General features: G+C 36.0%; 7 protein-coding genes, 1 long non-coding RNA gene and 1 pseudogene across 9 annotated transcripts; 3 read left to right on the top strand and 6 right to left on the bottom strand.

The window, feature by feature from the left end:
* Positions 1–1,695: 1,695 nt before the first annotated feature.
* Positions 1,696–3,600, bottom strand: LOC121245664 (growth-regulating factor 5-like). 2 transcript variants are annotated; one of them, XM_041143602.1, is made up of 4 exons: positions 3,144–3,600; positions 2,515–3,013; positions 2,095–2,432; positions 1,696–1,965 (listed from the first exon to the last, which is right to left on the bottom strand). In XM_041143602.1, the coding sequence occupies exons 1-4, from the start codon at positions 3,325–3,327 to the stop codon at positions 1,958–1,960; spliced, it is 1,029 nt and encodes a 342-aa protein (XP_040999536.1). In that variant the 5' UTR covers positions 3,328–3,600; the 3' UTR covers positions 1,696–1,957. The 2 variants fall into 2 exon arrangements, with proteins under 2 accessions (XP_040999536.1, XP_040999537.1); XM_041143603.1 differs by having other exon boundaries at positions 2,515–2,998; positions 3,144–3,594.
* Positions 3,601–7,961: 4,361 nt separating this feature from the next.
* LOC121245518 lies at positions 7,962–9,724 on the top strand (annotated as a pseudogene).
* A 1,254-nt stretch (positions 9,725–10,978) lies between these two features.
* Positions 10,979–16,075, bottom strand: LOC121246625 (probable GTP diphosphokinase RSH2, chloroplastic). The gene is made up of 6 exons (XM_041144830.1): positions 14,893–16,075; positions 14,570–14,755; positions 13,046–13,506; positions 12,305–12,463; positions 11,857–12,208; positions 10,979–11,459 (listed from the first exon to the last, which is right to left on the bottom strand). The coding sequence occupies exons 1-6, from the start codon at positions 15,577–15,579 to the stop codon at positions 11,151–11,153; spliced, it is 2,154 nt and encodes a 717-aa protein (XP_041000764.1). The 5' UTR covers positions 15,580–16,075; the 3' UTR covers positions 10,979–11,150.
* Positions 16,076–21,975: 5,900 nt separating this feature from the next.
* Positions 21,976–24,401, bottom strand: LOC121247889 (transcription initiation factor TFIID subunit 9-like). The gene is made up of 3 exons (XM_041146356.1): positions 24,159–24,401; positions 23,045–23,320; positions 21,976–22,545 (listed from the first exon to the last, which is right to left on the bottom strand). The coding sequence occupies exons 2-3, from the start codon at positions 23,300–23,302 to the stop codon at positions 22,279–22,281; spliced, it is 525 nt and encodes a 174-aa protein (XP_041002290.1). The 5' UTR covers positions 23,303–23,320; positions 24,159–24,401; the 3' UTR covers positions 21,976–22,278.
* Positions 24,402–28,591: 4,190 nt separating this feature from the next.
* Positions 28,592–36,990, top strand: LOC121247886 (exportin-T-like). Its single transcript, XM_041146353.1, has 13 exons — positions 28,592–30,668; positions 30,857–30,946; positions 31,069–31,158; positions 31,297–31,401; positions 31,861–31,920; positions 32,251–32,313; positions 32,403–32,498; positions 33,358–33,522; positions 34,280–34,453; positions 34,583–34,648; positions 34,744–34,842; positions 36,090–36,236; positions 36,579–36,990. The coding sequence occupies exons 1-13, from the start codon at positions 28,953–28,955 to the stop codon at positions 36,666–36,668; spliced, it is 2,961 nt and encodes a 986-aa protein (XP_041002287.1). The 5' UTR covers positions 28,592–28,952; the 3' UTR covers positions 36,669–36,990.
* Positions 36,991–40,984: 3,994 nt separating this feature from the next.
* LOC121247887 (putative receptor-like protein kinase At1g72540) lies at positions 40,985–42,998 on the top strand. Its single transcript, XM_041146354.1, is given in 6 exon segments — positions 40,985–41,411; positions 41,528–41,663; positions 41,754–41,890; positions 41,973–42,096; positions 42,169–42,366; positions 42,369–42,998. Coding segments are annotated over 6 exon segments (1,542 nt in total). The 5' UTR covers positions 40,985–41,030; the 3' UTR covers positions 42,935–42,998.
* Positions 42,999–44,736: 1,738 nt separating this feature from the next.
* LOC121247448 (multiple organellar RNA editing factor 7, mitochondrial) lies at positions 44,737–45,960 on the bottom strand. The gene is given in 5 exon segments (XM_041145792.1): positions 44,737–44,873; positions 45,001–45,032; positions 45,034–45,125; positions 45,277–45,420; positions 45,910–45,960. Coding segments are annotated over 5 exon segments (456 nt in total).
* On the bottom strand, positions 45,934–48,576 carry LOC121247888 (trimethyltridecatetraene synthase-like). The gene is given in 4 exon segments (XM_041146355.1): positions 45,934–46,718; positions 47,658–48,406; positions 48,409–48,513; positions 48,516–48,576. Coding segments are annotated over 4 exon segments (1,530 nt in total). The 5' UTR covers positions 48,562–48,576; the 3' UTR covers positions 45,934–46,088.
* A 3,469-nt stretch (positions 48,577–52,045) lies between these two features.
* LOC121247890 lies at positions 52,046–59,030 on the bottom strand. The gene is made up of 3 exons (XR_005937303.1): positions 58,878–59,030; positions 58,714–58,767; positions 52,046–52,338 (listed from the first exon to the last, which is right to left on the bottom strand). It is a non-coding gene; the product is annotated as an uncharacterized LOC121247890 (long non-coding RNA).
* Between the last annotated feature and the right edge of the window lie 3,040 nt (positions 59,031–62,070).

The following is a 62,070-nucleotide window of genomic DNA, read 5'->3' as shown; positions in this document are numbered from 1 at the left end:
GCAGTCGCCAATTGAGTGCGTATTTGCACTGTTTTTGCACGAGATCTAGATGAGAAATTCTCGTCGAGGGCATGCCAAACAGCATGTGAAGTGGTATAGTTAACCACCTGAGCAAGGACTCCTTTAGAAAGAGAGGACATTAAGGTGCTGAGAATGATGTTGTCATGGCGTACCAAGTGGAAGTAAGCAGGATTTGGTACTTCAGAGATGGTACCACTGGTGGGGTGTGTGGTAGAAATGGTTTGAGGAGGAAGAGTTGTGGTGCCATCGAGATAGCCAAATAGATCTTGGCCACAAAAATAAGGCACAAGTTGCGCCTTCCATAGAAGATAGTTTTCATAATTGAGTTTAACTGCAACAACATTGGTCATGGGAACGACAGACGGAGATGGTGTTTGTTGAGTAGGCATGCTGGTTAAAGAAGAAGGGGATGAGGAAGATACTTTGTAGACGTCAGTCTGATACCATGTAAAGAAAGTAAAGAGGAGTTTTGAAGAATTGTGTAATATTAGTTGAATACAATTAGCCGATTACAGTAGGTGTATATATGCACGTAATTACAACAGATTTACTACATTTACGCAACATTCTAATTTGAGTTTGTCAGCTATCTAATTCAAAATAATATCTGCAGGATCACAGCTCCTCATCCCTTATCTGTAGCAGTGATTTCGGCAAGTGAAGATTGCAGGTTTGGCACTTCCTGATTTTCAGTGATATGGAGTTGATCTTCTACAACTCGCAATTTATTTCAAAATTAAGAATTAGTAGAAATTTTGAACAGAAAGAACACATTCGAATTAATTAAAAGGATTCATCATTAACCTTCATAAAATAGACCTGTAAATTGTATTAAGGTATATCAGATTTGGTTAGTGATCATGATCGTGTTTCCGAAAATATTGATACAAACTATATAACGAAAAGTACTGAACAACTCAAGAGTACTTCGACTACTAATATATAATTAGTGAGACATGATGATCATCAAATTTATGATCAAGACTTCAATCCTTACGTGTTAGTTCATTTTTCATGCGTGCATGAATTGAGCTTAGCTTGGAGATCACAAATTATATATGCGGCCATGTACTTACGTACACAACGATAACAATTTTCTTTGCCGATGTTTTTCGAAAAGATCGGCAAAGAAAACAAAAGAATTAATCTTTCTTTAACTTAATAAAAATTCTCCTCATCATCTTCACATCACACATCATACATGTTTTTTTTTTTTTTCATTACCAAATGTGTGGTATGGAGGATGATGAGTAGCTTAACTTAATGAATCTTGTGTCTTTCCTCTATATGCAAGAGAATCTCGACGACATGATCAAAATCTATACTGTTTGGAAGTTAGTTAACGTTATGATCTTCGTCAGCAGTAATTTTAAGGATGAAATTAGAGAGCGATACTGATGCTATTAACACAATCTAGGAATTCAGGGTATTTAATTAAAAGCTGGTATTGGAGCGCTATGTTGAATTTTCAAACTCTTCGCTGAACACAAAGGGCTCAAGACCTCCTGATGCTGGTACGTATTTGAGTCAAGCCAGTCATTGCTCATGTTAATTGGATATATGGGTCCACGGACGTACATGAATTTGGCAGAAAGCACTTCCTATATATATATATGTGTGTGTGTGTGTAAAGTTGCATGATTACTGCCCATTATACATATAAGAAGACAGAAGTTAGGGAACCCAAAAGCAAGTCAAGATGCATGCCTCCATTCAAACAAGCAAGTCTACAAATAATCTTACCAAACATGTTTCTTTAGAGAGAGAAGGAAATATTTATCAAGAAAGCAAAAGACAAATCCTTCTGCGACCGGGTCTACCTTATTCACCAACAGTACCTTTCGCGAAATAAAGCTCCCTTACTCGCAAGAAGCTGGTATTGACCCACCAACAAGGACTATTTTGGCCACAATCAAAATATCCAGTATTGAGACTTTCAATCATCTGCACCAAGGATTTTTAAAAAAAAAAAAAAATAAAATAAATAAATTGTAGAAGTGATGGTTGTAAAATATTGGTACAAGAAGCAAAATATAAAGAAATAAGGGGAAAATAATTGTGAGATGAACATACCAGTAGGGAGTCTAGAATTAGATGCTAGATCAAGCCATGAATCTGTGTTCTTTGGTGGCCACTCTCCAAAAAATTGGTGCAGCGGCTTCTGGACTTCTACATTTTTCTCAGTTTTAACTAGTCCTGGTGACTTGAAGTCGGTACCCAGAACAAAGCAATGTTGCTCTTGCTGCTGCTTTGCACTATCAGTAAGGCTTTGAAACTGTGTGTGGGAGTAACCTTTATAGGAATCCGTTGTTAATGATCTCTGATATGAATCAGGTAGGCTTCTGGAAGTCCCTGAAGCTTCCGGGAAGAAAGCTTTCTCATCCACACCCTCCTTTGCTCCATGAAAAAAACTATTTGCACGAACAGTCACTAAATATAAAAGCTCAAAAAAAGTAGTCAACTTTTCTAATTTTTTTTTCCTATTACACAAACCTGTAATCTTTATCAGCCTGAGAATAAGATCTAGAGTCCAAAAATAGTTGATGGGTAATGTTATTTTGAGGTAACAGACCAGAAACGGGAGGTCTAGCGGAGGAGGAATGCGAATAAAGGAAGGGATAAAGAGTGGCCTCATGGTAAGGATGATGATGGGGATGGGTTTCAGAGCTCACAGAAGAATTAGAAAGTGGAGAGACAGAGAAAGTAGAGGTTGTGGGAACAGTTGTGGTGTTTATTGTAAGGTTTCTGTTGATTGATGAGACGGTTGGTGAAACATTTGTTGTGGTTGTTGCAGTTGAGGTAACTTCCACAGGCTTTCTTGAACGGTTTCTGCCTCTGTTCATGTGTCTCTCACAGTACTTGGAATCTGGGTATGCTTCCTTCGAGCACCTCCATTTCTTCCCATCTGTTCTCCTGCACCTCCCTGGCTCTGGGTCTACTTTTCTGCCAAATCCCATTTCAAAACATTCCCAGGAAACTGCAGCCACAGAGACTCACACCCAAACACCAAAAATTTTAATTTGCCCCCACAAAAAATAATTGCATATATACGTTTATAATCGTATTTAATGAGAAAACGGTCTTAACGCATATAGCTATGAGAATATGATTTGCATGCTTACTGGGGCGGTGAGGGAAGAGCCTTGAGGAAATTGAAGACTCCAAGCTTCTTTTGACACTATAGAGGAGATCGGGTGGGATAGGGATCCCTGCAACCATGTATTTGAATATAAGAGCTTGGAGTTCAAGTTCTTGCCACTGTGTTGCTGTGAAAGGAGACCTATTTCTTGCATTTGCATTCATCATTTTGGAAATAGAAACAAAAACAATGACCAAGATGCAGAACAAGAACAAGGCGGAAGAAACTTGGGAGATTTCAGAGACACAGGGAAAGAGGTTTCGTTTTTGTTGGGCTGATAGTTTTAAAGGGTATTTTTGCAGAGTCCACTGGTTGCAGAATCTTTCTCTACATGGATAAAACTAATGGCTCTGACGACACTGCTGCTACCTCTCTCTCCCTCTCTCTTCCCTGAGTGAGTCTGTTCTTATTACTACAGGACCTCTGTTTCTTCTGCTTCTGATTCTGCACTGCGGCTACCTTTGTTGCTGCTATTGTCTCTGACACCTTCACAGAAATCTATGAACAACTGTGCAAAGAAGAAGAAATTAAATTCAAATATAACTTATAAAAAATATTTATATACAATATTTTTTACAATACAATTCATAACAATATATTCAAAAAGAAATAATTTTATAAATACTTTATAAATATAACATTAATTTATAAAAATATCTTTATCTTACAATATTATTATAAAATGTGTTATAAAAATGTGTTTGTGTAAAATCAATACCCATTGTTTAGTCGATACAACTTTGTTTTTGCTGTCTCCAAATCACGGTCCTGGAAAAGCGTGCCATGAGATTACGTGAAGCTGCAACATTTGTAGTGGATTTTGCAATGTCTTCTGTAAAAACTTTTTTTTTTCCCTTTTTCCTTCTATTTTCTGAGCTATTGTTACTGTAATTTGGAGTGAGAGAAGGATGTATATATATGTCATTTTCTGTTGCCGACTAAATTCGCAATGATCAAGTTGAGATATACACAGTGCGGTGATTAGCTTAGCCTGCCTAGTAGTTTCGATGGGTATTTTATGTATCTTTTTCATCTTATGATCATTGTGATATAAGATTAGATGATAGATTGATAAATAAAATATAATAAATAATTTCTAATTATCTAATACTACATCATAAGATTATAAAAATGAAAAAGATAAGTAGCATTACTCTACTTTATAGTCTACTTTACCCCACCGCTCACTTGCATAATCTCTGATGAGAAGCGAAGAGGATGATGTGGCAGATTAACATGTCCTAAACCCATCCCAAAAAAGTAAATTTCGATTTATGTTTGGTAATGCGATTATGGTATCTTTCATATGGTTTTGTTTTGTAGGTTTTGAGATCCGTATGGAGCTTAAAAGTGCTGTTAGAGGGAAGAAAACAACCCTCTCTGACATGAGCCCTATCAAGTTTACTTGGTGTAAAACTCTTTTTTCTGGAGAATTTAATGGCCAACTTTCACCTTCAGATTTTAACATAGTGCTTATAACACTTAATACTAATCATTTAACAATCTTTTTTTCACTTTATATTCTTCTGAGATTTTACCATCGCAAGAACATTGGGTTGGAAGGTAACTTTATTCTTTTATTTTCTTCTGAGTTCGCCGATTATATATGATAGAGAAAGCGCAAGCAAGAGACTGTTGGTTGCAGGGAGGTTTGGGTTTGTCTGTTAGCAATTGAAATCACTTTTCTTCCTTTCTTGAAAGTCTGCAGGAAGTGTCAGGGAACTGCACTCTGAGGTGAGGACTGTTCCCATTCTGTAACTCTGCCCCCAAAACACATGTCCCTGCTGCTACTACTTTATTGTGCTCCAACTAACAAGACTCTCATTCATTAACCCAAAAATTTCCTCTTAAGTATCTTTCCTTTGAGCGCATCCCTTTCCATATTAGTCCTGGTCATCTTTCCTTGTGAAGCACTTGTTGGCAGAGTGGGTGCAGTTTTACACTGCAGGTCTAAAAGCTCACCACCTGAGAAAGCTGGCTGAGAAAGCTGGCTGAGAAAGAGGGTTTTGACTGCAACAGTTCTCCTGGGTCAGAGACATATACTTGTGTGACCTCAAGGGGGTGGGGTTTGGATCTTCTTTAGGCACAGAGAGAGAGAGAGAGAGAGATGTTGGAAAGTGTGGGTTTTGCTAAAATAAAAGACTGCAACATAGCATGTGTTGTAATACCTAAGAATTTACACTGTTCTACCTTATTGTGTATAGGATTTTACTTATTATTGTATCTCAGACAAATTGAAATCTTGTTGCTTCTGTTCAATTTGCTTGCAGGAGTTTCTTTTTTCTTTTTTTTCTAGTAGGTTGTGCACTAGTGGGTCCTTTATTTGCTTAGCTTTTTTTCATTTCAAACGTTATTTTATCAAAAAAATAATTCTATTTCTCAGTTATTATTCACTCACACTTTATACCTACATTTTTTTTTTTTTTTATAAGTTATGGAGTGTGGGATAATGAATCGTAACTGATGAGAAATTTTTTTTTTTTTTACCGAAAAAGACTTTGTTGTTATAATCTCATAAATAACTTCCCATTAATAGTTATAAATCTATTCATTGTTGTGGTGCATCATGTTGTAAAGTATTAAATTCTACAACAAATAAACAAAAAAAAAAAAAAAAAAAAGGTTCAGAAGTTAAAAACCAGAAGACATGGACGGTGCAGTATGCTAATGGAATACTTCCAAAATTACATACTGAAAAGATACATATCCTCCATATCTTGTAATTCAACTGATTTAAAAATTTCACACCAAGTCCCAAAAATGGGACGTGAAGAAGCAGAAAAAAAAATACAGGTCTAATGAATAAAGGACAAGTTGACAGTTGAATTCAAGATCACTGCAATATCAAATGATGGTTTTCAGTTCACACTTGTGAATACGTAGAGACTGAACATAAATTGGGCTATTTATAAGCATGACGGAGACTTACAGAGAGATACGTTATGTCTGACTCAGATAAATGCATGCGTACAACTTCTTGACAGATACATGAATGTCTAATATGAATGAATGTGCAGAAAAATGAAAAGACACTTAAATGCTCCTGGATAATTTATAATTAAGGGATCGATTTTGCAGAAAAATACACTTCAAAACTCAACAAGTCCTTACCTTTATGTCTCGGATTTTCCAATCAAAAGTTGAGCTTCATGGGATTAAAAGGAGGTGATTCTGTTATGATTTTCGTCTAAATTTTCAGTTTTTACGCCAAAAGAATAGGAAAAAAGGGGAGGAAACGACTCATACTCCAGGTATCTTGTGACCCTTACCCACTTTCCAAGCACTAGGTACCAAAGGGAGATTGTAATTTCTCTAAAAATCTGTTAACAATCTAATGGCCAGTCTTTTAAAAGGAGTTCTGCAGCAAAATTACTGCAACACAAAACGTTTCACCTATTTGTAGTTCTGTATATCACTAAATTATCACATTAATAAACGTGGATTGCTTAAAGAAAACTTTGGTGTACTAGCTCTGTTGCCTACGGCTCTGGTGATCCGTCTGAAATTTGTCCATTTCGAGTCTTGCCCTGACCCAGAAGACATAAGCGGACAAACGCTTTTAACAATGGCTAATGATGCAGTTCCTGTATATTCCATCGGAAATTTGAGACCTTTTACTCTGCACCGCTTTGAACTGTGGGCAAATCCAAGAAACACCCATACTGCTGGACGCGACACTGATTACAGCATTGGCTACGGAGATAGTCATTCTAATGGGCTGGTTGCTGAGTTTTTTTTTTTTTTTTTTTTTTTTGGGCTTTATATTTCGGCCTTTGGCAGGTTTGGATCCCTTTTACCTACATTCGCATTGGTGCACACAGAAGATGAGAAGTAAAGCTTACAAGTTATTATCACTTCCGACATATTTGAGCTTGATGGCTTAAGGTGGCAATTTAATAAAAAGATTGAGATGAGAACAAGAAAATTTATAAGAAAGAAGAAGAAGAATCAGAATCTTCACGATGACATAAAGCACTTTGAGAATTACTTGTTCACTAGAAAAGCAGGGGAGGTTTCTATCAATCGGATTCGTATTGGTCTTAAAAGAAAAGAAAAGAAAAAGTAGTGATAGCCTTTCAGGGCTAAGCCACAGAGGGTGTTTACCAATGAAATAGGCAGCAAGAGGGTGAGTTTACATGGACTAAGTTATGAATTTGGGGAGGCGCATCAAGCATGTGCTAATGGTTTTGAAACGTTAGAAACAGAGAAAAAAGCAATCCAGTCTGGTCACGGATCGAATCCTGCACATATGCAAGAATTATGTCTAAACTCATTGGTTCCTGGGAGAATCTTAACATATTTGGAGACTCTCCAACGCCACAAAGCTGCACCAGACAAGGGCGTGTAATATAATATTAGTGGAGCAGAGTTTGTTGTCTCTTGGCAACTCCAATTCAACCCATGAAAGCTCAGTTTTCAAATGGATTTAAAACCCCCCATGGAATACAGGAGAACAATCATACACCCAATGGACAGAGGAGGTACCAATTTCTACTCTCATAGCAGCTTAAAATAAACACGAAAAAGCCACCATATCTTCCAAGCAAACAGCACGCCAAAAATTCAAGAAATGCCCTTTATTGTCCCCTTCTAAAAGCGTCACTGCCAACTGCATTATTCTAATACTAAAAAGGAAAAAAAAAACCTGCATTACTCTATATACTTTAAGAAAGTCTGAAACCTTAATCTACCCTCTTGTTTGGTCAATGATCAAGCCGTATCCCATCTTCTCCAACCCGGGAGAAAAAAATAGAACCATCTCCTAGTCTCATCCTCTTGAACACCCTCTCTGTCGATTAAAATGACCATGGAAGAACCAGAACCGAATCCCAACTCAGATCACATCCTGGACTGGACCGAAGATTCAGCTTCGTTCTTTCCTTCTTTCCTGGATGATCCATACGACTCCGGTGATATCAACGGCTATCAATGGTGGGACGAAAGTCCAGATGTTGGCCAAGATCTGTTTGACTATAGTGCCATTGCGGCTGCCACCTGCACAGTACCTACAAACCCCACCGTTTTTAATCACCCATCACCGGCAATTCATCCAAGAAAAGAAAAGCTTCAGACAACATCCTTTCCAAACAATCCCTAAACTACCTCAGTCCCCAGAAGAATCAGAGTCAGCGGATCACGAACGCTGACGTTGGGTTTGCAGAGGTTGAGGAAGTTTTGGCAGTTAAGAAGTCCGTTGGAAACAAGAAAAGTACTAGCAAAGCCACAGGAAATAACTGTAATAACGGTAAAGACAAGGAGGGAAGATGGGCCGAGCAGCTGCTCAACCCTTGCGCGGCTGCCATCACTGAGGGCAATATGTCACGCTTACAACACCTTCTCTACGTCCTCCAAGAGCTCGCCTCCCACACGGGCGATTCCAACCGCCGTCTCGCCTTTCACGGCCTCCGAGCACTGGCACAACACATATCCCCCACCTCGATCTCCTCCTCCTCCCTAGCAGGGTATACCTTTGCTTCCTCCGATTCACGATTCTTCCAAAGATCACTGCTCAAATTCTTCGAGGTTAGTCCCTGGTTTTCCTTCCCCAACAACATAGCAAACGCTTCGATTCTTCAAATTCTTGCCCAAGAGCCTGGCAGCTCGTGAAATCTACATATTCTTGATATTGGGGTCTCTCATGGTGTGCAATGGCCAACCCTGCTTGAGGCCTTGTATCGCAGACCGGGAGGGCCTCCTTCACTGGTCCGCATCACCGTCATCGCCGACACCGTCGAAGACGATCAAAAGAAAGAGACCCCATTTTCCGTTGGGCCTCCCGGAGACAACGTTTCCTCTCGGCTTCTCTGTTTCGCCAAGTCAATGAACGTTAATTTGCAGATCAACCGGCTCAATAATCATCCCTTGCAAAGTCGTGCGCAAGCCATTAACACATCTCCTGACGAAACCTTAATAGTTTGCGCGCAATTTCGGCTTCACCATCTGAATCACAACTCCCCGGACGAAAGAACTGAGTTCTTGAGAGTACTGAGAGGCATGGAACCAAAGGGAGTATTTTAAGCGAAAACAGCACGGACTCTAGCTGCAAAAATTGTGGGAATATCGCAACTGGGTTCTCTCGGCGAGTGGATTACCTGCGGAGGTTTTTGGACTCAACAAGCTCGGCTTTCAAGGGGCGGGAGAGTGAAGAGAGGAGACTGATGGAAGGAGAGGCGGCGAAAGCTTTGACTAACAGGCGAGAGATGAACGAAGGGAAAGAAAAGTGGTGTGAGAGAATGAGACGATTGGGGTTCATAGGAAAGCCGTTTGGAGAGGATGCAATTGATGGGGCTCGAGCTCTGTTGAGAAAGTATGATAGTAAATGGGGGATGAGAGCGGAAGAGAAAGATGGATGTGTGGGATTATGGTGGAAAGAACAACCTGTTTCTTTTTGTTCTTTGTGGAAGTTGGATAAGAAAACTAAGGACAGTTAAAACAATTAATTATTCTCTTTCCTATATTCCATGTAAAAAGTAAGAATAATAAGCTGCGTGGAGGCTGACAAGGGAGTCTTTTGTTCTTGCAACCTGCATGATTTGCTTGGCAGCTCTTCAGCTGAAAATGAAATCATAGTCTGGCTCCATTTAGTAACACGGTTTTCTTGTTGTTCAACTCCATGTAGTTCTGCTGGGAATAAGGTCTTTAGCTGGGAACTATAAAGCTTCTGTACTGTTTAGAGGCAAAAGCTATTCTTATAGCTGTACTGATATGTTGGGCAGGATTTCATCAAAAGTGTTGTTTCTTCCATCAAATCAGTGACCCAATCACACAAAAAGAATCCAAAACCCTTTCCATGTTATTTAGATCCAAAACTCGTTCAATATTATTTAGATTTGTAGTCAAGTTATCAACACGTTGATCAAATTTATAACTCCCAACCTGTTACAGAATTCTTATTTCTTTACATACATGCATCACCTTGGAGATTTATGCCCCTATAACTTTTAAGCTTGTTGTCAATAGCAAAAATCATAGTATACCTCTTTAAAAATTGGTACCCCTTAAGTAGTGAGATCAAGAATTACATGTCGCTTTGAAGACGGGAGACTTGGATGTGTATTACTATTACTGCTCAACTGAGATGGCACAGCTTTGGCAACACGCCAGGTGCCCCCACAAGGAATGAATGCAGATTGCCTTCTCCTCATCAGGGGATATTGTACCCATCTCTGATGCCGAGAGGCCCCATTGCCACGCTACCCTCGCTGTCGATGTTGCTTCTCGGCATTCAAGAAATGGAACTGCTTTCGGTTTTACTTGCTACACCGCTCATGTAGAGAAACTGAGATCTCTTAAACATGGAAATTCTTTTGAATCCGACAACATCGTTAGACATAATGGTTCTTTTGTTTCGCTCTCTCTCTCTCTCTCTCTCTTTCCCCACAAGACAGGATACTAAATACTAGTAGGAGAACAAAACCTTGGCGTGTTTTCCGAAGGGAGGGCTGAGCCTGAAGCCAATATTTCTAATTACAGAATATATTGTAATGGAATGAGATATTCCCAGCTCATTCGCATCCTCGTTTGTTTTTACAACTCATCTCATCTTATCTAATTGTTACAAATTTTTTAAATTTCTACACAAAATAAAATAAACAATTTAACATTTTCAAATCTCAAAATAAAAATAATATTAAAAAAATATATTTTAATAATATTTTATTCAACTTTTAACTTTAATCTCAATTCATCTCACTTCACCTGCGACTTTTAACTTTGTCCTCTGCTGCTATGATTGTCAAACCCCTGATATGTTTAGTGAAAAAAATGTCTTAACAGACTTTTGCTCTCTCTTTTTTTTTGGAAACTAACAAGTGAAAGTTAATAAGATGGATCATTCGGCACTTTGATGAACACAGTAATAAATCGATGTAGCTTTTCTGTACAGGCCCATATGCTATATATATATATATATATATAAATATACAAGAATAGTCTATTGTCATTAGAATCGTATATAATATAAATATAAAAAGGGAGATCAAAATGGGGGTCAACTTCTCCACCCAACCCTACTGCTAGCAGCAAGCCCAGTGCTGGACACAGTCAACCCACCATCATACATTCGCTGAATCTCTTCCCTGTACTCTGTCAAAGACTTGTTGGGAATGGCTGGGGTTAACTCCACCATATCCCCCATCTCCAACTTGCACGTCGGATCACTCACTGGCTCATTGTTCAGCCTTGGCCTCAATTCTTCCTTCAGGGGGAAACCATATGGTGTCCATCTCGAGCCTCCTCGTCCAGCTCTTTCCAACAAATCCATTATCGTCGAGTTTGCAGGAAACTCATGTACGGACATCTGCAATATTCAAACAAAAGCTTGTCACGGCGACATCAACTCATGCATGATGTTCTTCTAGTTGTTTCTTTGTTTACAACATAAACACTACAAAGGTCGGATAAAGCAGTTAATAAGAACCAATAGCAGAAGGATCAATATGTAAACAGAGAGACCTGAAAAAAAACATGCCACTAGATCCAATTTGGGCCAAGTTGGATAAGACTATGAATAGCGCCAAAACCACATCTAGTCAACATTTGCCCGTTCATATAAAAGACCTAACTAGTCATACAATTATTATTAATTATTATTATTATTCTTTTTTTATCCTAGGTTCATACATTGTATAAAAGCAGAAAAGGAAAACAAGCATGCGGGTGCTGAGAAGTGAAAATTCAGACACACACACACACACCTTATCATTCTCAATCATGATCACAAACACAGGCCCATTCTGGCCACAGTGCGGCTTGTATGAATATGGGCAATCATCAGAATGAGAAGGGAATGTACAGGGCGGCCTTATCGATTCAGCATAGGCAATGGATGACCGGTCTTTACTCATTGTCTCACACTGCCAGGCGACAACCCATCGAGCCCACTCGACCATCTGAAGCACAAATGAAGAATATTTGCAGTCACCTTCCTTGTATCTCCAATGAGCCGCAAAGCCGAATTCAGCCTGCAAATGCATCTCAGTCGTCCGAATCTGAACTTCAAGTGGAACCAGGCCTTCACCCATCACCACCGTGTGCAGAGACTGATACCTATAAGTTATGAAATCAAACTTAAGAAACAATTAAGGTAAACTAGAGCACACAACCGCCTTTAGAGCACTCAAATGCCTCTAACCTATTACATACCCATTAATCTTGGGATGATTTATGTAGTCCTTAAGCTTTCCAGGTACTTCAGTCCATAACTGGTGAATAACTCTCAAGGCTTTATAGCAGTCTTCCTCATTGTCAACAATCAACCGTAAGCCATGAATGTCATGAATCTCATCCATGACTAGCTTCTTTCTGCAAAGGAAAGAGCCTAATATAAGTAATGTGAAACTGACTTTTAAATAATAAAAAAAAATGTATAACTAGTGGAATGACCATATGCTAATAATTTTCTCCAGCACATTCCGCAACACAGTTAGACTAGGTAATATTTTAAGTAATACAAAGCCTGCGATTCCCTTCAGTTATCATGAAAATATCTAAAAGAAATGAAGCCCCAGCTTCAACCACCATGAACACAACTACAAATTGCTGTAATTCAAACTGCTTTAGAAGTTCTTATCTCATGAAAATTTGACATTTATAGGGATCATTGCAGCAGAAGCAATTGAATATGAGTCCATGCCAGTCTGTTTGCATGCTGATCTATAAACGACTGATGAAGTTTTAGTTAGGTATTGGAATAAAGAATTTTTGATAAGTATTGGAATAAATAATGCTAACACCTCATGATGCCCTATTCTATTAATTATCCTTGCTCAATCGAAGATGTCCTGCAAAAATGCTAGGAAAGCCTTGTCCAGAATTAAAAGTAGATTATCCGCGGTTGTTTGTATTAGAGAGAGAGAGAGAGAGAGAGAGAGAGAGAGATCATACTTCAACATTTTGCGGTAAATGCTATACAAGCTCTTATGCCGTCCAGATACATCACGGTAAGAAATAGCTTTACCCCTAAGAGCTCGTTTTAATTTCTCTATAGCAGAAGTGATCATGGCCTCATCAAACGTGTCGACAAGCTTAGAAGACAGTTCTTGATGTTGGTCTGGGTTAAGATGTTTAAAACATAGGTTTTCTAAACGCTCCTTCCATGTAGAGATTCCTAAACGGTTTGCCAAGGGTGCAAAAATCTCCAATGTCTCCTTTGCGAATCTTTGTTGCTTGGCTAGAGGCAATGCATCTAGTGTCATCATATTATGCAATCGATCTGCTAATTTAATGAGGACAGCCCTGGCATCAGCCATGGCAAGGAACATGGTATGCAAGCGATCGGCCTCAACTGTTTTACTTGCTGTATTGTTGTAGCGCGCAAGCTTACTCAAGTGACTTAGCTTGGAGACCTAAACATATGTCATAAAGAAGTATATTATAAGTGTGTTAGATTAAACGAGAGAGAGAGAGAGAGAGAGAGAGAAGGGGGGTAAGATAAAAATCCCAATAGACTGCATCTAAGTCAACTAATAAACAAGAATTCTTACCACATAAATTTTAGTTTAAAAAAAATTGAATGAAATCCAAATTTCAAATTTAACCAACCATACAGATGCTGTGGGAAAAATTAAGCCCCTCATAATTTATATAAAGAAATCTTAGTCACCCGAGTTCCAACTATATGCCAAGGCACCTCTATATTTTGAAGAAAAAATAAGATAGGAATCAGAACCGAACCAATGTGAAATGCACTGCATTTTCAAAAAATAAAAAGGAATTATGAGGGAAAAGATATACTAGATCTCCAACATTTGTGATAACCCAAAGAAAGGACAGATATACTCAATACATCAAAACCCCATTAAAAACTATTCCTACAGGCTTCAGTGTCACAGTTCCATCACTCTTCTTCAAACCAACAAAGTTTGAGATTATCAATCCTAAAAGCCTGTCTTTTTCTTGCTGCTATCACAGATGATTAAGGAATCTCTGATATTCATCAACCATAAAACTGATCAGCCGACTGCAACAATTATGTTTCACTTACATACAATTCAATAACAAACAATAAAAAACCATATCATACCATTTATGCACATACATGTTCTCTTGTAAGAGAAACTAAGCCAAAGCGTCACATCAATGATTCTTCTTGAACTAATTCAAATTATATCTGCTACTGAATACGGCAACCATGACACTTCCAGCGCATGGTCTGAGTCAGATTTTGAAAAACTATAAGCAATCTACAAAACCATGGCTCGCAGATTTCCAAGTTAGCCTCTTAAATTTGTATTATATGAAAAATAAATAAAAGAGTTCACCCTACATGCCAATTTTGAACTATTCAAGGAAGAAACCACAACTGCTCTTGCACATGCGAAGATAAGTCTTTCTCAAGCATTACAGCGCGTTTCTGTCTTGCTACTCAATTCAAAGCCAGATGCAAGTTACGAAAATTCAGTCTCTTACCCCTCGGACCAAATCTGCGACCCCAGCTCCAAACATCCCAAAAATATAGTCATAGCTCATAAAAGAGTCATCAAGTGTGTCATGCAAAAGCCCTGCAGCAACCACCGTTGAATTAGTGCCAATCAGCGCGAGCAGCACCGCCGTCTCTACGCAATGCTGCAAGTACGGATCACCGCTGGCACGCATCTGCAACAAATCAACACATAAACGTCTCAACCCAAACCACAAAAAAGTACTCCCCATAAAACAACGTAAGTTTACAATCAGAATTCTAATGTGAACGAAAAAGGAAAAAAAAAAAAAAAAAAGCAATATTTTTTCACCTGACCCCTATGTGCTTTCTCAGCTTCGTAGAAAGCCTTGATCACAAAATTCTCATAAAAGATCTTGTGCCTTGATTGGGCACCCAATAACAATTCATTTACATACGGCTCAGAATTCCCCTCCACCTCTATATTGAAAGTCAATTCTTCCGCAAGACCCACGTTATATCCATCGCTACAGAGCTCGAGACTGGGTGAATCGTAATCTACGCACGAACCCAAAGCATTCCTCACGAAGCCATTGAACAACCCACTTTGGAAACTCATCGTGGGGCTTCTAACGGATCCAGAGACGCTACTACTACACGAAACCGGGACCTGAAACACCGAAACTGGGCTCAAATCCTTCTTTAGACAAGACCCAGCGAACTTACTCGGCAAATGGTAATAAGAGCTGCTCAGTTCCTTCAATTCTTCGCCTCTGTCGTGCCACAAAGAGCTAAATTCTTCACCGCAGCCACCAACCGAAAAACTCGACGAAGGTCGCACTGAGGGCGAGGAGAGGAGGCACGAGAGGCCGCCGATTCCGGGCTTTTGCGGAGTGGACGGTGAAGATGATGCCGAAGAGGAAGGCCAAGAGCTCAATTCGAAATCGCACGACGCGTGGGCGTTGATCTGGCATGGGTGCGGTGCTGAGCACACGGTGCTCGGTGGGCTCGCGTATAGAGCTATGGTTGGTACCACCATGGCCTTTTTCTTTCGCTTCGGCTTCCGTAAAACTGGTATCGGATCACAACTGCCTCAGCAGGGGCTCAGATCAAGAAACAGTACTTATACAAATTGGATTTTCTCAAAGACCCTGTAAATTTTCTCGAGAAACCCAATTGATTTACATTCAAACCCAAGAAAAATGCAAATCGATATTTCCCCAATAGAAAATCAGTGCTGTTTTTCTCACAAGAACCCAATAGTTTGCCACACGAGAATTCTCTGAGTAGCCCACAAATATTCTGGAATCAAAGTGTAGTTTTTTTAAGAGTCAATTAATTAAAATTATGTAAGAAATGAGCGGTTTTGGAGTTGTTAAGAGGAAAGTAAGTTAAGCTACAGTATGCAAAATTTATAGAAATCGAACGCCAATCGGAGTTGAATTAAATAGAAAAGCCATGGAATTGAGGAGGGATTTACCAAAAAAAAAAAACCTAACCCTATAATTTTCAAGGAAAAAGAGTCAAACAGAAAGTGACAGAAAGAGAGGGGCAGAGGAAGATTTATTTACGTTCTTTCGAGAGACTCCAAGCTTTTCTTTCCTTTTTTCTGTTGTTTTAACTTGGAGCAAGCCATGGAAACGAAATATGAAATTACGCAATTGGCCTTGGGATGGATAAAGGACTTTTTCTCATGAATAAAAAAAAATCTAAATTTAGATCTTTGCAACCTAATAAAGGTAGGTTTGTCTAGTCCTCTTTCAGAGGGTATAACCGTATAACGGAAGGAGAAGGCAGTCTTGTAATCTTCTCTCTCTCTCTTTTATCATTTTCCTATATATATTTATAATTTAGACATGTAATATATAGATCTTATAATATAAAATATTATATATAGATAATTATTATAGATACAAAGAGATTATATAAAGTAAATCTATAAATTTATGTGAATTTATGACATCTTTTAAATATATTTTATAATAAAAATAATTTTACAATCTGAAATAACATATCAAGTCATATCAGTTTATAGATTTATTTTTATATAATTATTTTGTAACTAAAATATTTCTCTATTATTAAAGATAATAAGCGAAATGAAAGTTAATTCCACAAATAGAATTGGAGGCGATTGATTTACATTATACAAAGACTGTTAACAATAAAATTGGTATGAAAACTTTCAATAATTTGGTATCTTTAGATTTAATAGATTTGCCAATACGATGATGTCACGTGTGGATTTTGAATTAATGTGCTGACATCATTTAAGTTGTCCATTTCAAGGTAACAAAAAATAAAAATTATTCAATTTTAATGAAATATCCAATTTAAAAATCTAAGTAAGATTCACCTTTTGGCCAATATAAGTATTTTACATTAATTATTAATTTTATTTCATTTTCAGCTTTGAATGATAAAGCTTCTTCGGTCCCCATTTGCCTATACTTATATTGCCCCATTACAAGATTCCATTGTGGGGATGATTAATCCATTGAATCTTACAAAAGCCCTTATTTTTTTTATCTGAAATAATCTATCCAATAGTGGAATTGTAATTGGGCAAGACAGAGACACAAAATTATTGTTTGTTTCTCTGGAAAGTCGAGGAGGAAGAGAGAGAGAGAGTGGAAGAAAATGATTCGAAGATGAGAATGAAAGGGCACAGTGGACAATTCGATTGCGGAGTGGAAGAAAATGGTACCATAAAAAAGCTGGGAGTGAATAAAAGGGCACAGTGGACAATTCGATTGCGGAGTGAATGGTAATTCCACAGCTTCCCCCGAGAAACTCTAGAACAAGACATGGGAAGTCCATGATAAGGACCACCTTAGTTCCTCCAAAAAAAAGTAAAAAAACAAAAGAGTGATGAATTTTTCTGTTAGATTCTTTGCTTCTGGTACTAGCGTGGCGAGTCACCAGCAGCTACCTCCGCCAGTGGTCAGAAACAGCGGCAGACACGTTGTCGGCGTTGGCGGCTATTATGTGGGCGTTGATTTGGACGCGGTCACACTCGGGATGTCCCCCTCTTCGCACGTGTTGTCGCGGTGCCAACTCGGTCATAGCTCCGCCCAATTAGCTCGTGAATGTCGGGGCTTTTTTTCTATGAATCGGACGGTGGGCATGGCCCTCTCGGAGGTCAAAAAGCGCAAAAAGTCAATAATCGAGTCAAGATACTGTTTTTGGTAGACAATTCACTGAATACATAGATTCATTCTACACCACTTTTTCCAAATCGGAGGGTTGAAGAATCAGCCTCGTTTCTGTTCTTATATAAGATGAGTTAAATTAAAATTAGGAGTTAAATAAAATATTATTATAAAATATTTTTTAATATTATTTTTATTTTAAAATTTAAAAAAATTAAATTATGTATTTTATTTTGTGTATAAATTTGAAAATATTGTAATTATTATATAAGATGAGATAAGATAATAAGAATTATAAAAACAAACGAGGAAAGCTTAAAAGGGTTTTCGAGAACATTAAGGATGTGTTTAAATGTTGAATTGAGTTAAGTTGAGATGATAAAATATTTTTATAATATTATTTGTTAATATTATTATTATTTTGAGATTTGAAAAAGTTGAATTATTTATTATATTTTATATTAAGAATTGAAAAAATTATAATGATGAATTGAGATGAGTTGAGATGATTTTAAGTTCTAAATAAAATCTAAGGATTGCTTTAATTTCATAAAATTAAACTATCTCATTTTTTTTAATTATTATAATTTTTTTAAATTTTTATACAAAATATAATAAATAATTTAAATTTTTTAAATTTTAAAATAAAAATAATATTAAAAATAATATTTTATTTAACTTTAAACAAAATAATTCATATCCTCTCATCATTGTCTAATTGTGTAACTAATCCGTAAAGAATCATTCAAACGTGCAACATGCATCAAACTGTGGAGAGGGGGAATCTCCTGTTTGGCCGAGAGTGCAGATAGGCAGTAGAGGAAATATACCAACATGCATGAATGTTATGCACGCGCTTGCTCGACCGTGAGTGAGTACAACGAGTTGGTTTCGCGTGTAGGACAGATCCCAAAACGAGCAAGCCAGCTATAGGCACGTGTTGGAATGTAGCTCACGCATATATTATACACTCATGGGTAAGAATGTAACTGATCCCATTCGATCCGAGTTTAGACAAAATCTAATATCAAATTGATACGTATGGATTTTATATTTTTTAAAATTGATTATATTCTGATTATTCATTTAAATCAATATTTTTTATTTTACTGATTTTCGATCCAGTTTAATTTTTTTAAAATATAAAAAAATATATAATAAAATATTATTTCTTATGATAAAATGCTAATAATAATTTAATATATATTATGTTTAAAGCATATAATCAATTAAATTTTTATCTTTACGATTAAATTTTTATTTTATAAATTATAATAACATTATCTTATATATAATTATAGTAATAAGATATGATCAAATAAATTACAAATGTTCATATTTAAGATTAACAATTTATATTATAATTTATAAATTACAATATGAAATTATTTCATATATGATATATAATTATATATATTATATATAAAAATTTAATATATAATTATATATTATATATAAAACTTTTATATATATAATTAATTTATATATTTTTTTCCAATCGGTTCAATCCAATCCAGTCTCAGAAACTACGGAACTAAAACCAGATCAGATCCGGTCGATTTTCATAATATAAGAATCGGTCCCGGAATAGACCGGTTCAAAATCGAACCAACAGTCCGATTCGATTCGATCCGATCCGATCTGATTTTTCGATTTTCCAATTTAAATTTACATTCCTATCCGAGACTATAAAAAATACAATTCTTTTAGCTACAAGCGGGTTGTGCCCAACCCACTTGCCAAATGTTATTTTAATGTTTTGTCAGATGTGCTATATCACTGTCCAAATGCGGTGGCCTGCGCTTTTGCCGAGGAAATAAGAGAAAACGGAATCCCAAATCCCAGTCGAGATTTATCCAAACATTATTTTTCAAAGATGAAAACAACACAGGAACTAATTAGATTCAAAACATTCTTCAATTTCGTTAATTTTTCTGGGCCGCTAAAGGGCTCGCCCAAATATTTTAAAAAATTCTAGACGGAAAGATTGAAGCAAACGAAATCTTCTTTCATTTTGATTTCCGAATAAGAAACTCAAAGTTATCTTCACCTAGATAACCAAACTACCATCCAATCCATGAGGGAGAAAATATTTTTTTTTTAAAAATACTTTCGGAATCCAAATTTGTGTCTCGAATGATAATTTTTTTTTTTATTTAATGATTAAGAAAATATTTTTTAATGATATTGTAAATTTTTTATTTTTTTAAAAAATATTTATGATGATTAAAAAAATACATAAAAAAAATATACTATTCGAAACCCAAATTCGGAACCCTTTTTGATAGCTGTAGCAAACTCTTTTTTTTTTTTTTTAATTAATGGGTACCTTTAGAAGTTTGTTGGCTTCAAGAGTCTCAATGAACGATGTAGCAATGCTAGCAGTAACACCAGACTTGCCCACCATCTGAGACTTGAGTTTCTTCCCCAAGTTGTGTGCATACGAGGCTAGCTCCTTCTTCTCCTTCACACTGAGACCCGACAATTTCAAAGCCGACGAAGATGAAGAACTCACAATCATCACTTGGGAAGTCTCCATCAGTCCCTCCCAATTCCGGGTCTTCACTTCCACTCTCAACCTCATCGTCATATTCTTCAATCCCGTTGTCAAAATCCTCTTCATCATCATCTTCTTTTGTTGTTTCTCCTTCTTGTAAGGCTGAAGATGCACTAAGAGTAGGAAAAAGGGAGGGAGTGAGGGTGGCAAGAGATTGTGAGAATAGAGGAGTTGGAAGAAAATTAGTAAAATGAGTTGTACTGTGTGGAGTGGGATTTGGGGGAGGGAGGATTTGGATAGTGTGGTTGTAATGGTTATGGTGGAGGCTGTTGAGCGGAAGAAGGGTTTGAAACTGAGAAAAAGAGAAAAGAAGGAGAAAGGAAGAGGTGGTGGCTGCGATTGAGGTGGGCGGAAGAGGTGGTGGAGTAGTTGAGATGACGCTGCCATGCTCTCAATTGCCTTCTTTTTTCTCAATCACGTTTAAAATGCACAGTTTAATTAAACAGTACAACAATGTCAACATTCGTGCGCAATCGGTACACCAAATCGCCTGACTTCAGAGTTTTCCTAAAATATGAGAGAGAGTCGAGCCCATTCCACTATTGTTTGCTGTTGGGAAAAAGAATTAGAAAAAAAAGAAAGGAAGAAAGATCTTTTTGTGGTGGTTGATTCTTAGAATTAACTTGTCTTGAACAGAGGCGAATAGACGCAATAGGACGTCATGCACGCCCATTTTCAATTATAGCACTCTTATTACATTAGTTAAAAGTTAAATCTAATAATTATTTAATTATTAGAGAGTAAAATATGCTTACATTAGATTAGTCAAATTCTAAATATTTAAAATTTAACTATAGTGACTTTCAAAAGTTTTTCCAAATTTAAAAATTACTATACATATATCAAATATATATTTTATTAATTATTTCTCTCCCTTTCTTTCTATCACATATTTTATCACAATTGATATATTAATTTGAGTTAGTAATATATTAATTTAATAAGAATATGATTATTAATTAATATATAATATGTAGAATAGTAAAATATGATAAAATAAATTTAATTAATAATTAAAAAATTAATTATTTTTGAAATTATTAATCATTTATTACTATATAATGAATAAATGTATAATCTAATGTGGAGATTTGATGTAAATAACTAAAACCAAATTTATCTTATATTATTTTATTATTATATAATGAAAAAATAGCTATTCTAATATGAAGATTTATGTGAATAGAATAGCTAAAAGTTAAATTTTTCTTATATTTATAAAAAATATTATTTAACTTTGACTAATACAATAAGAGTGCTCTATAAAAAGTTCAGGATTTGCTATCCCCGGATCAAAGTACGGACAAGCACCGAGAAAGTGAACCTTCTATATGCCAAACGTTACGTAGTCCGAACTCTGAACACTTCGGGAACGTGGAATTAAAAGACTTTCTTATTTACTTTATTATTGAAGTGTGATCATCTCATATGAATATGAATAATTAGAATGGTCGTATGAAAGTGGCTCCTCATTTCAACAATTCCAAGCTCACAACACCTTCCCCATAGCATTATTGGAGTCGGCCACCATCTACTTGAAACTTGTTGCAATTTCATTTTTCCCTCGTTATTTTCGATAAAGGATCATCTGCCATGAGGAAAGTCATCAGTTTTATGAAGGACACACAAAATAGAGTGAACTCAATAAAACTCACGTTCTTCTTTTCCATACTCACTACCTCCGATTCATGGGTACGCATTTTTACATAACTCTTGACATAATTTATACAAGGAAGCAAGTAATTTCATTCAGAGCCCCTTGGCAAACAAGTCTTAGGCATCCATTTACAAATGGGTTCTTTCCCCATTTACAAATGGGTTCTTTCCGCAGCGCTTGAATACAGTTATCAGTATGCTCAATTTGAATGTTTCCCACCTTTTTGTAACATTGCACTTTACCAGCCTCTTCACTATCGAGAAGTCACTTCGAACAAATCAGCATTAAAGAAGATGCATAGTTTTTTTTTTTTTTTGGTTCCAATATCTTCAGACAATGGATCTAATTGCTCCTACATAGTTCATAAAGTTTTCATTTTGGACGGTTCATGAGGGGAAAGGAGACCCTTTGAGTATGCTGTGGCATATCTGTCCTCTGTTCTTGCGAGGGATTGGGATCAACAAGCTCTTCATCCTCCTCGGTTTCTTCAACTGTTGGGGAAGGTTGCTTCTTTGGGATTGCAAGTTGGTAGTTGGGGCTGATCAGCGTATCCTGCTCAGGTGGGAGAGGAATACCAGCCCCAGCTACTGTCCCCGGCAATGGTATTTTGTTCCGGTTTCGAGCCAGCTCTAGTAAGACCTGATGGATTATTGATTGAATATAAATATCAGGTATCTTTCAGCATAAAGTAAAAATGGTCTTTTTTTTTGGGGGTGGGGGTGCTCAAATACATCTGATTGTTATAACATTTTTAAGCATAACACATCAATTGTGGGCAGAAGCAATTGACCTAACCGACCATGTATGCTTAAGGGCGTCTAACCTTAGTCTTCGCTAATCTGTTATCTGTTTCGATACTGTGCTTATGTATAGCCAACAACTCTTGACTTGCAACTTATCAAACAAAACAAAAAAATTGTGCCCCCAATAGCTAAAGTTATTGACAACTTAATCATAAGATACTGTCAGCATTTGACCTCAAGAACCCTCACGGCACCATTCCACAGTGCACCATCAGAGAATAATCTTAATACCTTAAAGCAAAGTGAATTGCAAATCTAATGGAGTCCAAAATTTAGTTTAAGACCAACAACATAAATGGTTTAGAACACAATGGCAGATTGTACGCCAAAGTTACCTCCCTTGGTGGTGGTTGAGAGAAGCTAAAATTGACTTTTGACTGGATAGCAAGCTTGACATCACCAGTGTCTATGGCAGCCTTACCAGCATGCTCTGAGTACACCTGTGCATCAGTTAATACATCGACAACATATCGATACCACAGTTCTAAAAATTGGTGTATAACACGGGGTTCATAGTCCTCAACACCCATTGATTTCAGCAGTGACTTCACAATCTTTGCATCCCTTGGCAAATCCCCATCTCCCTCAGCCATTTCCTTTACTTTTTTCACCTATATCAGGAAAAAGATTAGGGTCCTCCAAGAAGCTTTAAAGAATAGATATCACTTCACTAGCGAAACAAATTCTTCAACCAACTTTTGAAGTATCCATAATTAATAACAACTCAATCTAAGTTATGAAATAGACGGGAGTTGTGATTGTACAGTAAGTAATACTGACATTGAAAGACTTCATAATAAAACTTAAGAAAGAGGGGGGAATAAACTTCCAGAGTAGAACAAGGGTTATTAGGCAGGAAGGAACATATTTCAGCTAAGACATTATGCACATGTTTTTTTTTTTTTTTTTGTTATGACGGGGACCACTCACGGCAGAGCCCTTAGGACTCACACATGGAACCTAAACCCCCGGGTAGACTAGCGACATTATGCACATGTAGCAGGCTATTGCAAACATAACCAAATCTGTTCTGTTTACATGCTTCCATATGTCAATTCATAGTCACTGAAGCCGACACCTTTAGGTTTAAGCGAAGATGCTTCATTCTTGAGCGTAGAAGATAAAAGATCAAAGTAACAAAATAAGTACGGTCAACTCGGATTGAAAAAATTGCGATCAGAAATACGAAAACTCTCTCTAACACTAGCAAAGGAAGTAAATAAAAAGAAATGCTCAAAATGATGTTTCAAAGTGAATCTGGGGGCATAAAAATTCAAAAGAACCAAGATCCTCAATCCCTAATTGGGGTTGGGGATTTCGGACCCAACAAATTGCCCTATAAATCAGGACCTTCCAGCCTTTTCAATGGGCATTTCGCACTTTATGAGCTTATGGGGTTTCCACAAATTACAAGACTTTAAACAAGAAAGAAAAAAATTGGAGGAATACCTTTGATTCAACTATATCCAACCTTTAGATGGAAAAAATTTGCGAAATTCACCGAGTATTAAGGGAATGGTTTGCTGAATGGAGTTGGTCCGGTTTCGGCCAGAGGCAGTGGAGGTGTGTGTTGGGTTTAGGTCGGAAGAGTGGAGGGAGAGATCGATGAAGGACAAGAACGTTAAAGAGGAGAGGGACGGCGGAAAAACAAACGAAAGAATGAAGGGAGGGAACCGTGAAGGACAAGTCTTGGGCCATGCTTCGCTTCCTCTCGATTCTATCCAAAGCCCAACGAAAAAATTATTTTTTTAAAGGAAAAAAGTAATTAACTTTTTCTTTTTTTTATCACAAATATAAACAATTATAGGTAATTTTGAAATAACTTCGAGTGATTGAACTGTACCAGGATAATGAGGTCTTTGTCTCGGATTGGAGAATCTCACTATTGATCAAGGTCATTATCCGAAATTTTAAGTCTCGTCTAGATAGTAAAATGAGATAAGATAATTTTAGATAAAATTTAAAAATAAAATAAAATATGAGGATAGTTAGAAACACAAACATATCCTATACACTGATGTGGTACACTGTGTTAGTGTGTCACGTCTTTTTTTTTTTTTTTTCCTCTCTCTTTCTCACCCTTCTCCTCGTGCCTCTCCCCTCCTCCCCCTTTCCCTCTCTCTTTCTCCCTCCCGAGATGGTTCTCAACCATCACAAACGGTCAAAGGACAGTGACCATCAACCACGCAAGCCATCGGCTCAAATCCCGACCACCCCAATCACCTAGCGGCGGCCACGTAGCAGTCAACCACGCATACAGTGTGAGCTTTCCCTCTCTCTCTTTTTCCCTCCCAAGGTAGTTCTTGACAACCACAAAAGGTCAAAGGACGGAAACTATCCATCACGCAAGCCGTCGGCTTAGATCCCAACCACCCCGGCCACCTAGCGGCAGCCACACACACAGTGTGCGAAATGTGCACTAATGTGCACAGTGAGTTGCCTTGACCTTCACACTAACGGTGCTGTTTGGACCGCTGGCTCTTCTGCCCACCTTGAGGTGGTCCCGGACCACCATGACTAGCACGGAAAGAGGCCACAAGGAGGGGGTAGGGGTGGCGGGCACAAGGAAGGAAGAAAAATAAAGATACAAAAAATAGGGGGAGACGTGGCACAATTAGTGTGTAGAATCCCTTTATGAGATTCATTTGTGTCTATAATATTTTTTTTATAAAAAATATTATTTTATCATATTATTATTATTTTAGAATTTGAAAAAATTAAATTATTTATTATATTTTATGTAAAAATTTAAAAAATAAGAAAATAAGATGAAATGAAATTATTACTATATCTAAATCGACCTTACAATTCAAAATTATAAGAAAATCGAGAAGGTCCGCGGGAATTTTAATTTTATCGCGCACAATCTTACCAAGTGAGACATCTTCGATGGAATCGTTGAACACATTCTCATCTCATATATTTCCAAGGACGAATCCACGGGGACTCCCTTGAGGATTTGAAAAAATACATATATTTTTTTAAAAGAATGTAAGAGTGCATTTTTGTATATGGTAAGTTTTCAATTGGATAATGCTAGATATAATGATGAGTTATATAAGTATTGTATACTCTTTTTAAAAAAAGTGATGTCAACTATTAAAAAATTAATCTTTTTCTGTGAGTCTTATATTTACCTAATTTTTTTAAAAAGAAGTACAACACTTACATATTCTATAATTTCAAATATCATTTATTATATTTATATCATCTTGCCATAAAACAAGGCTTTTTCTTCTGCAGTACCTCGACGTGACATGAGTGTGAAAGGAGTTCAACAATCTGTTTTCTTTTTATAAGGGCTAAAATTATTTATTTTGGCTTTTTGACCCCATATTGTAGGGTGGATCTCGAAAGATATGAAAGATCTCCCTCCAAGCCGTACATACAACTTTCATCAAATACGACTTTCCGCAGAATCTTATATGTATCTATGAGATCGAGTATGGAATTCTATTTACTCACGCTTGGCAAAACATAAAAGACTATTCTTACAGTTTTATGTTGTTCAAGTTTTTTCACTCTTTTTAAAAAATATGGGTGAATATAAGGCTCGAATGAAAAAAAAAAATTAATTTTTATGATAGATTTTATTATTATTTAATAGATGAATTGAATTTGCATATCTTAAAACTACATCTAATATTACTTTAAATAAAATCATTCCCGTAAAATGTTTTACTGGCGTCTAATCATCGTTGGCTTTCGTTTGGCATGCATTCCAATTTGTATTTCGGAAATTTGTTTCATGAAGCAGAAAAAAAGAAAGAGATTCAATTACCAGCAAGCTTACACAAATTTCATATAAAACTACCACAAACAGAACGAAATACAGTAGAATTAGGAGTTAGGAAAGAAGCTGTAGTAATTGATCTCTCTTATATATCTATCTCCAGAAAAATTCCTGGACGGATGCTTGCCATGAAAGCACAAGCATCAGCATCACCAAAATCCCGGCAAGGCCCCAAGACGAGCTTCCAATTCTAAGCACCCAAGAAGGGTCCGGAGAAGGAATTATTGAAGCTCTAGCGCCTCCTCCCTGCGCAGACGCCGATGAAGTTGTTCTGATTGCAATAATAAGCCCTGCAAGAACCATTGGTAGAACAAAGCCAGAGCTCCACTTTGTTTCGTAATGGCGCGTATCGTTTTTCGGCCTCAAGTACAGCGGGGATAGCACTATTGCAGAAACCAGAGCCAGTGCCATGGCTACCGACCTTTGGGATGAGTAATATTGGTTTGTGTAAATATGCGTAGCCATAGCTAGGCTAGCCAATATTACTGAAAACAAAAACGATGCTGGTTCTTCCTGATCTTGGAGAAGAACCAACTTCGATAAATAAGCTTGACTTGGATTCTGGGATATATAAAGGGAAGAAGATGGAAATGGTGAAGGAATCCAGTTGGAAAGTGATGGACAGCCGTCCAAAAAGTGAAAAAGAAAAAAATGTAAAAGGAATTAAACTATGAACATAATCTGTGGAAAGGCGAGAAAGATGGTAATTAAAGAAGGGAAATTGAGATTGGAAGGCATAGGAAGTAAGGTATATCTCTTTCTTTTTGTTTGTGTTCATACTTCATACCAGATCCCAAGTAATAGCTGGCTTTTTGTACATAGTTGTTGTGGGAAAAAGGAAGGTACTAAACAAAACCGTCTAGTCTCAATTAACATGCATTGCCATTTTGCAAATCAAACGGCTGCTATTGAAATTTTGAGCATGTTTGGATGTTTAAAATTTTATAAATAATAGTAAAATTATTCGAATAAATATATTTTATTAAGTTTTAAAAAATAGGTAAAAAGTTGAATACAAATATATTTTAAAATAAATATTGTATTGAAATTTGTGTGAATAGATAAAGTATAATAAATTGTTTGAATGTAATTTATTAATATTATTTTTGTTTTGAAGTTTATAAAAGTTGTATTAAATTTTATATTTGAGTAATGATTAGATAATAATTAAATAATAAAGTTGAAAATTTAAAATTAAAAAATATTTTTGTATTTTAACAATGCTTGAAAATGAAGGTATAAAAAATTTTAAAAACTTTAGAAATTCTCATATTTATCAAACATGTCCTGAGCAATTTTATTGGAGGATATGAGTTGATGTGGATGGTTTTGTAGAGGATGTGGACCATTGGGTAACGTGTCCCGGCCTTTCTCCACACCGTTAATATGATTTTTTAAAAATTTTTTTTATAGCAAATCAAATTTTATCAATTTTGTAGAAATTGTGTTTGTAAATACTTGTTTTCTTATTAAAGACAATTATACTCGGTTTAGATTGAAAAATACTTTTAATTTATTTCATTTCATCATTACGATTTTAATAAATTTTTACATAAAATATAATAAATAATTTAATTTTTTTTAAAATTTAAAATAATAATAATATTAAAAAATAATATTTTAATAATATTTTATTTAACTTTTAACTTTAATCTTAATTTATTTCATCTTAATTCACGGTACAAATTTTAAACCTAACATAAATCCTAACCAATGAGCATCTCTTCTATTTACTTTTGCTTTCGCCAAAAAGGAGTCCATCCTACACTGCCATACCAGTTTTCCAAGATTGTACATGGTTTTTCAAATTGAATAATGATAGGGTACTCCCTACTGCCATCCATCTCCTACCCTTATGTTGCATGGCTTATGTTGTTTTTTATTTTAAATTTATCTCAATTTATTTTAATTTATTATTATAATTTTTTTAAATTATAATATAAAATATAATAAATAATTCAATTTTTAAAAAAAATAATATTTTAATAATATTTTATCATTTCAACTCAATTCATCTTAACTAAATTCATCATCTAAATACAGTCTTAATATCCCTCGGAAAAAACTAAACTATAAATATAGATCCCAACTCAACCTGTCCCAAACCCTAGGCTATGCACTCAAGACACAGAAGAAATTAACGACGCATAAGAAAACAAGGAAAAACCCTAGCTTTAACTGCACAATTCACAATATAGACTTAGTTATAATGATCTTCCAATTGACCTGATCACAATTTGAGGTAAGCTCTCGCATACCTCTGAATCTCTCATTCTCTCAAATCCATTTGGGGTTGTTCGCTGTTCATCCAAATCTTTAAACCCCAGAAACATCTTCTAGAAAGCCCAGAAGTAGAAAGTTGTTGGTTTTTCTGGGAAAATTTTGTTCCTCCGATAAAGTGCTGGGAAGTAGAGGAAAGTCTTCTTTTTTGGATTTTTTTTTAAAAGAGCATGGATGATTTAGAGAAGGCTATACTTATATTGTTCGATGTATCGGGTAGTCTTGATGATGCTTTAAAAAAGAAGGCCAAGGATTATTGTGACGACATCAAGGAAAAACCTTCGATTTGTAGTATTTGTATTAAAAAATTATGCTTTTCGAGCCTACTGGAGGTCCAATTTTGGTGTTTACAGACTCTTCAAGACGTTATTAGGATCCGCTATGCATCAGTGAGTCTAGATGAGAAGTTTTTCATCAGGAAATCAGTATTTTCTATAGCGTGTTCGGAGCCTGTCGATGATAAGAATGTTGCCAGGCTATTAGAGAGTCCTGCATATATAAAGAACAAGTTTGCTCAGGTTTTGGTTACTTTGATTTATTTTGAGTACCCGTTAATTTGGCCCTCCGTGTTTTTTGATTTTTTATCTCATCTGAGCAAAGGGGCCGTGGTAATCGATATGTTTTCTCGGATTTTGAATGCTTTGGATGATGAATTGATTAGTTTGGACTATACACGAAGTTCAGAAGAGATGGTGGCTGCAGGGCGGATTAAGGATGCAATGAGGCAGCAGTGTGTGCCACAGATAGTGAGAGTGTGGTACGACATTGTGTCATTGTATAGGAATTCTGATCAGGAACTCTGTACTAGTGTATTAGAGTCTATGAGGCGGTATATATCTTGGATCGATATTGGTTTGATTGTGAATGATGCATTTATCCCACTATTGTTTGACTTAATTTTGGTGTCGGAACATCTCCGTGGTGCTGCTGCTGCGTGTTTGTTGGCAGTGGTTTCTAAGCGGATGGAACCACAATCAAAACTTTCGCTGTTGCAGAGTCTTCAAATCAGTCGCGTTTTTGGGTTGATTGCTGACGATGGTGATTCTGACTTCATTTCAAGCATTGCTGGATTGCTTAGTGGGTATGCAGCAGAAGTTCTAGAATGCTTCAAACGGTTAAATTCTGAGGAAGAAAAAAGTATTTCAATGGAGCTTTTGAATGAAGTCCTGCCCTCAGTTTTCTATGTAATGCAGAACTGTGAGGTTGATGCGCCATTTAGCATAGTGCAATTTCTGTCGGCTTATGTTGGCACAATGAAAAGCCTCTCTCCTTTGAGCGAGAAGCAGCTGCATAATGTTGGTCGGATACTAGAAGTGATCCATACCCATATTCGTTATGATCCTACGTACCGCAATAATCTTGATGTATTAGATAAAATTGGAAAGGAGGAGGAAGATAGGATGGCGGAGTTTAGGAAGGATATACTTGTGCTGCTTCGTAGCATGAGTCGTGTGGCTCCTGATGTCACCCAGATATTTATCAGAAACTCAATAGTTAGTGCTGTTGCCTCCCCACCCGACAGGAATGTTGAAGAGGTGGAAGCTGCATTATATCTTTTTTATGCTCTAGGAGAGTCAATAAGTGACGAGTCTATTCGAACTGGAAGTGGACTTTTGAGTGAGTTGGTGCCAACAATTATATCAACAAGGTTTCCTTGCCATTCTAATAGGCTAGTAGCACTCGTGTATCTAGAGGCAATAACACGATATATGAAGTTTGTTCAGGAGAATGCCAAATACATTCCTATCGTTTTGGCTGCCTATCTTGATGAAAGAGGTATACACCATCCAAACATCGATGTGAGCCTACGGGCAAGTTATCTGTTCATGAAGGTTGTAAAATTGCTGAAAATGAAGCTTGTGCCTTTTATAGAGACAATTTTGCAGGTAATTGGATCTTCATTTATATTTTGTCTTCTACCTTTTTGTTTTATTTTATTCATTATCGAATGCCAATATTTGTCACAAATAGTTCCACCCTCTGTTTCTTTCTCTCACCATTAGGTTTGATTGATTTGACTATTTCTCATTCCTTCTCTCCTGCTATCTCCCTGATTTTTTCCATGTATTTTCAGAGTCTGCAAGATACAGTTGCTCGATTTACAAGTATGGATTATGCATCAAAAGATCTTTTGGGATCTGAAGATGGTAGTCACATTTTTGAGGTATTGATTTATCGTTGTGGTTCCTCTGTAGTTTGTTGTGTGTGTAGGTGAAGTAACGTCATTCCAGAGTCTGTGGATGATTTTTTTATTTTTTTTTTAATTTTTACATGCTCCCTTAACAGGCAATTGGTTTATTGATTGGGATGGAAGATGTACCATTGGAAAAGCAATCCGATTATCTCTCCACATTGCTCACTCCTCTTTGTCAACAGGTTATAATTCATATGGATGAAATCTTTAATTTCTTAGGAGCTTCTTCTCTGCCCCAAAAAATTCTTTGTTTGTTCACTATATTTGAAACAGCCAAAATTTGATATATATCCTTTTGATAAGATCATCCTGCAATGCAGGTTGATGAATTGCTCAAGAATGCAAAATTATTGTCTCCAGATGAGGCTCCTGAAAAAATTGCTATTATCCAGCAAATAATCATGGCAATAAACTCTCTCAGCAAGGTTCTTTTCCATCCTTTGATCTTCTGATTTGTTGCTTGGTACTTCTTTCATCCTGGCTGGTTGATTTTTTCATTTTGTCTGATGTGCAATGGTTTTATAAAACCTTTCATGTTTTACTAAATACTAATGCAAGTATATGAGTGTATTAAAAGTAAATAGAGTCACTATCTGTGAATTCATAGATTTCTGAGCCGGATTGTTCCAACTTGCTTGTGTATTTTGGCTGTAAGCCTGTATGTTAAAACAAGTTGTGTGTATTCATTTTATAACCCTTGTTTTTGTAATAATGACAATAATTTTCTAACTTCTTGTCTGTGCACCCCCGGGATTAGTTGGAACTTTGTTCCTGGACACCCGGTGCCAATAAAAAAAAAAAAATTCTAACTTCTTGGTGTTTGGATTGGAGTTCTGACTTGGTTTGTATGCTAATTGTCCTCAATATGTCTGTATGCAATCCAGGGCTTCAGCGAGCGCCTTGTAACTGCTAGTCGTCCGGCAATTGGTCTCATGTTCAAGCAGGTCTGCAACTTTATTGTGTTGTGTTTTCTATCCAGGATTTTGAGAATAATTGTCATGGATTTTTAGTGGCAGTCTGTTCATTTACTTTATCAGAAAGAGAGAACTACATCAGTTTCTTGCTTCACTTATATAAAAAAAATAGTTTCTTGCTTCAATGAGATGAAAAACTGAAGTAAAATTTTGCTCGGTTGGACACTGTTTCTGTGGTGCCTACCTTGCTCTTTGTAGTTTGTTGATAATCAGTTAATGGATGAGATTAGTTTTGCTGCAGAAATCATTGTAGGGGCATCATGATGCACTAATTTTTTTCTTCTTTTATATATGATCCAGACACTGGATATTCTCCTCCAAGTTCTTGTTGTATTTCCGAAGATAGAACCCTTGCGGAATAAGGTAAGAGTTAGATATGGGTCCATGGTTGTACTGTGTTTTGATATTTTATCAGCTGCTCCTGTTACCTGATGCTTGTGTGTGGTATTCAGGTCATGTCGTTTATACACCGCATGGTGGAAACTTTAGGAGCATCTGTATTTCCATACCTCCCAAAGGCATTGGAGCAATTGCTTGCAGAAACTGAGGTAAAAACAGTGAAATGAAGAGCCAATGATTTGGAATACATTGAAAGAGTGATTGTTTTCCATAAAAGATGGAAACAAGGGCTAACCTGCTCTGCCTTTACCTAACAATTGGAGTAGGGTTAAGAAATAAATTTTAGGCACATTTATAGGGAAGATAATATAATTTATGAGTCTATGGGTGGTACAGGGATGTTAGATGACTAAATTAACCACAGGGGAGCTTCACGTGCCCCATGCTGGCAGAGCTTTGCGATGGGTTTAGCAGAGGATTCCTTTAATTAAACATATGCTTATAAAATGCATAATGTGATTAATTAACTTATATGCTTAGTGAGAGAGCTTCATGTTGCTCCATCCTGTCACAGTATTGACAGGGGAGTAGTTTTCTCTATTGAGTGTAGTTCTAGTACCTTTTTATAAGTAATATTTCTAGTTCTTCAATCAACTGTTGTGTCTGAATGACTGGATGGAACTTTTTTTTTTTTTGTACGATAGAAGAGAGAAAAGAAAGCAAATAGAAACATACGTTGGTTGATCCGATAATATATCTAGAATAATTTTCTTCCTATAGTCAATGAAATGATTGGCATCATGCTTTGCTTCACTTTATTTATCTTTCAACATATATCTTCTTTCCCAACTTATCAAAACATATATCTTTGTTCCCATCTCCTTTTCTCAGTTTGAAGAAAGAACTTCTGTTTTCATTTCCTTTGCACAAGTTAAGCTGTGAATGAATGTTTTATTGATTTGTTATGGTTTACAAATTATGATTGAGAATGATTATAGGTTTCTGCATTAGTTTACTAATTGCTTTAGTGCCATGAAGGTTTTGATTCTAGATCGTGCTTTCTTTCAGCCAAAGGAGATGGTCAGTTTTCTTTTGTTACTCAATCAACTTATATGCAAGTTCAACACACTGTTCCACGACATATTGGAAGAAGTATTTCCTGCTATTGCTGGGATGATATTTAATGTTGTCCCAAGAGATGCATTTCCTTCAGGACCTGGAACCAATACTGAGGTATGGGAAGAGCAATTCAGCAAAAAATTTCCTGATGTTTGTTCATTAAATGAATGCTTCTGCGGCCACTGTTCTTGATATATTTCTTTTACATAAAAGGCCTTATTGTCTGATTGTTTTTTAGCAAGAAAAAATTCTATGTTGAAAAAAAAAATTCAGTTACTTTATGGATGTTTTCCTTAAACAATGATTGCTTACTTCCTTAAAAAAAAAAAATAGAGAGAACACTCCGTGTACTTGGGCTTTGCCTACTTTTATGAATAAAACTTCTTGATTACTCATAAAAAAAAAAAAAAATAGAGAGAACAAATTATGAAATTTTTTTATTCAGTTATAAAGAGTTGGGAAATCTAATAATCATGTTTGTATTGTCTAGTGAAAAGGTACAAAATGATTGTTTTCTTCCTTTAAAATTGGCTTTCTATTACATGATTCAATTATATGGATAGTAAGTTACTTATCAAAAAAAAATTATATGGATTGTAAGTTCCAGTTTTATAAGCTGCATCAGGTAGCATAATGAGTTCTTTCTAATTTAGGTGGTGAAGCGAGTTGATTTTCTGTCCTTGATATTTATTGCTAGCCTTGAAAATTACTCCAGATCTATGTCTTAAAGAGCGGTTGCAATGTATATGAAAGTGAAAATCTACTTAAAGCATTTTACATAGTAATTTTCAACATCCTGTACCAGTTCTCTGTACTTCGGGGATTTCTATTGCTCTATGTGCATGCCATGACTCCTTATTTTCTCTTGTAGGAAATCCGTGAATTGCAGGAGCTTCAACGAACATTATATACATTTCTTCATGTGATAGCTACACATAATCTTTCTTCCATTTTTCTTTCCCCCAAAAGTAGGGGCTACTTGGATTCAATCATGCAGTTGCTACTGTACACATCTTGTAAGCATTGGGATATTCTTGTAAGAAAGGTCTGTGATACTTGCAGATTTTACTTTTAAAGCATTTTGATTTTCTTAAGATAGATTCCCAGCACATTAAAACTTCTGGCATATTAAAAGTCATAATCTGAATCTAATTTTTTATTTTCTGGTACCCAGGCGTGTGTTCAGATATTTATTACATTAATTAATGACTGGTGTACCAGGCCTTACGGCGAAGAAAAGGTAATTACCAGGTTCCCCCAGACACTATTGTTTTGTCGAGGTTTTTTCGTCCTCGTAAAAACCTCTTATGATTTTGAATGGCGAATTGTTTTCAGGTGCCTGGTTTCCAAAAATTTATGATTGAGGTCTTTGCAACAAATTGTTGTTTGTATAGCTTGCTTGATAAATCCTTCGAGTTTCGTGATGCAAATACTGTAAGTTTATTATTCATGCTATTATCATTATTATTATCGAAATGTTCCCTACTTATTTGGTCTTTTACATTCTATGTGATCGACAGGTTATTGTCAAAGCTTCTTACCAAGTAATTGATGTATAGGACTACATGTTTAAGTTATAATTAGAAAAACTAACGGGAGTCACTTAAACGTATCCATATTTCTTTTCAAATTTTGACTCATTTATGTGTAGTCATCCAGGAATAAGATATGTAGGCACCTGTCTGAGGAATTTGCCATCAACAATCTAGCTAAGTTGTTAGATCTGTAGAACTCCTAATTTTGCCATAAACAATCTAGCTAAATTGGCTTTTGATTATAGTTAATTTGGGCCTATTAACATTTTCATAGTTTTTCTCAGACTATGCTCTTCTTCTCCGTCCCTCATTTTTTCCTAGAGAACCTTCGGTTTTCCACTCTAGCATATTCCTCATCTTCATATCAGTTTTGATGAAGTTAGTTAGCAGAAAATTAATCTAACGGCAAATAATCCATACTGAGGAACCCATAGTTATTCTTCATCTAAAGAATATTGCTGGAAGACCTGCAGCGTGATTGGCAAAGTGGAGAGGTGATCATGGAGAAGTTCTAGATTGATACTTGCCTGGAGGTTTAAAAGAAGTCACTATCTTAGAGAAATGCTGGTCCAAAATGGGCGCTGTCTGGTATAATTAAAAAATGAATTCACTAGAGTTTGAACAACGTATATGTACATTTTTCCTTTTTTTATTGGTTTGCAAGAAGACCAGGGTTGTATTAGCTTGTAGAAGAAAATGTATCTTGTTTTACTTATAAAAAAAGAAAAAGAAAAAAGAAAAAGTATCTCGTTTGCCCTTGCAAGTAATCATCCCACTCCTAGTGAATGAGTCCTTAAAGGTGAAGGGGGCAATTCAACAACATGGGTTTGAAGTATAACATTTTTATTAAGATATTGAACTATATTACCTTATAATATGTTGTGGTGAAAAGAATGACCTGGTTACTTCATGAGTTCCACTATATCATAGCATTAGTATTTTATTAATCAATGATCTAACATGTACTAACTAACTTGCATTATTTATTCTTTTGGCATATCCTTGTTTTGATATGTTTGTTTTGAATTTCGTTGTCATGTAATGTTGTAATGTTGAGAGAGATTCTATTTGTGCTTGTTAAAGAAAGTATTCGATGTCTGGGTGATTTGTACTGATAGAAATTGTTATTTTGAATATACTTGACAGCTTGTTTTGTTCGGAGAAATTGTGCTTGCTCAGAAGGTCATGTATGAAAAATTTGGCGATGAGTTTCTTATTCATTTTGTATCAAAAGGTTTTCCAGCTGCACGTTGCCCTCAAGATTTGGCGGCGCAATATTGTCAGAAGTTGCAGGTATTAAAAGTAGCTCAAAGCTTGTACGACCATGCTTATGCTTTTAATATTATCTGCATTTTAATAGTGCATTTTTTTCTTTACACTGAAACTTTTTCCCACTCTCACTCCAAACATCCTTTACACCAAAACAATCTTAATTATCTTAACATCTTACCTCGACTTCTGAAACAAAACAAAAACCAAACAAACTTCTGCAAAACTCGAAAAAGAACCTCTCACAAAAGTTGTCTTCCCTTCATATTTTCCATGGGTTCCACCACTTTGTGTTTCAAACCTGAATAAAACATCTCTAAAAAGCTCTAACTTTTGCTCTGCCATGTGAAATGTTCCTTTACACAGGGTAGTGATATCAAGGCATTGAAATCATTTTACCAATCACTCATTGAAAACTTAAGGATGCAGCAGAATGGAAGCCTTGTTTTCAGATAGCATTTTCACTATCGATGAATGTTAAAAGAGTATTCCCAAGCTTCATGTATTCGTTTGGTTCCGAGTCGTGGCGATTCGTTTTTGTTCAGCAAAGGTAACTAAAACTGCTACAATGATATAACAGGTCACGTTCGTTGTCTGTACTCAAAATTGGTGAAGTTGCAGGTTCTTTCTGTATATAACTTTTGTGCGGTATTGTGGACGAGGGTATATCTGTATATTTTAGTCCTTTATTTTACTCCTTTCCAATTCTTTCCGCAGTTGTAAATTTTCTTAATTGTAAGTATGGCAACATCTATCAGTGTGGAGCTGCTTAACCCGACATCAAGCTCTTCTATATATGTTTCGTTCGTATCCTTTTTTTTTTTTGGGTTAAATTCCAAATATTCAGTGTTGATATTCGTTTTTGTTTGTTTTTTTAACAGCCCCTTCTTGTACTCTTTGCTATATCAGAACTGGAACTGAGGTGGTGAAATATATTTTAATAAATAATAGTTACAATTGTGAGTGTTCAAATGCCTCGCAATCACTTTGAAAAAAGTAAATAAAGACGAAACTAATATGAAAAAAAAAATTAATTTTTTAATAGTGAATCTTATTCTTTCAAAGTGATTGTATGGTGCTTGCGCACTTCATAACTGCATGTAAGATTACTTATATATTTTTGTGCACAAAAGAGAGATGTACGTAGTAAAAGTCTATATATAAATCTCGGGTAACATTAATTAAATGAAAATATTTTAACTACAAAGGAATTATATAAAAGTAAATTTATAAATTAATGTAGTTTGATGTGGTATATTAGATTGTAAAATTATTTTTATTATAAAGTAGATCTGATAGATGTTATGAAGTTAAATCAGTTTGTTTAATTAAACCATCTTAGATTCTTAGTAGTCGCAAATTTATGAAATGCAAGGATAATTACATAAAATAGAACTTTCCAAGACGTTTCAAATCTGGTATTTTTTTATTTCTAAAATTGTTTTAGCAATTTGATCTTCGAATCTTACAGATTTTGCTCGAGTGAAAAAGCCACGTGTAGAAAACAGAAACACTCGTGAAAACGGGAGTGAGAGCTACAATAAAAATCTGTAACTTAAAATTAAGAATAAAGATATTTATAATAGTGAATTGTTTAATTATCGTATAATTGTTTTAAAAAAATAAATAAAATATGGGATATATATGAAAAAATTTAATTTTATACTAGTAGATCTTATTTTTTTTTAAAGTGATTATATGACGTTTGATTATACGTAGAATTATTTTAAAATTAAATGTATAATTCTCATTTAATAATACGTTCATTTTTAGTTAAACTTAATGCTTTAATTGATGATGTGATTGATTTCTTAGCGGTAAAATCATGTCACTCTCTATAACAATTATATTGCATATATATATATATATTTAAAATTAAAATTTAATTGGTTATGCTATATTTGATTTAATTAGTTTAAATTAATATTATTTAATAAAAGTAACACAGATGATTAAATGTACGCATGAGAAAATTAGTCCCTAATTTTGTAAGCCTGAGAAAATCTACGATTATTACAATATAAATTAAGCGATTAAATGTATTTTTTTTTTCCCGAAAATTTAAAATAAATGATAATTTAACATAGTATCATAACAGAAGTTTTAACTCTACATTTCATCTTTGCCCGCTTAATGTTTTAAGATAACTGGTAATTGATCCGAGTTTATAATTCATATTCAGTTTTTAAGTCTTTAAGATTCGGGAATAGGACTGTTGGGAGGGAATCGAAGGTTGCAAAGATAGGAATGAGTCTTTAGGGTGGACACATTACTTTCTTAAGTAGGGAGAAAGATTGATCTTTGCCAGTTTGGATGCAATGAATTTTGTATTAAGAGTTTGGCAAGTATTTTGTGTGAATCATCTTTCACACCTAGCATGCGATATGTGTTAAAAGATCACGAGCAACGAGATACTCACTAGCTATATATGATGGCTGCTGCTGAGCTGATCTATCTGACAAATAATTATTCATGAACCTAATTAAATCAAACTTTGTAATTAAAGTGATATATACATAGCTATGGCCCATGCGTGACAAGTAAAGTTTAAGCTACTTCCGAATACATGAACGTTTGTTTGCTTGTTTTTTCGGGTCATTTCGTTCGTAGAAATTGACAGCCAACAACCCAGATTGTCACTTGGTTATGGTGGGGAGGGGTGATGTACTTTGACGTTTGGTGCAAATCAGATTGTATAATGTATTGGCCTATTAGGGTAGTGTGCCGCTTATCTTTCACTGCTAGGCGTGTCTACTAGTATAAATTTTATTTTTTTTATACAATATTTAAATATTTTTAAAAAAAATAGATCAATACACTAATAGTCACTTCTTTAATCAGTAAGTAAAAAAAAATTAAAAAAAATTAAATACATGAGCAGTCAAAATAAACATTATCCAAAATATTATATTTTGACAAAATATACGACACTGCAAGCTGGGTACTAAACAATGGAGGCTCACCTCCTCTCCATGCACGTTTTTCTCTCCTCATCGAGTAAATTAAAATGATCATTTTTATCTTTTCTTGATGGGTTTCTTTCACAAGGTCCCATGAAAAATAAAAATATCGTTTTTAAGACATATTTTTTGCACCCAAAGATTTTGTGCCAAGTGTGAAACGAACCGATTAAGACATATTATATTGTTGGGTTAACTAAATGTTTGTTTGTACAAACATGATGCTAATTTTCAACCTGGTTCCATGAGGATTCCATTAAGATCCCAGGCCCCCATTCAAGGACGACTCTCCAATTTGACCATACCTCAAATTTTCATTAATGAAGAAAAAACCCAAAATCAATTGGCAAGAGCTCATTGAGTTTCTCATCAATCATAGATGGTAACTATTTATACTAGAGCGAATAGTACTGTTTTTGATTTAGTTTATTGGCTATAAAAAGGTTAAAAATCTATTTATTAATTGACGTGGCACTGGTGTGTCAAAATCATGTTTAGTTGCAACTAGAGTTTATTTATTTATTAGAATTTAGAATCTGGATTGATTTAGTTACACAAAATCAAATTATCTCATCTCATCTTATCTTATATAATCATTACAATTTTTTTTAAACTCTCACATAAAATATAATAAATAATTTAACATTTTCAAATCACAAAATAAAAATAATACTATAATAATATTTTATTCAACTTTTAACAAAATATCTCATTTGAATCGTATAACCAAACATAGCCTTATTACCTTATACTTCAACACGAATATACCTCGATTCTAAAAAAAATCATATATATCAATACATTCATCGAGGAAGATATATATGTACATACCGCTTGCCTGATATGATTTTTTTTTTTCATCATTCTTTTGGCAACTTCGAAAAAATTTCTTATCCAAGTACTTTCTAGAAGTTGCAAGGAATTAGTTAGTTAATTTAGTTACGAATTGAAGCCCAAGCAATAAGTTGTTTCGTTTTGGTCACATCTTAGGTTTCAAATCATACTAATACGTTTGTGTTTTGTCTGTCTTTGATAAAACAAATAAACAAAATGCATATTAGTGATTGAGAATCGCTATAGTTTTAAAGAGATTTCACAAAACTAAACTCATAAATTGACATAACTTTATATGATAATACATTATATTTACTTTACAATAAATAACTCTATAATGTAACATATTATACATTAACACATATCAATTCGTAAGTTTATTTTTGTAGGATCTCTTTGTAACTAAAACATTTCTCCTAGTGATTTAGTGGGCCTATCCATATAAATTTTCATTGCTCATGAGCACGAGAGACACAAAGCAAGAAATGAGAATCTAAATGGGTACTCAGGCACATAAAAGAGGCTGGCATGGGCATATTGATAAGCTGCTTTGTCAAAGTATCCAAATTGCCAACACAAGAAATTACACAGAAGTTCCAATTTAGCTCATGATCAAGCAAACTTAACCTAGACATAGTTTTTGTAACATCAACCATTCCAAAATGGTTGCGGCTGTCAACCTTCAAAGTCAAGCCTGAGAAAATTAGGTCATTTTTACATTACCATCAAATAAACTTAGGACCCAAATTAAAAACTGTATAGGACAATACTATCTATCCTTCTAGAGCTAGTCCGTTTCCATATTTAATGCCAAATTAATATTTTCCCAGCAAGGAAAAGGAGGTAGTCAATTATGATTAGGCCATAGACTTTGTGGTTTGAGTCCTGATCTCAAATTACATCCTATTTTATGCCCACATGCTTCTCGATCAATATAAATTGCTTCAACATTAAGCTTTAAAAGAGACGGTATAGCTTAATGTTAAGAAACTTGAGCTAAGGGCATACCTTCAAAATTAAAGTAATGGCTTTCAACAAGATCACATTGAAAAGTTTCTTATCCAGATGTTTCAATGCCCAGAAACCAACCCCCGAGCCAAAACTTCCAGCATCCAACCAAAGTTCATTCCAGAGATTATCGCTCTCGGATTTAAGCAACTCCTCCTTCTCTATCGTGAGTGATCTATCAAACTCTCTTGTTGGATCAAATCTTCATGTTTTTACTCTCAAGGAGCTCAAAGCTATTACACAAAACTTTTCAGCTAGTAATTATCTGGGTGAAGGTGGATTTGGACGGGTATATAAGGGGTTCATTGATGACAAATTTAGGCCTGGATTGGAGACTCAACCTGTGGCTGTCAAGGTACTGGACTTGGAAGGGACACAAGGCCACAGGGAATGGCTGGTAAGCCCCATTTCTATATTTGCCAATATCATCTGTTGTTCTGGAAAGAAGATTTTCCCATTTTTAGGTGATGAAAATATATGCTTATGTTTGAATGAATCATTTTTATTCTGCAGGCTGAAGTAATATATCTTGGGCAATTAAGGCACTCCCATCTTGTCACCTTGATTGGATACTGCTGTGAGGATGAGCACAGGCTACTCGTGTACGAGTACATGGAGCTTGGAAACTTAGAAAACAAACTATTTAGAAGTAAATATGCCCTGTTCTTTCAAATTTGATATAGGTTGCTTCCGTTTTGTATGTTCCTGTTATAAATTTCTCTTTTTCTGATTAATGCAGGTTATTCTGCAGCCTTGCCTTGGTTAACAAGAATAAAAATTGCCATTGGGGTCGCAAAAGGCCTTGCTTTTCTCCATGAAGAGGAAAAACCAGTCATATATAGAGATTTTAAAGCTTCAAACATCTTATTAGACTCTGTAATATCATTGATCTTCTTAGCCATTTTTTCTTATCATATAAGTGTAAGTGTCACTAAACAAGATGTATCTACTTTTTCAGGATTTCACTGCTAAGCTCTCTGATTTTGGGCTTGCAACGGATGGACCAGAAGGAGAAGACACTCACGTCACAACTCGTATCATGGGTACCGAGGGCTATGCAGCTCCCGAATACATCATGACAGGTAATACAGTTACTTTTCAAGCTAATAACATAATTAATTTGAAAATTACTAAATTGGTTTAAAATTAATCAGGCCATTTGACGATTATGAGCGATGTATACAGCTTCGGAGTGGTCCTTTTAGAGCTACTGACGGGCAGAAGATCCGTGGACAAGAGCCGACCCAATAGAGAGCAGAACATGGTAGAATGGGCAAGACCTTTTCTGAAGGATTCCCATAAACTTGACAGAATAATGGACCCCAGACTTGAAGGACAGTACTCGAGAGAAGGGCTAGGAAATTAGCATTGCTGGCTCATCAATGCCTGAGCCTGCACCCCAAGTCAAGACCCACAATGACCAATGTGGTCAAGACCTTGGAGCCTATCTTGGACTTGAAAGATATCCCAATTGGACCCTTTGTGTACATTGTACCAACAGAAGGAAAAAATGAAAGTGGAGAACTGAAGAATGGACTGGGAGGTGAAAATGAAGGTGACATGAAAAAGGAAGGGAAGAGAGATGAACAGGAGGAGGAGGGAGAGGAGGAGGAAAAGAAAGAGAAGCGCAGTCACGAGCACCAGAGAGGTCATAGGCATAGACATCGGATTAGGACATTGAGGGCTCGTGCTGTCTATTCTGATACTGCTTTGTATAAAACTCTTGGGACTGCTTTGTACTCCCCCAAACCAGAACCGTTGGACGAAGGGCATAGTTTGCATAATCACTCGCAAGCATACCGTACACTTTGGAAAAAAATGATGTTGATTGTGGAAGACATATTTACCGTACAACAGGACTTATTTTTTCTTTGTTTTTGGATATTTTCTCTTGTACTTTGCAAAATAATCACCGTCTAGTCTGAGAACTTTGTTTGTCCAGATTTTAAATGAGAAGCTTCCATTTTCCAAATTCTCAAGTTACTTCATCAGCCTCGACTTGAAAAAAGCTTTGGAGGGTGATTTTACATGGTATTAGAGTAGAAGTCTTGAGTTTGAATCTTGACTCTACACTCTATCCCATTTAATTAAATATTCTACATGTTGGGCCACTCATTGAGAGAGAGTCTGACCCACACGTAAGGAAGAGTATTAAGATATAAAATAAATAATAAAAATCTATCTCTTCCTATCAGTTTGAGTTTTTGAGACAAGTGGTATTTTCACATGGTCGATGCTCAATTTCAAACAAGGTCTTCGTAAGGATCCGACTTTCCAATACATGAACTGTGTGAATAAATAATTTCTATTCAAGTTCTTGATTGGATTGTATACAGATTGGAAAGGGGCCAAATTTTCTAGATTTCCATAGTTTTTGCGGTGAGGCCTCGTTGGAAGATGTAAAGCTGACCACATTCATATGTCGATCCGCTAATTCCTGTGAATTTGAAATTTTAATCTGCATTGTCAGTGAAAATTCCTCGGTCAATATTCCATGTTCAACACAGTCAGCACCGGAATGGCCAGTCCAAATTGCAGAACCTGAAGAGGTGACCGACCTTACGAGTCCATGGTGGATTTAGTTTTAACACGTTCTATGGAACCTGACTATTTTCATTTAAGCTTGCATAATTAGTACTTGTCTGGCTTACAATCTGTATTGACTGTGGGCATTAGTAAGTCTGTCACATTTCCAAAACCATTGACGAAATATGAAAAGTCTGTGAACCCAGCTGCGGTAATTGGAGAAAAAAGAGAGAGAAAATGAAAATGATTATGCGAGTTCAGCACTACAGAATCGAAAGTGTGGTAGGTAGGAATGCAACTTCATTATGTAGAGATTATTACAACTCAACATCAACGGCAGACCCTATAATTGCTCATTCTTTTCTTACTAAATACTTCTTCGTATTTAACAGACGTGGTAATCTCTAGAAGCTTTATGGACCAGAGAGTAAATTCATGTAATTTGAATTTCGGTTCTTCAAATATCCACACCAGAAGCTCCCATCTTTTTCTTCACAATCACGTCACGAGATGACGACGAAGAGTTTTCAGAATCATCATGACTGCAGGTTACTGTCTACTAATGCGCTCAGCAATAAAAACAAGACAACCTATAAAAATTTAATTGAAATGTAGTCAGGAAACTAACTGGCCAAGACAATGGGAACAGGGTTTATTCCTTTCTTAAAGTAATGATGAGGTATAGCAGCCAAGATTGGATAAAGTTGTACCGATTGATGTGTGTTGTGTGTTACATAGTGAGATTGAAAACTTGAAACATGCATGTGATGCAACACAGAACGCTCTTGATGGAACAAGAAAGCACAATCTCTCTCTCTCTCTGTTTTTTTTTTTATAGGCAGAAACTCAAAACGTTAATACATTCAAGCAGTAATTCTGTTCCACACACAGATTGACCTATTTCTCTCTCTGGCAATCGCTCTCAACGGCACAATTGCTGCCAACCCCACCAAATTTGAATCAAGAAGAGAAATTTAAGTCCAGCAGCATATCTCTAAATAAATTCAATTTTTCTGTTGTTTTCTTCTAGATTTTTTTGTATTGGTTCTGCTTTTGCATTGATCATCATTTTGGTTGCAAACCCAGTCTTGGTGGTACTTCTCATCAAATGCATCACACATGGAAAGGGGTAACTACTAACTAATCCAAGATCACTGAAAGAGATCCATGTTAAAAACGCCCAATCACACCAACACTCATCTTTTTGTACTAAAGTCATATGGTAGCTCCATAGGCGCTTTCACCAGGACATAAATAGGAATCTGGCAGCAACCATTGCTTTCACCAGGACATAAATAGGAATCTGGCAGCAACCATTTCACATTAGGCAGAGCTGCAACCAAAACAGTTTTGTCAAAAACTAACACCTTAAGCTACATGTATACATGTGTTCGTGTTAAACAAAAAAAAAAAAAAAAAAAAAAAAAGACAAAAATCCAAAAGGGGCTTCTTGATATTACATTTGATCTTGTAAGTCAAGATCCAAAAGGGGAATCTTGCAACCAAATGCATAGTAGTACTTGGTTTAAACAGAGTATATTGACGTCTTTGCTTCTTCTTCACTGCAAATATCAACAGTGTAGCGCTCACGACAAATCCGTTAAGTTTCAAACAAAATAAATGTACCTTACACATTTCATAACCTTTGTAGAAGCAATTTAATTTTATATTATGCTCGTCATAAAAAATAGACCTTTTTGATGATAAAAAAATAAAAAATAAAATAGACCTTTTACCATCCCAATGCAAGCTAGGGTTTTGACGTAGCCACTGACAATGTCGTCCCCAAGTGGATATCCTTTTGGAGGCTCCATGACCACGAGCCACTACTCGAAATCACAGCCCTCGATCAAGTTCGGTACCCAAGTCAACTCGGTCCACTGATGAAGGTGATTAAGGACCGGGAGAACCCGGAGAAGTAATTAATATAAAGGTGAAGTAAAATGAGAGATATTTTATATAATTATGTTTTAAATAAGAAATATTTTTAATAACATTAGTTTATATCATTACTTAAATTTTTTGTTGGTATTGCATATTTATTTTTTGACTCTAAATTTTAGAATTAGGATAAAAATGGCAAAATAAGTAAAGCAATCTTTAATCGTATTAGGATAAAAATGAAATTTACAGTTTTAAGGTGTGACAATTATGCGCATTCATTTTGAAAAAAAATAAGTAAATTTGAGACTTAAAAAAATATTTTTTAAATAATAAATCTTACTTTTTTTTAAAATGAGTGTGCAAAACTTAACACAGCCTGTCACTACATCTGTATTACTCTTTAAAAACTGGACAAGACTTGCACACACCCTAATACCTATCACTATATCTGTATTACTCTTTAAAAACTGGGCATGAATTCAGACGCGAGCAAGTTTAATTGGCCAAGCTGAAACGCAGGAAGAAAGCATAAACATTAATACGATCCAAAAAGCAGGACACTTATGGATATAGATAACGACAATAACACCTTCAACATGGAGCAGAATCACAACAGTAAAATCTAAGCGTTACTTATTACTAGGAGTTTGAAACAGGCCAGGAATCACAGAGAATAAACATGTGGTGGTAACCTTGGCTCCACAACAGTAACAAGCGGGATTTTCCTAGGCGTGGAGAGCCCAAAAATTTCCTCCATGTCCAAATCCTCCTTATTCATGTCCCCTGGAAGTTTCCACGTGAATCCATGTAAGAGATTAGCCAAGCTTGATTGAATCACCTTCAGGCCAAGACTGTAACCGGGGCACATCCTTCTCCCAGCCCCAAAAGGCAACAACTCAAAGTCATGGCCCTTGACATCGATGGCCTTTCCAATGAACCTCTCGGGGAAAAACTCATCTGGATTTTCCCATATTGCAGGGTCTCTCCCAATGGTCCACACATTTACAAGCACTCGGGTCCCTTTGAGAATGTCATAGCCACCAATCTTGCAATCTTCCCGGGATAGCCGAGGCACCAACATCGGTGCCACAGGGTGCAGCCGCATTGTTTCCTTGATAATTGCTTCGATGTATGGTAGATTTACAATGTCATTCTCTTCAACCCATCTCTCTCTTCCGATTACCCTATCCAGCTCTTCTGTAGCCTTGTTGAAAATCTCTGGCTTTCTTAGAAGTTCAGATATTGCCCATTCTACAGTCACAGCTGAGCTCTCTGTTCCACCGGCTATCAAGTCCTGAAAATCAGATTATCCAATGCACGAGTAAATTCTATGAGAATAACAAATTAATACATGTAAATCACATCCATGAGTGCTTAATCATCTTGTAATTTCTGCACACTAAAATCATTAGTTGCTTAAAGACTAAAGAGGAGTTGGGTGGGAACAAAGGAAAATGGCTGAATCAATAATCAAGTCTGTTCTGTGTGGTAACATCTTGTCATGGAAGTTCTAGTCGTAATGTCATTGTCGATATAGCCATTACTTCCGATTTCACACCCAAGAATTACAAACAAACGTTAACCACAAATCACTATGTTCTCCACTTTCCTTCGAGCCATACAATTAAGGTTACATCTTTCGAGGAAAGCATTATTCAGACTTCATCAACAGGTCTGATAAGAAAAAAAAAACAGAAAAGGGGAAAAAACAGATTGCTGGCTTTGACAGAAGTCTCAGTATTCCAATTCCTCTGTTTTGTTTTTCTTAAAAGGTAAAAGCTTTTCATGTTTGTATAATGAGATGTTTGTTATGAAATTATGATCTAGTTAAAAAGAGTTGAACTTAGACAAATTCTCCATACAATACAATCAATCCGGACTTCCTACCTTTCCTATTCTGCTACGGTCCATTTGCTCATAACAGAGGAAAAGAAAAATAGTATTTAGATGAGTTTGTATATGGATTGACAAGCCTACCTTTGTGATTAGACAGCATCTTGAGAAATAAGAATTAATCAAGGATGGGAGGAACATCATTTGGATTCAGTGTCAACCATCTTTATGACAATAATTCAAGTTAATAATGCCTCGTTAGTGGAGGTTATGAGGTGTTAGTTATATAGGGAAGTTGTCATTTTATTTTAACTTTCAAGACAAATGGTAATTTAACCTATAAAATGAAGAATATGTATAAGATAAAATAGTTAAAGATAATGTCAGCCAGGAATACTACCTGGGTAAATGCCTTGATCCCATGTCTTTCAAGCTTAACATCGAGAGCAGGATCCTCAGCAAGCTGCAATAGCACATCCACCATGTCGTTTGCAGCATGCCCCTTCACTCCTTTCCTCCTCTCAATGTGTTCATCCAACACATGCTCCAAGAACCTATCAAACTTCTTGTTCAACGCCTTCATCCTCTTAATATATCCCTGCAAGTCCAAGAAATCGATCCAAGGCATGGAATCTCCAATATTCAACACCCCACTAAGCAAGAATAACTCGTCTAACATCTTCTTGAACTCCTCGGGAGACACAATCGAGTCCTCGGACTCGTCCGTGTACTTCTTTCCCAGAACCATGCGGCTTATCACGTTGAGACTGACGGTAGAAAGATGGTCTTTCAACGTCACCAGCTTGTTCGAGGATTCGTACAAACCTCTGAGCAAGGCATTCGTCTCCTCTTTCCGTATGTACTCGTAGGACTCCAGACGTTTCGTGCTGAAAAGTTCCATTAGACACATTCTACGTGCATGCCGCCAATATGGACCATAAGGGGACCAGGTAATGTTCGAGTAATTGTAGGTGGTGTATTTGCCGGCAGCGGTTTTAGGCCGGGAGGCGAAGGTGACATCATAGGTTTTGAGGATTGCCTTCGCCATTTCGACAGAGGAGCCAACGACAACAGGGAATGACCCGAAACGGAGGTGCATGATGGGACCATATTTTTGGGAGAGTGCATGGATGGATCGATGGGGAGTTGGCCTATGAGGTTGAGGTTACCGATGATGGGCCAAGGTTTTGGACCTGGCGGCAAGTGCACTTGACTGCCGCGACGGAGGAGATGGCGGGAGAGGAAGACGAGGCTAAGGTTGCAAGCCATGCCGCTGCATATGAAGCCCAAGAAGGAAGCTCCATTGCCAAAAGCAGCCTGTTGATCAGTGGCTTAATTTCGCGGTGTGTTTGTGGGAGGTGATGATCGAAGCGGTGGGTATTTATAGGCCAATAAAGCAGGGATGGAAATCCGACCGAGGGAACACTACAAAAATGAGAAGTACGGCAGAGCATAAAAGTAAACGAATTTACATGAATTTATACGATATATTAGATATATTTTATAATAAAAATAATTTTATAATTTAATATGACATGTCATTATGTTAGATTCACAAATCATATCACACATCATCACCTTTAATAAATATAAAATGGGCAGTTTCATCAGCTAGCATCCATGGTCTTGGTTGGTGAGAGGAAATGGAGTACGTACGTGGCTTGAGTCTTGACTATTGACTTGCCTTGTACATGGGAAAGTAGGTTTCTTTTCTTTTCACTTTTTTAGGGAATTTCATTTCAGACGGATTTGGAAATCAATTCCAATTTAACCATATTGGTTGACTAATTAGGTGACGCAGCTGGTGCCTCTAAGCATCAGCTAGCTACCAATTATTTATTTATTTTTAGAGAAAACGACAATCATACGATCGTTGGCACGAAATTCTAAGATATCGTTTAGATTTAAAGATGAATTAAGATGAGTTGAAATAGATTGTGAATAATAGTGAGATGAGTTGTGAATAGTAATAAAATTTATGAGTTAAAATTGTTGAATAGTAATGAAATGAATTGAAATGAATTGAGATGAATTGTAAATACAAATTAAACCTTAGATTAAGAGGTTGGTCACGAGAAAGGTTTATTCCCATATCAAAATCATCCACAAAATTATATAAAAAAAATATATTTTTTAATATAACATTGTCTTTATAAAAATTAATTTATAAATTAAAATATTTTGATATGATATATCAGATTATAAATTTATTTTTATTATAGAAAGATGATCTTACATATCACATAAATTAATCACATCATTTTACTAATTTACTTTTATAAAATTCCTTCGTAACTATAACACTCATCAATTATAAACATAATAAATATATATTGATAATAAATATGCAATATACTCTCAAATAATTATTACAAATCTTACAGATTATATTCAAATACGTTTTCAAAATCATCCTCTCGTCCCCTCCACGTGAGAAATTGTTAGTTTTTGTTAAGATAAATACACCGTGTACTTTTAAACTGTTTTTGAATTATTAAAACTGACATATTGCATTTCGACCGATAAAATGACACTTTACACTCGTCTTTAAGATATAACGTCCTTGGAAATTATATCACGTAATTTATTTTTCATAAGTAATATTAATGATCGTAATGGAACAGGGGTGCAAAGTGTAAAATCTTGGAAATTGGAGGGTATTGTAATATGTTATTTTTATAGTTTGAGATGCAATATACAAAAATCTGGCCAGCTTGAAAATGCAGGAGTGCTACTTCTCTCTTTCTTAATTTCTGTGTATCTATCAGTATGATTTTAGGAAGAAAGTTAGTTTTATTTTTATAGATAGCGATGCTATTGACTTGGTCGTTGGAATTTGGATGCTTGCTTGCTACCAATCTTTATTTTGGACTATTAAGAATTAAATGACTCAAGTTTTATTTTTGGACTCTGCAACACCACAGGGGATTCTTACTGGGAATTCTCATCGGAAGGCAATTTTTTATTTTTTTTTCAATCATTTTTGTATACACTTTAAATATTTTTAAAAAATAAAAAAAATTACAAATTCATTTAAAAACACTTCTTTTACCATTAAATTAAAAAATTATAATTCTGTAGAAATTTTCGGTAGAAACTATGTGAGAATAGTATTTTCCTTTATTTTTTCCTTTTTGGTTTGGAGTTGGGGCATTATCAAGCATTATGATGTTTTTGTCATGTGTTCCCCTATCATTATGATCAATCGCTGATAGAGTTGTTGTACATGTATGGGTTCCCCTGTAGCTGATAATTCAGTTGTCGCCTTGTTTTTTTATTTTGATGGTATTCTTTAAGATCTAGCACTCGGATTAACCTTGGCATGGATACCCAGGTGCTGCGGGCGGCGTATCCTCGTATAGTTAATTTATTTGGTTGGTGAGATATATACTTGCCCATGAAAAATTCCAGATCAATAAGTGGAACCAAGTGCGTGTATGCGTGTGTGTATATATGTATATATATATATATATATATATGTATTTATGTATTTATAAGAGGTTTGAATAATGAGTTGAGATGAGATGAAAGTTGAATGTAATATTGTTAGAATATTATTTATTTAATATTATTTTTGTTTTGAGATTTGAAAAAGTTGAATTGTTTATTATATTTTCTTCAAAAATTTGATAAAATTGTAATGATTAGATAAGATGAGATGAATTAAATTAAATTATTTATTATACTTTCTTTGAAAGTTTAAAAAAATTGTAATAATTAGATTAGATGAGATGAGATGAAAGGAATTGAAATCATGTTTTGCCAATCCAAACATGGATCGAGTTCTAAATCTATCATTTATTCTATATATTATGCATAGACTTTTTCTTTCCCATATCCACGCATTTTATTATCTCAATGATTGTCGCATGCCAAGGAGAAAAGCAAAGAGGATTTTTCAAGCATGCTCACAGGACAAACCAAAAGAACATAAATATTTTCAAACGCTAGGAAGAGCTAGCCATGCATGAGAACGAGTCTGATGAAGCAATATTGAATTGAAACACGAGCTGCGATTATAGATCACCTCACGCGGCAGAGGCTTCTTTCCAACATGCAGAAATATATATCTAAGTATTCGTAATGCTATATATAATTATAGGGTGTACAGTTTCTGTGTACATTTTTAAAAAAAAAATATATGGATCATCATTAAAAAAATAAATTTTTTATATCGGTCTTAAATTTATCTAATTTTTTAAGAAAATATGCGGGGATTATATATTTTAAGACTGTAAATATAATTTCTTTCTCTTTGTATATATGTGTGTGTATTGGAATATTTGCAATTAATTTGTTTAACCAACTATAAAGGGTTTATTTGCTTAGTGAAATTTTTGAGAACTTTTAATATTTTTTTAAAAAAGATTGAAAGATATTTTGTATTGAGTTTTGACCTGATTGTAGGTATGAAAATGAAACTTTACATAAATAAAGTCTTTTTATATATAAGTTTCTCCTATAATTACTCTACTGGCATTGCTCGAATATCACATGGAAAATGATAAAAACATAATTTAAAAAAAAAAAAAAAACATAATTTTAACATAATTGTAAGATGGTTGCGTTTGGTAGTGACATATTTTGAGCTATTCTATGAATAGTAATAAAAAAATAATGATAAAATAATGATAAATATTAAATAATAGTGAATAGTAGTAAAAAGTAGGTAAAAATTAATAATAAAATAATAAATAGTAGTAAGGTATTTTACTATTGACAGGCTTTTTTGGGAAATTAAAGTGTTAATTACTGCATAAAAAAGATAGCTGCAATACATCCAGGGTGTTAAAAATGTGATAATATCATAGATGACTTATATTACAGCATATTGTTTTTTTGGATCAGCAAAGACTCAAGACCTCTCATGTACAATTGCAGGAGCATCGATCTTGAACCGACAGCATGAACAAGTTGGCGATAATAAATCTAGAAAATTGCAACACTTTCTACATTTTAATAAACAGCTGCAGAAGCAAGATGATCGACAGCTGGTACAACAATTAAATATTGGTATTTCTAGCTGAATTGGGCAGCTGCGAAGGCAACAAATCGGTGGAAGATTGAGGCAAAACCTGGTCCTGCTAACATCATATTTTAAGTTATGCATCCAGTAGTACCATTAAAAATGATAAGAGAAAAAGAAAAAAGAAAAGTGGAATCAATCACGCAAGATATAAGATTTATGTGGTTCGACATTAACATACCTACCGTTAAAGATAAGGATTATCCACAATCTATTGAACATCACTTGACTGGATAACAGCAGAAATCCAAATGATAAATTTCTGATAACCAACCACCTCTCCCAAGTTTTGAATTCCTGATAACTTTGTAACTCTAGATGACTCTATTTGTTTTTATTTTGTAATATATATATATATATATATATCGTGTACTCTATAAGTATTAATATACTCTCATGTTTTGGTTAAGTTAATCAAAACAATTCAAACAAAAATAGTCTTTTATTTCTTTCTTGGTGCCAGAGCTATAGGCTAACGCTGTTGTTTTGATTCTTAGCAATGGCTTCCACTAATCCTACTACTTCAACCTTCAATTTTTCAAATATTGTTCAACTTGTTTCTGTCAAGTTGAATGGGATAAATTATTTAAGCTGTTATCTCAGTTTGTCCCCATTCTTAAAAGTCATGATTTATTGGGCATTGTGGATGGTTTTGAATCATGCCCTTCTCCATTCTTCCCCAAGTCTCAAAGGAAGGAAAGTGGCAATCCAGCTTTTGCCCAATGGCAAATGAAAGATCAATTTTTACTGAGTTGGATTAACACAACTCTAGTTGAAAATGTGTTATCCACTGTTTATGGTTTACATACACCCTGGCAGCACCTTGCTAATCGTTCTGCTTCTTAATCTCGATCAAGGGTGACTCATCTCAAATGCCAACTCTAAAACCTGAGCCAAGGGAACCTATAGCCAAGCTATGGGTTAACCAGTTGTCAGCTATTGGCAAAGCAATAGATGATGAAGACCTCATTTCTTTTATTGTTAGTGGCCTAAACCCTACTTATAATGCCTTTGTTACTTCTTTTTCTTTTGCCACCAGGGATGCCTCCCTTTCATTTGATGATTTTCAAGTTGAGTTGCTGTCATATGAGATTCTCATTGAAAATCAACACAAGGCCACTGCACCAAACGTTGGAAACTTTGCTCTTTATGCTCCCAAGCAAGGATCCTCTCTCTTTTTTTTTTTTTAGTTTATTAAAAAGAAAACCTCACTCATGGCGGAGGAAAACTGTGAAATCATCATTACACTTAGGGGCTTATAGAATCAAACACTATAAAACTAAAACCCAAAACCGAGTGTCAAAAAAAAAAAAAAAAAAAAAAAAACCAAGACCTGAACCAAGTCTAAACCAAGTTCTAAAACCGAAAAGGCTAAATCCTCTACAAGGACCACGTGAACGTAATTGACGCCGTGCTGAAATTGACGCCAAAACAGACCTCTACCTCCTTCTGATGTAAGGTAATCCACACTTATCCAAGCATAATATCCCTTGGAGTTCCCTTGGGATGTGATTCGACGTATACTCCTGTGTCCTTCTCGCGCCACCATTGTTTGCGAGCCAATCCGCAGCTTTGTTTCCTTCTCTAAAAACATGTTTAAACCATATATTAAGACCTCGGGTGAGCACTATTATTTCCTCCCAAAAATCCTCCAGGTATCAAACCTGACATCTACTTTTCTTCCACCAATTCACAATTAACGATGAATCTGATTCAACAACAATATTCACCAAATCCCTTACCTTGCAACTGCGTAGACCAAAAAGGACCCCCAGCAACTCCGCTTTGTTGTTTGAACCCACTCCAATATATTCAGAGAAGGCAACAACCAGATTTCCATCATGGTCTCTAATCAGTCCCCCAGCACTCGACTCCCCTGGGTTTCCCAAGCTACTACCATCCGTATTTAATTTGAACCAACCAAACTCTGGCTTTTCCCAAGAAACTGTAATAATTCTTTTTGAAAGAGCAAAAGCCGGCAAGTTTAAGTCTTCTAAAATTACTTGGTCTCGACGATGCAGGTTTTCTGCTTTCCTGAGCCTCAGACCAACCCAGTGGAGCCAGTATTTGACCTTCCTCCACAAACCAGTAAAGCTCTCCTTGTTTCCCTCCATGCGTGCCGAACACCTCCACATCCATAGATTCCATATTAGAATACATGGAGCCAACCCAATCAAACTACCAACCTTTGAAGACTTTCTTGTTCTTTTGAACCAAGCTTCAACAGTTGCCAACCAGGATCTATTAGCCACATAGGGAACCCCCAAGAAACTGGAGCACGTTTGCCAAAGTCTAGCCGCAACCTTACCCTTGTATAGAACATGATTAATGTCTTCACCACTTCCCTGTGGACAGCATTCACATGGCAATAAAAGGAATACTGGTGGACAACAGAAATATCAAAAGTTCACGTTATGATAGTCTCAAGTCCTTTTCACACACAAGTAATCCTTCTCAGTAACAATCCTTTACTTCTCGAGGATTCAATGTACCGAAATCACCATACCAAATATGTAGAAAGTCCAACCATTGTGCCTTGGACTATTTCCATAGGATGGATTATGCTTACCGAAGGAGTCATCCTCCTGCACAATTGGCTGCCATGGTTGCACAGTCTAACATCACTCATGGAAAATAGCAACCTTGGTTTGCAGATAGTAGGGCTAATGCACATATCACATATGAACTTGCCAATCTCACCATTCAACAACCTTTCCAAGATGATGAATCTATTGCTATAGGTAATGATTCTACCCTTCCCATCCTTCACTCTGGTTCATCACAACTCAAATCTGGTTAGCATACATTTTTCACGAATAACATTCTTCACTACCCCAAAATCTCAGCCAATTTACTTTCTATTAATCGGTTTTGCATTGAGAACAATTGTTATTTTATACTAACTAGCTCATCCGTCCTTGTGAAGGACAATCTAACGAGAACAACACTGCTGGAGGGAAAGAGTGAATTTGGTCTTTATCCTCTATACCTGCGCACAAATCCTAAGAATAACAAGTATGGCGTAAAGCATGGTGTCACAGCCTACTTAGGAAATAAAACCACATTTGATGTGTGACACTCTAGATTAGGTCACCCTCTAGCCAAGATTGTTCACCACTTGATTAGCTCTCATAGTTTGCCTACTTCTGGTAAGTTAATCAACTCTAATGTATGTTCATCTTGTCAAATAGGAAAGAATAAAAAATTGGCATTTTTTTAATCTCATCGTGTCTCTACTTTACCACTTGAACTTATCCATATTGATGTATGGTCTTGCTCAGTTATCTCTAAGTGGGCGTTGTTATTATGTTATTTTTATTGATATTTTTTTCAATTCATGTGGTTGTATCCCATTCATAAAAAATTTGATGTGTTATCTTGCTTTATTAAATACAAATGTCTAGTTGAAAACATATTTTCAACTAAAACTAAACAATTGCAAAGTGATGGAGGTGGAGAATACATGTCTCGGTAGTTCAAAGTACTTTTTGAAAGTAATGGTATCTATCATAGATGGGCCTGTCCTCATACGCCTTAACAAAATAGTGTATCTGAATGCAAGCACAGACACATTATGGAAGTTGGTTTGTCCCTTCTTGCACAATCACACCTCAAATCAAATTTCTGGGTTTCTTAGGCCTTACTCATCTGATAAACTTAGTTTCAGAAACAAGTTGTGTATCTTCCTTGGCTACAATGCAAATCAAAAAGGGTATAGGTGTCTAGATCCTTCTTCCAAGAGAGTGTTAGTTTCACGCCATGTTATATTTGATGAAGGATACTTTCCAGCAAAGGAAAGAGATTAGAACTCACCACCCGCAAGTGTCTCACCAGTTGGATGCCCTACACATACAATGCAAACAACATTAGACATTTCTCCTTCACTTCTTAATTCTTCATCGTACCATACTGATCCAGGTACAGATGTTTCCTCTCCATCTCATTTTGACCATCTCTCATCTACACAATGTTTGCTTCACTCCAATACTTCACCTCAGTCTGTTGTTCCCTTTATCTCTTCTCCTTTATCACCTAGACTATTACACCCCTTGTCCCCTATACACACATCTAATTCTAATCTCATTCATTCTCATCCCATGGTCACTAGACCAAAAAAAGGAACCTCAAGCCTAAACAATTCCCAGATTACACTTCATTGTATTACACTAAACATCCCACAAAGCCCTCCATGCTCAATCGAGCCCACCTATTTTACCCATGCAAACTCTTCACTTGAGTGGAAAAGGCTATGCAAGAGGAGAGTGATGCATTTATTAAAACTGGTACATGGAGTTTATGCCCTAAACCCTTGCATCACAATGTAGTAAGAAACAAGTGGGTCTATAAAATTATATGGAAACTTGATGGGACAATTGATAGATTCAAGGTTAGCCTTGTTGCCAAGGGAATTGATCAATGCAATGGTATTGATTATACCAAGACTTTTAGCTCAGTTATCAAACAGGCCACCAACAGCATGGTTTGCAATTCAACTTAATTGTCCTATTAAGTAATTAGATGTGTCTAATGCATTTTTACATGGTGTATTAGATGATGCAATGTATATGGAGTAACCTAAGGGCTTTGTGGATCCCCTTCGGCCTGACTTTGTGTGCAAATTAAACCTGGCCCTCTATGGTCTTAAACAAGCTCCAAGGGCTTGGTTCAACTGTCTCAAACATTACAAAATCTTGGTTTTGTTGACTCTTCACTCTTTACCTTCAAGCATCAAGACATCACTTTGTCTGTTGTGGTATATATTGATGATATCTTAGTTACTAGTAACAATGATAATGCAATCTTCTTTCTAATCAGTAAACTACAAACCCAGTTTCCGCTAAAGGACCTTGGTGAACTCAATCACTTCCTTGGTGTTGAGGCATCCCACTTTGCCTCTGCGCTGCATCTTCGACTGACTAAGTACATTACAGACTTGCTAATAAAGACAAGTATGCTTGGTGCTAAGCCATACTCAGCTCCATGTGTCTCGAGCTCTCAATTATATCTCTTAGATGGTGATCCACTCTTTGAACCTACTGTTTACACCAAGTTATTGGTGCCTTACAATATTGCACCTTAACTAGGCCTGAAATAGCTTATCCAGTCAACCAACTTTGTCAAGCCTTGCAATCTTCTACTACAGTGCATGGGACAGCGGTAGAGCGCATCTTGTGCTATCTTAAAGGGACACCAAACCAAGGTCTTTGGTTTACACCAGGTTCACCCTCTCTTATTGCTTTTTGTGACTCCGATTGGAATGGAGATCCCAATGATAGAGAGTTTACAACAGTCAACAGGTTATGCTCTCTATTTTGGTAATTCCCTCATTTCTTGGTCTGCAAAGAAGCAATCCGTGGTGTCTCAATCTAGTACCGAGACTGAGTATCGTGCCCTGACCTTTGTCGCAGCTGCAATCTATTGGCTTCGTATGTTGCTACGTGAATTACAGGTTGCTCTTCCATATGTTCCAACCATCTATTGTGATAATCTTGGTGCGCTCTTGCACTAGCTACTAATCCAGTATTTCACGCCTATACCATGCACATAGAAATGGACTTTCATTTTGTTCGTGAGAATGTACAAAATAAGGATATCTGATTGTGGTACATTTCCACCACTGATTGGCTGGCTGATATTTTTACCAAAGGGTTATCTTCTTCTCACTTCCAATTTTTACGTGACAAATTGATGGTTGTCTTTCCCAACATCAATTTGAGAGGAGCTGTTAAAGATAAGGATTATCTACAATCTGTTGAACACCACTTGATTGGATAACAACAGAAATTCAAATGATAAATTTTTGATAACCAACCACCTCTCCCACAACTTATACTTCAAACACAGATAGTCTTTTATCTTCATATGTAATTCTAGTTCTTATCCTGCAATATATACATATCGTGTACTCTATAAATATCAATATACTCTTATGTTTTGGTTAAGTTAATCAAAACAATTCAAATACAAATAGTTTTTTATTTTTTTCTCTTACGTCCACAAAACTGCATAGAATTTTATTTTAGATGATAATCAAAGATACAGCATGGCAACTATACAAGGTCGGTATTATATAATATATAGTAAACCCTAATTAACGAATCAGATCAAGAGCCAAAACGAATTAGGATAAATTGCAACGAATCCTTTTCAAGTAAGGTTATTAATCAAACTGCCATAAACAAATCTAAGGTAGCTCCACACAAAGACGTTCAACATCTAGTTCATTTCAAATATAATTCATAACCTCAACCCATAATTTAGTTATGTACAATTTTTCAAACAGTTGAATAACTTTTTTCTTTTTCTTTTTTTGCAAGGACAATTTCCTACTAAATAGTGTCTGCCTATAACTAGGTCTTGGGAGGAGTAGATTATAATCAGATTGAAGTACTAGATCAATGAAGAAAGGCCATGAAAGCTGGTTAATTACCAGATCCTGATCTCTATCCAGGAAGGATGGGTGGACTTCTGGATCTCTCGATTCCTGCTCGATCGAAAGAGAGGTATCATGCATTAATTTTGGAAAGTTTAACCGATATTAATTAAGGGAAGGATCGGAATTGATCAAAGCTTAATGATCGACAAGAGTCGTACGTTGCAATAAAAGGTTCAGGTTCGGCCCCATTAATGAATGTGTGGAGCCTACATGTAGACAAAAAGTAGAGATCCAATGGATCATCGACGTTGTAACATATATAAATTGTATGCAAGGCGCTAATTAATAGCCTTTTATGTCAAAGCTAACCATGTAATGTATATATATAATATATATTAAAAAATTTATGTGCAGTCATATTATATTGAAAAAATAATATAATTAATCACATCATCAGAATGCACAAAGAGTACACAAAAAGAAAAATCCAAACATACCATTTGCAGCACCAATAAGGTGGTTGAAGTCTTCAAGGAGCATCATTAAATGCAATGTTACAAGATCCACTTTATGTATATATCTCTTACTTCTATTATATATGTTGGGAATAACTGTAGATCTAAGACTAACTCGAAGTATAGTAGCGGAACTAAACGAAAGAAATTGATGACAATCACACAGAAAGAACACCAAGAATTAAGTGGTTTGACTCAAAATGAGCCTACGTCCACTGGTGGGGTCGGTATCAAAGATTTCACTATCAACAGAGATGGAGTACAGATGAATATAACAAAACTTCACAAGGAAGTTATCTCTCAAACTCACTCTAGACTTCTCTCTCAAGAAAACACTTAAAAAACAAGACAAAATGATTTCTGAAGTCTCTCTCAAAGAAGTGGGCGCCGTTTGATATTTATAGAAAAAGTGAGAATTCACTTTTGTGAACATTGGCTCGAGCGAACGTCGAGCGAGTGTCGAGCGAGGGTAGATTTTCTGCACTTCGCTCAAGCCAACAGTTGTGCGAGAGTCGAGCGAAGCTCTCTGCCTGAATTCGCTCGAGCTGGGTGTCGAGCGAGGGTCGAGCAAAGCTCTCTGACTTGGATATTGCTCGAGCTGAATGTCGAGCGATGCTTGAGCGAAGCTCTCTGTCTGAATTCGCTCGAGCTGAGTGTCGAGCGAAGCTCTCTGTCTGAATTCGCTCGAGCTGAGTGAACCTCCGCTCGAGCGAACCTACGACACAGGCATTGTTCAATCTGAATTCAAGCCACCTCTTAACAAATCTCCACCTTGGCTTGAACTCTGCCAAAACACAAAAAACCTCCGACCACAAAACCAATCCCCACCACCAAATCCCTTACGGGAATAACAAAATGCGAACACCAATCAAGTCCAAACAAAGTTTGAACTTGTATACTGCAACTGGCTTAGTCATCATATCTGCTGGATTCTCTGTAGTAGCAATCTTCAGAATCTGTATAGCACCATCTATAACAATCTCTCTGAGAAAATGGTACCTGACATCAATGTGCTTCGTTCTCTCATGATACATTTGATTTTTGGTCAAATGTATTGCACTCTGACTGTCACAGAATACTGAGATCCCATCTTGTTGTAAACCCAAATCATTGACCAAGCCTTTCAACCAAATGGCCTCCTTAACAGCCTCTGCTTCTGCCATGTACTCTGCCTCGGTAGTTGATAAAGCAACAGTAGATTGCAGTATTGCTTTCCAACTAATAGCTGACCCACACAGAGTGAAAACATAACCTATCAATTATCTTCTCTTATCTAAGTCTCCAGCATAATCAGAATCAACAAAACCAGTAACTTTGGAACTGAGATCGACATCTCTATCAAATATTAACCCAAAGTTTAGGGTTCCCCTCAGATACCTGAGTATCCATTTCACAGTCTGCCAATGAGTCTTACCCGGATTAGCCATATACTTGCTAACTACGCTCACAGCCTGTGAAATGTCTGAGCGGGTGCAAACCATTGCATACATGATGCTGCCAACTGCACTTGAATAAGGAACACTAGCCATGAACTGTTCCTCTTCATCTGTCTGAGGAGATAGGCAAGCTGAAAGCTTAAAGTGCGTAGCAAGTGGTGTACTTACTGGTTTGGAATCAAACATCCCAAATCTCTGAAGCACTTTCTCAATGTACTTTCCCTGGAACAAGTACAACTTTCCAGCTTTCCTATCTCTGAAGATTTCCATTCCCAAAATCTTCTTCGCAACACCTAAGTCTTTCATTTCAAACTCATTTCTGAGTTGGGTCTTTAACAAACCTATGTCAGATATGCTTCTAGCAGCAATAAGCATATCATCAACATATAATAGCAAATAAATGAAAGACTTATCAAATAATTCCTTATGATAAACACAACTATCATAGTTACTTCTCAAATAACCATGATCAATCATGAAGGAATCAAACCGCTTATACCATTGCCTTGGCGACTACTTCAAACCATATAAAGACTTCTTCAATCTGCACACATGATCTTCCTTGTTTTCAACAATGAATCCCTCTGGCTGATGCATATAAATGGTCTCTTCAAGTTCACCATGTAGGAACGCTGTTTTAACATCAAGTTGCTGTAGCTCTAAGTCATACAATGCTACTAAAGCAAGTAGTAATCTGATCGAACTGTGTTTCACCACTGGAGAGAAGACTTCAGTGAAGTCGATGCCTTCTCTCTGACTGAAGCCCTTAGCAACTAAGCGTGCCTTGTATCTTGCATCTGTATCACCCTGGATTCCCTCTTTTCTTTTGAAGACCCATTTGCAGCCAACAGTCTTCACCTTCTTTGGCAACAGAACCAAATCTCATGTTTGGTTTTTGTGGAGAGACTCAATCTCTTCAGTCATAGCTGCGCACCACTGTGCAGATTCTGCGCTCTTGACAGCTTCTGAATAACTGGAAGGCTCCTGACCAACAATATTCTCTACCGTAGTAAGAGCATACATCACCATATCTGCATGAGCATATCTCTGAGGTGGTCTAATCTGCCTCCTCTGTCTACCAGTCGCTATACTGTAGTCTTGCTCACCTTGTGCGCCGCTACTCGAATCAGAATCATGCTCATCTACAATAGCATGATCTTGGGCGCCACTGGGCAGCCCTTGTGGTGCTTCTACCTGAAACTCCACCTGCTTTCTAACATTTTGTTCTTGTCCTGTAGACTCAGTAATCTCCTTTCTCGGACTAAGCATGGATTTTTCATCAAAAGTGACATCCCTATTGATCACAAACTTGGGTGATTTAGGATCAGTACACCACAACCTGAATCCCTTCACCCCACTGGCATACTCAATGAATATGCCCTTCTTTGCCCTTGGCTCAAGTTTTCCATCATTAACATGGAAATATGCAGGACAACCAAAAACTTTCAAATTTGAATAAT

This window comes from Juglans microcarpa x Juglans regia, chromosome 1S (genome assembly GCF_004785595.1).
Source record: "Juglans microcarpa x Juglans regia isolate MS1-56 chromosome 1S, Jm3101_v1.0, whole genome shotgun sequence".
NCBI classification, from domain to species: Eukaryota; Viridiplantae; Streptophyta; class Magnoliopsida; order Fagales; family Juglandaceae; genus Juglans; species Juglans microcarpa x Juglans regia.
Note: the sequence above shows the minus strand (reverse complement) of the source record. Positions and strands in the feature narration are given on the sequence as shown.

Excerpts from the sequence above, each read along its gene's own strand:
- LOC121245664 (XM_041143602.1), bottom strand. The coding sequence starts at position 3,327 with ATGATGAATGCAAATGCAAGAAATAGGTCTCCTTTCACAGCAACACAG. Across the intron at positions 3,014-3,143 it reads GCTCTTCCCTCACCGCCCCA|TCTCTGTGGCTGCAGTTTCC; the intron begins GTAAGCATGCAA and ends TTTGGGTGTGAG. Across the intron at positions 2,433-2,514 it reads CAGGCTGATAAAGATTACAG|TTTTTTTCATGGAGCAAAGG; the intron begins GTTTGTGTAATA and ends TCGTGCAAATAG.
- LOC121246625 (XM_041144830.1), bottom strand. The coding sequence starts at position 15,579 with ATGGTGGTACCAACCATAGCTCTATACGCGAGCCCACCGAGCACCGTG. Across the intron at positions 14,756-14,892 it reads AGAAAGCACATAGGGGTCAG|ATGCGTGCCAGCGGTGATCC; the intron begins GTGAAAAAATAT and ends GATTTGTTGCAG. Across the intron at positions 12,209-12,304 it reads AATCATCCCAAGATTAATGG|GTATCAGTCTCTGCACACGG; the intron begins GTATGTAATAGG and ends CATAACTTATAG.
- LOC121247889 (XM_041146356.1), bottom strand. The coding sequence starts at position 23,302 with ATGGCTGAGGGAGATGGGGATTTGCCAAGGGATGCAAAGATTGTGAAG. Across the intron at positions 22,546-23,044 it reads CTCAACCACCACCAAGGGAG|GTCTTACTAGAGCTGGCTCG; the intron begins GTAACTTTGGCG and ends ATAATCCATCAG.
- LOC121247886 (XM_041146353.1), top strand. The coding sequence starts at position 28,953 with ATGGATGATTTAGAGAAGGCTATACTTATATTGTTCGATGTATCGGGT. Across the intron at positions 32,499-33,357 it reads AATTGCTTGCAGAAACTGAG|CCAAAGGAGATGGTCAGTTT; the intron begins GTAAAAACAGTG and ends GCTTTCTTTCAG. Across the intron at positions 34,454-34,582 it reads GGGATATTCTTGTAAGAAAG|GCGTGTGTTCAGATATTTAT; the intron begins GTCTGTGATACT and ends TCTGGTACCCAG.